The 72089-nt window shown below is 35.5% G+C and overlaps 3 protein-coding genes and 1 long non-coding RNA gene across 7 annotated transcripts; 2 read left to right on the forward strand and 2 right to left on the reverse strand.

The window, feature by feature from the left end:
* Positions 1-1443: 1443 nt before the first annotated feature.
* LOC125647596 (uncharacterized) lies at positions 1444-2451 on the forward strand. The gene is made up of 2 exons (XR_007360008.2): positions 1444-2016; positions 2106-2451. It is a non-coding gene; the product is annotated as an uncharacterized LOC125647596 (long non-coding RNA).
* Positions 2452-10975: 8524 nt separating this feature from the next.
* Positions 10976-36157, reverse strand: LOC125646168 (substance-K receptor-like). Of its 4 annotated transcripts, none has more exons than XM_056142052.1 (3): positions 35530-36157; positions 14455-14538; positions 10976-14032 (listed from the first exon to the last, which is right to left on the reverse strand). In XM_056142052.1, the coding sequence occupies exon 3, from the start codon at positions 14029-14031 to the stop codon at positions 12979-12981; it is 1053 nt and encodes a 350-aa protein (XP_055998027.1). In that variant the 5' UTR covers position 14032; positions 14455-14538; positions 35530-36157; the 3' UTR covers positions 10976-12978. The 4 variants fall into 4 exon arrangements, with proteins under 4 accessions (XP_055998027.1, XP_048728301.1, XP_055998026.1 ...); XM_048872344.2 differs by lacking the exon at positions 35530-36157 and adding an exon at positions 21182-21636; XM_056142051.1 differs by lacking the exon at positions 14455-14538.
* Positions 36158-41665: 5508 nt separating this feature from the next.
* LOC125648272 (uncharacterized) lies at positions 41666-47915 on the forward strand. Its single transcript, XM_048875251.2, has 2 exons — positions 41666-41970; positions 43248-47915. The coding sequence occupies exon 2, from the start codon at positions 43281-43283 to the stop codon at positions 44925-44927; it is 1647 nt and encodes a 548-aa protein (XP_048731208.2). The 5' UTR covers positions 41666-41970; positions 43248-43280; the 3' UTR covers positions 44928-47915.
* A 20839-nt stretch (positions 47916-68754) lies between these two features.
* On the reverse strand, positions 68755-71973 carry LOC130047214 (uncharacterized). Its single transcript, XM_056141822.1, has 4 exons — positions 71934-71973; positions 71585-71825; positions 71087-71457; positions 68755-69262 (listed from the first exon to the last, which is right to left on the reverse strand). Exons 1-4 carry the CDS (start codon positions 71971-71973, stop codon positions 69147-69149), a joined length of 768 nt encoding a protein of 255 aa, XP_055997797.1. The 3' UTR covers positions 68755-69146.
* Positions 71974-72089: the final 116 nt, after the last annotated feature.

Consider the following 72089-nt stretch of genomic DNA (forward strand, 5'->3'; position numbering starts at 1 on the left):
CTCGCACATGGAAATCAATATGACTGTTATATGCTGAATTTTTTAAACAATTTATATAATCATCTAGGTGTTTGTTTCTGTTTGGATTTGGCCTAAAATTACTTTTGTTTCTGACTAGGGATTCATCACTGTTATTTGAATTTTGAAAATATTCTCTGAGTCTGAGCTTTCGACAAAATTCCTCAGACAGAAATACCCACCAAAATTAATTGAAACAGCTATACAAAAGGCTAAAGAAACTCCCATCACAGAATTGCGAACTACTAAACAACATGAAGAAACCAACAACAAAATTCCTTTCGTTCTTACACACAACCCGAGAAATCACAACATATTTAAAACAGCAAAGCAGTTATTCCCTATTCTTCAACAATCAGAAACATTAAATGACCTCATTCAACCCACGGATATACTCCATAGCAGACGTCAACCACCAAATTTGAAAAAACATTCTCACTAAAGCCAAATTTACATCAAACCCCGAAAAACCAGCAGTCTTCAAATGCGAGGATCCACGATGCGGTACTTGCCAATTTATACAAACCGGCCACTCCATAACTTTCAAAAACGGAATGAACTTCAAAGTAAATTCAACTATGACGTGTAAATCTAAAAATCTACTTTATTGTATGACGTGCCCTACATGTGGAGAAAACTATATAGGACAAACAGGAACCAAATTGGCTGACCGTGTTCGTGTACATAAACAACAGATCAGAGATCCTACAATAAGAAACACACCGTGTAGCGGCCACTTTGATTCGTGCGGGGAAGGCAGTTTTTATATTTTCCCATTTTACAAAGTAAAAGAGGAAAATGAACAATTACGCAAAGCCAAGGAAAACTATTTCATAAAACTGTTTAAGCCGAAACTAAACTGTTAATATTTTTACTTCATGTTATTTAACATGTATATTTTACATTGAATGTCTCCTTTAATGTACAGGAATTTAGAGGCGCTTAAAACTTATAGACGGAACTGTTTAAAATATGTCTGTATTTTTTAAAAGTGCCTACCATTAACATTGTATAATATTCTGACGTCACAATCATGACTGCATTATGTTTAACGTAGCCCACATAACGTCACGAGGATGACGTCATAATGGAACTTGTTTACATTGTTTAAAAATCTACTGACGAGCCCGCAGGGAGAAATCGCTATAGATAAAAGTTTGAGCATTGGATTTTATTTTTTTACTTTATATATATATATATATATATATATATATATATATATATATATATATGCACAAACATAGTATGATAACAAACAGAATAAACTCTTGTTCAGATTCTACAACATAAAATATGGCGTGAATGTTTAAGAAATAAGGTATCATTTAAAAATATTTATCGGGATATAAATACGGGTTGGTCACGTGATCAAATTCCATAAAACCCGAAGGGCTTTATGGAAAATTTGATCATGTACCAACTCGTATTTATATCCCGATAAATATTTTAAAATGATATCTTATTACTTATATTTACATTTTTGGTCGGTAACATTGCTGAATTGTGTTAACAACACGTTTCCATACATTTCAAATTGTTGACGTCCACAACGAAGCGTCATAGATGTTCAAAATGACGACAACACAAAACAAAGTTCTATAAAATGAAGAACTGTTTTAATTATTAAGACGCTAGAAAGCAAGTATATCAACATATACTTATACATTAACTCGGGAGTATATAATGGAAAACTCTTCCATGTGTCTAATTTTAGGGGGTGGGGGAATTATGATTTAAACGGGGATGCGCAGTGTTACACTTAGAGTTGTGATGCGCTTTGACTTTTGAAAAGTGAAGACGTTGAAGACCGACTTTGAAAGATATTCTGTGGATATTACGGAGTTAACAGAAGACTGAGATGGAGGAACATGAAGAACAGGGCGGCAGTCGTCAGGTGTAGGCAAATTATTTATAGACAGGACAGCTCGACAGAGGACGCAGCTCAGATGAATCTCCGGAAAGAACTGAACATCGCAGAGAATGTGGAACTGCACGAAGGTAAGGGACGGTTTGGATTTGGATATGTAATTATTGATAGACATGAGCTCACTGAACGCTTCTTTTGACTCGATAATTTTTTGTAATAGGTTGTTAACGACGCCTCGCTTCGATGTCCCGACATAAACTTGGAAACCGACATCAAGCACTATGGCTGCTGTGGCACGGAAGCAGTGTGGTGTGTAGGTCTTAATGCACTTTGACGACTTATCGGCCATACATCCTGTGAACGACGTTTTTGCTAAAGCCTAATGTCATCGTCTAGCAGTAGGTACAATTCCGCATCACCGATGACCAAGGTGAAGTAGCAGACGAAATTTTAGACATACATTAGGCCTAGTAGGCTAGTAACTAAAGACATTGTTTACAGTTATGATTTTATCAATTATTGATGAAAGTCCACTGCTTGGAATACAAATAAAACCGTAAATACATTTTGTGGTGTTGATTTCATCTATTGAAAGATTTCTGTAGTAAGTGAGAGCGATTGCTAGATGTGTATTGCCTTAGTAAAAGTAGTACCTGTTACCTACTTTTAACAAATGTTCATACGCACAGCCGTGACCTCTGTTGACCCCGTAGTAGATTTATCCAGAAATAAATACGTATTGCTTGTAATAGTGCTATGTAGTAGAAAACAGTTGCAAATGTAAATATTTGTTGTTTAAACTTGTTATAAATTCTATAAGTTTATAATATTGAGTCTTTAAGTGATGAATATGACTTAAGTTTATTATATTGTGATGAACAAAGCTGCAAGGAATTGTGCTCAAATAAGATAAGGTACATACGATGCACTATATACAGAAGTACTGACAAAGATATCAAATCTGTCTTAACTGAGTAAATCTATGTACATACATAACGTAGGTAAACAACAGCATGCATGTGTAATACTTCTGAAGAATAAAATAATCTACTTTCTATTCTGGGTTCTCTCTTCCACCAATAAAAACTGGGCGCCACCAGATAACTGAAAAAATCGTTGAGTGTGGCGGAAAATCATATATCACGAGTCCTCGGAGATGACCTTAAAAACGGATGTCCCCGGTGTCACATTAGGTGTGGCACGCTAAAGAACTCTCACCGCTCAATGGTCGTAAGCGGTATTGGTGACGTCTCCATATGAATGAAAACGTTAAACAAGATACAATAAATCAATCAATACATATACTCTAAAAACAAATAACATTGTTGAAATTGATCGTTGTTGCTTAATTTATTTTCTTTTCATCGAGCATTTATCAAAAACCCAACCATTGTTTCGGTAGTCGTTTTCACACATAAATTTACCTATTTCAGAAATTGCGAACAAAAATTGAATTCTTCTATTATAAAAAAAATGTTAGAAAGGAAGCTTTGTTCTACACAGTCCAGCAATAGAAGAAAACCATATTTATTATTACATTCAGAGTGATGAAAAACCTAATGTGCGTATCTATAGACGAATATGTCTGACAAGTACCATTAAACATTGCTTGCCTTCACTCTTGCACAAAGATGACAATTTTTTTTATAGATGATATCATAATTAGCATTTGCTATATTCGTATGTGGAGACTACAACTGACCCAAGGGCATTTACCTGACTGCGATATGAACCTTGAAAGTATAGCCCTCAAATTATGTATTGACTGCACTCAAAATCAACATGGGAATTTATAGAATTTCTTAATGAGAGTAGATTCTGTGTATTGAATACAATGCACAGCTGTCTAACATTGGTGAGTTGCTCTGTAATTTATACGAGATTGAACGATTGGTATAGGTTAAACAACGTTTCACAAAGATATCGAAACTAGTACTGAAAATCATAGATATTGGAAAATGTTATAGATCTGTAGGACTGCTGTAAATTAGAATAGAGACGGGACGAAACAATGGCAATCATTAGATAACAGAGTATATACATGTATATTGTAGTATGTGTTCTTTAAATTATACATATTTCAATGTATAATTTAGATCACATCATATTTTTTCCAATAACAAATTTTCCTCGACAGACTTTTAAACTTATAATGTAGAGGCAGTCTCCGTTGTACGGTAAATGCTTTGCGTAATTTACATGTTTGTCTGACGTGTTTCAGCCGCTCTTCACGTACTGGTTTGGACTACGGATTACTCTGTTTACCTGATCATGATATTGGGCTCACGGCGGGTGTGACCGGTCAACAGGGGATGCTTACTCCTCCAAGAAACCTGATCTCACCTCTGGTATATCCAGGGGTCCTTGTTTGCCCAACTCTCTATTTTGTATTGCTTATAAGTTATGAGATTGATCACTGTTCTTTTCATTTAACCATCTCGAGAGCATGTATCTCTGCCGGTGGGCGATCTGTCCCTGATGATACTTGTCGCTAGATATTAGTTCCTTTAAGAATATAAACAACAACGAGACAATACTGGCTGACACGTCGCCCAGTATAAAAAGGTGTCACTCTGTGGAGTCTATAAGGGACACAGGCTCCAACAGTTTGGTTGGTGTCCCTCGAATTATCCTTCGGGATATCAAAGATTTATCGTATGTACAGTCAAATAATAATCAGCTTTGGTACAGAAATCAAAATTCACACACCCAAATTAAAGATCGTCATGTTCCTTTAAGAGATATCTTTATGATTCCTTTTCAGATCTCGTGTGCTAGATTTCAAAATGTTCCGTAAAAAATTGTATAACTTGTGATATACTGATCACTAGAAATTCATTTAGTAGTAATCTCACCGGAAGTAGTTTCTGTACCAAAACTTTTGATAATTTGACTTGTAAATCTTCTAACGTTGTTTATGCTATTGAATGTAACCTATGCGGCTTAATTTATATTGGAGAAACTAAGGGTTCACTTCATTAAAGGAATATCGGGGCACAAATTTCAAATAAATAATGGTGGTACATGTAACCAACTTCTTTACAAGCATTTTAATGCACCGGACCACTCCAAACTGTCCACTAAGGTAAGGATTTTGGAGAAAAAAATTACCATCACACAAATAGTCCAACATTACGTACCCCTTTCCGTAGACAACGAGAAGATCACTGGAACAGGACTCTATGTACCGCATTTCATACGGATGCAATGATAATGTATATGTTGTGGGAAATTTGACTAGTCCACAAGGAAATAACGTGAATGTGATAGGACTCTTTCCCAATACTCAAAGATTGAAACGTAGTCATGGGCATCGTTCATATAAAAGACCAAGTATAAATGATGTCACATTTGATTCACTTTTACCTTACGTCAACAGACAATTGGGTCCACATCATATTCGTGCCAAACTTTACTCTGTTCCATTGAGAGTTTAACATACATCATTTCAAGAAGTCATAACTAGTCTATACTTGGATTTTTCAACACCTGAATATAGAATGAACTTTATGATTATGGATGTTGCCAATCACAGGCTCTTTAAACCACCACGGGTCATGACTAATATTCCTTCCAAATCGTGCCACCAGTACCTTAAGCTCAAATTACAAACAAATGAATAGATGCCGTCAACATAAGCAACATTCTTCGTCATAAAAGAGTTCAGTCTTGTATTCCAACTATTTCAAGTCCAAGTCTACACCCTGTCTTTCCTACAAATATACTTCTACTATTGCATTCAAACTTTTCAATTATTAAAGGGACTGATTCACGATTTTACCCAAAATTTTGTTTTTCACTTTTAATGATCAAAATCTACTGTCTAATGTGTTTGAAAGATTTCATATGAAAATTAAGGTTAACATCATCATAGAAGCTCATTTTAGAGAGTTTATTCTTTGTTTTGTAAACAAAGATTGCGGTATGCTATTGTTTACGACATTTTCAAAAGAAATAGATATCGATCTAAGTTTATTATATCTTTCACATTTCAAGCGTTTTGGGGGTAAAATGTGTCGTCTAAAAGTTAAAATTTGTGACTATGCAAAATTAAGATCCATTATATTACAAAATTAATATTTCACTTGTTTGTTTGTTTACATAATAAGACTCGAGTCTTTGTTTACATAACACATATTTAAGGCTAAAATATTGCTTTTATTCTGGCATTCAGAAGGTCAAACGTTTGGCTGTCAACATTAAATGAGTTATATTTTTAAAGTTTAACATAAAAAATGAAAAATATTTTTATCAAAAATCGTGAACCAGTCCTTAACAAACTTTGCAGTACCTAGATATAGACCATCTTATACTTAACCCACCTACGTGTTCTTGTTCTTCATATTCTTTCAACTATAGTCCAGCTGGACACGTCATTACTGGTGATGTAGACATATAGTCCAGCTGGACACGTCATTACTGGTGATGTTGATATATAGTCCAGCAGGACACGTCATTACTGGTGATGTAGATATATAGTCCAGCTGGACACGTCATTACTGGTGATGTAGACATATAGTCCAGCTGGACATGTCATTACTGGTGATGTAGACATATAGTCCAGCTGGACATGTCATTACTGGTGATGTAGACATATAGTCCAGCTGGACATGTCATTACTGGTGATGTAGATATATAGTCCAGCTGGACATGTCATTACTGGTGATGTAGACATATAGTCCAGCTGGACAGGTCATTATTGGTGATGTTGATATATAGTCCAGCTGGACATGTCATTACTGGTGATGTAGATATATAGTCCAGCTGGACATGTCATTACTGGTGATGTAGATATATAGTCCAGCTGGACACGTCATTACTGGTGATGTAGACATATAGTCCAGCTGGACATGTCATTACTGGTGATGTAGACATATAGTCCAGCTGGACATGTCATTACTGGTGATGTAGACATATAGTCCAGCTGGACATGTCATTACTGGTGATGTAGACATATAGTCCAGCTGGACAGGTCATTATTGGTGATGTTGATATATAGTCCAGCTGGACATGTCATTACTGGTGATGTAGATATATAGTCCAGCTGGACATGTCATTACTGGTGATGTAGATATATAGTCCAGCTGGACACCTCATTACTGGTGATGTTGATATATAGTCCAGCTGGACATGTCATTACTAGTGATGTAGATATATAGTCCAGCTGGACACGTCATTACTGGTGATGTTGATATATAGTCCAGCAGGACACGTCATTACTGGTGATGTTGATATATAGTCCAGCTGGACACGTCATTACTAGTGATGTAGATATATAGTCCAGCTGGACACGTCATTACTGGTGATGTTGATATATAGTCCAGCTGGACATGTCATTACTAGTGATGTAGATATATAGTCCAGCTGGACACGTCATTACTGGTGATGTTGATATATAGTCCAGCTGGACATGTCATTACTGGTGATGTTGATATATAGTCCAGCTGGACACGCCATTACTGGTGATGTTGATATATAGTCCAGCAGGACACGTCATTACTGGTGATGTTGATATATAGTCCAGCTGGACATGTCATTACTGGTGATGTTGATATATAGTCCAGCTGGACACCTCATTACTGGTGATGTTGATATATAGTCCAGCTGGACACGTCATTACTGGTGATGTTGATATATAGTCCAGCTGGACACGTCATTACTGGTGATGTTGATATATAGTCCAGCTGGACACGTCATTACTGGTGATGTTGATATATAGTCCAGCTGGACACCTCATTACTGGTGATGTTGATATATAGTCCAGCTGGACACGTCATTACTGGTGATGTTGATATATAGTCCAGCTGGACACCTCATTACTGGTGATGTTGATATATAGTCCAGCTGGACACGTCATTACTGGTGATGTTGATATATAGTCCAGCTGGACATGTCATTACTGGTGATGTTGATATATAGTCCAGCTGGACACGTCATTACTGGTGATGTTGATATATAGTCCAGCTGGACACCTCATTACTGGTGATGTTGATATATAGTCCAGCTGGACACCTCATTACTGGTGATGTTGATATATAGTCCAGCTGGACACGTCATTACTGGTGATGTAGATATATAGTCCAGCTGGACACGTCATTACTGGTGATGTTGATATATAGTCCAGCTGGACACGTCATTACTGGTGATGTTGATATATAGTCCAGCTGGACACGTCATTACTGGTGATGTTGATATAGTCCAGCTGGACAGGTCATTACTGGTGATGTTGATATATAGTCCAGCTGGACACGTCATTACTGGTAATATTGATATATAGTCCAGTTAGACATGTCATTACTGGTGATGTTGATATATAGTTCAGTTAGACATGTCATTACTGGTGATGTTGATATATAGTCCAGTTAGACATGTCATTACTGGTGATGTAGATATATAGTCCAGCTGGACATGTCATTACTGGTGATGTTGATATATAGTCCAGCTGGACATGTCATTACTGGTGATGTAGATATATAGTCCAGCTGGACATGTCATTACTGGTGATGTTGATATATAGTCCAGCTGGACATGTCATTACTGGTGATGTTGATATATAGTCCAGCTGGACACGTCATTACTGGTGATGTTGATATAATTAAAAATGAGGACCTCAAATCATTTATTTTAAACGATCCTAAATACAGAGAATCTCGGTTTTTCAATTGGCGACAGAACTTCATTTCTATTATGAATTCTGTCGAGGATTATGCCAGACGATGGGCTAAATATGAAAAAGAACTTGATACATTGTCAGAATGGATTAAAAATATAAGAGGAATATTAAAATCCCGCATGAGACATATTAATACAAAATTACGTACCATCTATCCTTCTGTGTTTAGTAAACCAGAAGTGATAAAAGAATTGTTAGGTTACATGAGAAATACGTTTTGGTTCCAGCTGACAAAGTGTGTATCATTGTCTTTGTTTGAGGCTCATTATTACAACTGTATTCTAAACGAACTTGGCTTTAATTCCACTTTTGATTATCGTACTTATATTCCAACTGCCCTTCCAAAAGACGAAATTCTTCAAAACCATGCTTCATTTTTGGACACATTTAAAATCCCAGTCAATGGGTCGGATGAATATGAGTTACCGTACCTATACTGGATTCCTAAACTTCATAAAGACCCTTACAAACAAAGATACATTGCTGGATCTAGTAAATGTTCTACCAAGTACCTATCTTTACTCCTCACGGACATATTAACAGTTGTGAAGGAGAAACTTCAAAAGTGCTGTGCGACTACATATACCAGAAGTGATGTAAATCAAATGTGGATTTTAAACAATTCTAAAGAACTTTTAGTAAACTTGAAATCGCAAAACTTTTCTCCAGGGGTCCGTATTTGCCCGACTATCTATTTTGTATTGCTTATAGGAGTTATGCGATTGATCACTGTTCGTTATCTTCTCCTTTCATTGATCACTGTTCCTTATTTTCGCTTTTCATTATATTGATTTATTTCTTGCTAGAAGTGATAACACACACACACACACACACACACACACACACACTTATATATGATGGACAGGCCGTTTGATATTTTGAATTTAGCATAAAATGTAATCATGATGGTGCATGCCACTGGAATAAATCATTTACTTAATTACTGATAGCATTATTTTAGAATCCAACAAGTAATTAATCTGAACCATGGCTTTGTTCATAATCATTTCTTTGATAGCTTGTTTGTCTTTTGTCAAGGTAAGAAAAGATTCACAGAGTTGTCTTTCTTGATTTGATACACATATCATTTAACGACTTTATGACGTTTTTGCAGAAGTATTGTACAATAAGGTTGCAAGATATATCACATTTATTCATTATATCGCCATTTATTCTTATTATTTCAGTTTTATTTTCATGTGTTACATTTGAAGAAATATGGACAAGTTTTTGTTTTGTTTTGTTTGTTTGTTGTTTTTTTTTTTTTTTTTTTTTTTTTTTACTACACCTTTTTCAATCAAATGGATGGGTTCTCCGTAGCGTAGCGTACGTACGATCTGAGCAATGCTTCTAATTTACAATCTTAATTTCCCCAGCAGATCAAATCTCTGGCAACACAGCTGACTGATAAATGTATAGGCTTAGATACAAACCATACTTTAATAATATATAAAAACGTCCTATGGATTTTTTTCCAGCTCTTTATAGACAGCATTGTAGATAACAATGAAAGAGATGAACTGGCGCCAATTTTGTCTCTGGTTTCGGGTCATGTGATCCCGAATTCGATACCACCCCAGATAGCGATCTCACAGGTAACAGTTGGAGAACAATAACACATAATTTGGTGATTGAATCAAGCTGAGAAAGTCAATGGAACTATATACAGATAATCACACTAAAGTATCGATCTATTTTTACTATTTTTTCAGCAGTATACTACATGTAGTACATTCATCACTTATTACCCTAGACATTGTTACTTACTGAAACTGAAAGTTAATTCTCATAAATTTTCAAATTTTGAAATGAGTGAATCACTGTGTATAAATACACTGACCTATAAAGTGCAACAAGGATTTATCATCAATATACAATGGAAATGGTTCAATGTAAATATAAGAAATATCTTTCAGATTTTGAAAGAATTTGAGATGATATATACCTAAATCCTCTTCAAAACGGAATATATTTCATGGAGTGCCAACATGCTCCATTCAATATGTCGGTGTGAAGAGGGTCAAAGTATATCCGGGCATCTCCTATACTTTCAAAATCCGAGATATATTTCTTAAGTATACTGTATGAACTAAATCATGATCTGTTGTAGTATATTATCTGCATTACACATTTTTCTATGGAGAATGCACTTTATAAAGATTTGTTTGAAACAACTCGTATAACAGCTGTACATGTATGTAGTCGGAAGCCATACTGAAAGAAATCACCACTTCGTGCTTCAGTTATGATTTATTGATATCAGAATGACGAAGCTTAATTTGATTATTTACCTTACAAGTTAAATCACTGCGAATTTTTCCTTGCAATTTTTACATCGGCTACATAGAATCATCAATTCCACCTGCTCACAAGTCTAAATTCGTTATATGGATTTTAGTAAACTTAAAAGTCAAGAGTAAAGTTGGCATATCTTTATTATCCAAACTCAAAATGCAATGATCACACAATTGTTTCTTGTGAAGTAATTAGTAAAATTTATTCGTCGTGACAGGGGGTAGCACCACTACAACTTGTAGCACTTGTAAACCGTTGAAGAACTTGCAAAATCCTTGTAGCACTTTTAGACTTAATGTAGTGATCATTTTTGCCCATTGGTCTCAGCGATAGCTCACAGACCCCGCTAAAGCTAAACTCACAGAACAGAATTTGTCAGTCATGTTTATTTTCAAACTCAGACGAAAATTGAAATGTGTGCATCACTTAATGCTAAGCAGTTTGTTTTGTTTGGAATGAAGAATGCCACATATACAGAGAAGGATACCAAATGAAAAAAAAAAAAAGGAAAAAGAAAGAATAAAAAAAACGAAAAGAAAAAATGACTACGCGACTATATATTTTCTAACTAACTTGAATTCCTGGTAAACTGAGTTCATTGTTAGATTAGGACTCAGACTTCGTGGTTGAAAAGTGAGTCGGTGTAAATCTCTGTCACGTGACACAGAGGATATGTTCATAACACGAATTCATTTTTAAATGATAAACACAGGATAACTTGTGATTTACCAATATACTAGTAATCAAACCCAATGACGCTGTACCCTTTCAACAAATTGATAGCTTTGATGGTTTTTAACGAATACAACATCATCTTTATTAACTAGCAGTAGTCAAGGGCTCAAGATAGTGTTCAGTAAAATCTAATTAGCATACATATTCAAGTATCAAATGCATGAAATAAATATCCGTAACACAATGTTACAAACAAATATCTGTAACACAATGTTAAAAAAAAAACAAATATCCGTAACACAATGTTACAAATAAATATCCGTAACACGATGTTACAAATATCCGTAACACAATGTTACAAATAAATATCCGTAACACGATGTTACAAATATCCGTAACACAATGTTACAAATAAATATCCGTAACACGATGTTACAAATAAATATCCGTAACACAATGTTACAAACAAATATCTGTAACACAATGTTACATACAAATATCCGTATCACAATGTTAAAAAACCCAAATATCCGTAACACAATGTTACAAACAAATATCCGTAACACAATGTTACAAATAAATATCCGTAACACGATGTTACAAATAAATATCCGTAACACAATGTTACAAAGAAATATCTGTAACACAATGTTACATACAAATATCCGTATCACAATGTTAAAAAAAACAAATATCCGTAACACAATGTTACAAACAAATATCCGTAACACGATGTTGCAAACAAATATCTGTAACACGATGTTACAAACAAATATGTAATCACAATCTTTTACACAAATATCCGTGCATGTAATCACAATCTTGCAAATTCAATATACATACACGTTCCCATCCTCTTACAAATAAATACCCGTGTACTTATTCACAATCTGACAAAGAAAACGTGCACATACACACAATATTACAAATTTACGTGCACGTACACACAATCTTACAAACAAATTTACGTACACACAATCTTACAAACAAATTTACGTGCACATACACAAAATCTTACACAGAATTATACATGTATGCTGGCACATGTATGGTTTGGTCATCATAAAATATACCAATGTACATTATGATAAAAAATAACTAATATCCAGTTTCATTAAAACAACGAGTACATATACTTCAATTTCACCTCACTTTGAGAGAGCGAACATCGATTTTTATAAATATTGACAGTAACAATTACACAATCAGCAGAATTCGCTACATCATTGTGTGGAGATCACATAGTACATAATTATCACAAAATATCAGAGCAAAGTGCACCCGACAGTATTTCTGTATAAATATCGTGTATCTGATACACTAATATTACAAAAAATGTTTTGGCAATATATTTCGCAAGCAAAATCTATTGACTTCAAACAATCTTTTCTATTGCTATGTATATTCAAAACAATGGTGTCTCAAGTTTTGGTAAACATATTTTTCGTTTTTACCTTTTGTAAATTTGCTTCACAGCAGTTCGAAACTTCCGGTCTCTTATTCCATAAATGAAAGGATTCACCATTGAGTTGACAAAGTACGACCAGATAAATGTGTAATACACCTGAGACTCAACGAGCGAGAGACTGCAGTCGAAACCTTTCACTACGAAAATCATCACGGCCAGGAGATGATGTGGCACGGCACTCAAAATGTAAGCAACAGTGACGGCACAAAGCGTGATGGTGGAGCGACGAGCTCCGGTCCCCGTCGTGGATTTGATCTCATCTACATTACGTGCAGACATGCGCCGAATCGTCTCTTGAAACTTGAAATGAGTATGTATGTTACGGCCGATTTTAATGTACACAAAGACCATGGTTGTTGAGACTAGTATGAAATAAAGCAACAATAAGGCGTTGTAATAAATCTGGTATTTCTTTTCCTCGAATTTTTGCTCTGTAAAACACCGGTACCCGGTGAGGCCCGGTACACCGGTCTCAATATCCCGCAAGCCGTACAAAAACGGAGCTGGCCACGACAATAGGAAGGCTACCACTACATTCATGAAGCACAAAATCTTGGCCTGTTTGTTGGTCAGCTGATCCTTCAGGGGACTACAGATAGCCTTGTATCGGTCCACAGCGATCGAGATCAGAGACGACGTAGAAGCTATTGCTGCAAAATAATTAAAGAAGCGGAACATTTTACAATAAATTTCCGATGGAAAGGTCACTGGGAAAAACAGGTAGGAGACCACCATCGGCGCCACCACGACGCAGTTGAAGATGTCCAGCATGGCCAACCAAATGACATATACACGGTAGTTGGACTTTGCGAATTGGCGGAGATATATCCACAGCACGTGCGCGTTTCCTATCAGTCCGATGAAGCTTAATATGCAGAGGAGACCGATGCCCCCGAGATTCCGTCTCATTAACTGGGTGTTGATTTCTTCAATAGTCACACCGTCAAACGATCCTCCTAGTTCCGCTTTTAACCAGGTGTGACAGGTTTCATTTGTATTGGTCATGTTCACTTCGGGGGAACCAGAGGTATTCATCCTAAAAGAAACCAAACATAAATTCTACAACGTTCTACAATATCTAATATCAGAGGGAGATGGTTTAAATAAGATACCACTTAATTAAGGAAAGAGACTCGGTGTGATTTTAGAAACACACACGTATATTCATATTGTTTGAGTAATCTGATATTTTAATGTTGTCTTTCATTCCGATGTATTTTTGTAAAATACTGAAAAAAATGTCTACATGAACATTCAAATGAATTAAGATATCTATGGCGCAACTCGCGATGTCCCATAAAATGAAATGCAATAACATGCATATTGTGCTGCAAGGGTGTCGTGTTCTTGTTCAGTAAAGGAGAAATGTGGTCTTATACATAAAAGTAATAATCAAACATTCTAAAAGTCGAATCAAAACGGAATAAAAACGGCAAGAAAACCAAATGAATATCTAACCTGCAAAGCTCTTCCCAAAAGTTAGGTCTACAGTGTAATACTAAAACCTTCAAGGGCCGGTAGCATAATGAGTTCCAGATTCAACTGTAATGAAATGAGACCTTGGTATGACGTCACCTTAATTGTCCTAACTCCCCATTAGCCACTTGCTCTATATATTCACTTCCGGTCTATGGAGAATCCATTACCGTTTCACTTTGTTCATAAAATTTCAAAACTGTTGCAAGCTAGCCATCCCATCGTCTAAAAATCACTTTGTACACGGGATGCGTCCGATGGTTTGCTTTTTATAAGTTAGAACAGGACATGCGATATTGAAAGACCTCATTGATATGGCTGTTGTAATTACCGAGGGCGGATGATGAACTTTACAGCAGTAAAAAGCCTCTGTGACACTACGGATGATCCCCAACGCTTGCTACTCAAATTGACATCACGTGATGAATTAGCCGTACCTCTAACGCGTCGCTCTCAGTACCAATAAAACAAATCAATTGTGTTCAATTTTTTTTTTTATCTCCGGCATCAAAGTTGTTAGAAGTAGATGATACTTTTAGCTGCTGACAATACGATTATTAATTAGATTAGTATCTAAAGGGTCTACTTTGTGTCTTTTATTGCAAAATCGAAGTTTTCGTTTGCAGTAAATAATCCACCATTGACTAAGGAATCGACATTTACAAATTACATTGTCCGCCATAAACACTGACCACTACCTAGCGGTGAATAAAATCAAACGCTTCAAACAACCGCTGCATTGATTCGGAATTTTCATCTGTATAAAGTTAAAATCAATCCCTCAGATATGTTTTTTTGATTTGACACTTGTCGGTTTAGAAACCAAATACGATTTTCGACATTCGAAAACCCATATCTAATTGCTCTTAATTCATATTTTATGATGGTGTAGTATTAAAAAAATATAAATCTTTCACTACAAAGAGTTACTACCCTCTAAATGGAAATATTGACATTTGTTGTTGCTCTAAATTACAATCCGTGATATTAAAAAAGGAGACAATTGCAGCAGTACTAGCATGACTGAAAACTTTGGATCTATATATCTATTATAACTATCATATTTCCAAAGATCAACAAATATAACAGCACCCCTACGAAATAAAAGTACTCGTACATTGATGAGTCAATATTGTCTTTGGTTTCTGTAGCTTTTTTAATCCTAAGTGTCCTTAACGTAGTCAACCTATCATGAAGTTTGTTTTAACAAAATTGAGTATTTTTACAGAAATTAATAAATTGATCATTGTTCATTATCTTCCTTTTATCATAACTTATACACACATTACCCAGCTTCGGTTGTCTGATAGAGTTCGCCTTTGTGAACTTTTTGCTCTGACATGTATATATTTTGGTGAGTTGTCTGCCCTTGACAAAGATACTGATTAAACTATTACCTGAGATACACAAGTAAAAGCTTTTTGCGTACCTGGTAGATATACAGCCACAAATAAGTTACATTACATCGCATTCCGTATTATCTACATTTCCAATGTTTTTGCCTTTGGTATCTTTATTCCAATTGTAACGATAGCTATTTTCTCATGAATGCTTTTCAGTTGTGAACAATGCGCGTATGAATCTTGATAAATATAGTACGTCTGTTTTAACAGTTGGGGATTCTGACAGAACTGGATGCAGAATATAAATATAAGAAACTATCATTTTGAAAATACAACTGTGCACGATGGGTACGAACTGCAACGCTTCACAGCGGCATATTTAAAGAGGCGTATTATATTTATTTCTTAAATGCATTGTATATCAACATCGCTGAAATTAAAATAAAATGCACGTTTTGGCCTAATTGGGCCTCATAAATCAGCAACAATTCAGGTGAAGTCTTTGATCTGACAAACCATGAAGATATTTAACACTAATTTCGCACCATGTTTTGTGATATGACGTCGATTGATTGATGTTTTTACGTCCCATTGAGAATTTTTTACTCTTATTGAGACGTCATCAGCTATAGGTGAAGTACAGTGTACCATAGATTTAGAGCTACATGTACATGTATGCTTAACGCCCAGGACGTAGCAGTGAGGGTTCTTTATCGTGCCAACGCCTGTCTTTAAAGTCATATCCGTAAGACCAGTGATTCTCACTTCTAAATCCGAGCGTTTCACTACCTAGTACCTATTTTAATGTCTTAAGTTTGACGCGGCCATGGCACGAGCGGGACTCGAACACGTGACCTCCCGGTTACGAAGCGAACGCTCTACCACTGATCTAGTACCGTGACCGGTGATATGACGTCGAAAATGACCAATTTCATTGACAATCACTTTTTGATAACCCCCTCCCAATTATTTAAAGTCGTTCAATTTCAGATTCATTGAGCATGATGTAGTTAGAAACACCGATTTGTAGTTACAATATGGATATTGTCTACGCAGTTGCTATAAACAGGTATTTTGCAAAATGAATATTTCAAAAGTTTTGACGTCAAATTACAATTAACAACAATTTAAAAAAAAAAGGAAACCCACACATAATATCATAGAATATTGAAAAAAAAAAATAATTGAATATTTTCCTTATCTCGTAATTAAGAAAAAAAGATCTCGTAATTTCGATAAAAGATCGTTTAATTACGAGATTATTATCTTATATCTGCAGTTTGTTTTCCAATTGAAATGGAGATTTGAAGTAAATCTTTTAAATAACCCGAAAATCTAGTAATTGAATTACCAAGGTAATGATCTCATTAATATGAGAACTACGAATTAAAAGTCACTTAATTTTTCACAGAGGGACTTTCATTAAGAGTAATTTTTCTCGTAATTCCGAGAAAAGATCTAGTTTGTACAAAATGAATTTAATGTTTGTATTCGTGTTTGTCTTTTAGAATATTTCATCCTAAACATAAGATTTTATTAGAAATTTTACAATGCATGTTTAATGATGAGACAACCCAATCGTTATCTGTTCTTTCATATTTGGTTGCTTCCTTTGCTCGTCAATTGACGTCAATGAAGTGAAATTGCACTTTCTTTGGAGTGTATGACACAGCAGATTTTAGTAACCTTTATTCTCCAGCCATGCACGTGAGAGTGTTTATATTGGTAAAAAAAATAAAATGATAAAAATCTTAATTTTCATTATATACTTTATACAGAAATGACACATTGTTTCTCATTTTTATACCCGAAAGACTTTTGGGGGCGGGGGGATATATTACAATCATTTAGTTGCCATATAATGGACCATATTATGTCAACGTCATTTAATCAATCGGACATTTTCCGATTCCGGGGCATGATTGCAACAATTCCCCCCCCCCCCCAAAACTGCTCTGATATAACATTTTCCACAATTTATCAGACACCTTTACATCAAAACTTTTGAGTGTGCATTATCATAGTACATGAAACGCTTTTTGTTTTGATTTTCACGTCCCTTCTCGCTGATGCATGACGAAATACAATAAAGGAACATATCACACTCGACCTGGTAACAAATTATAGATTATATTGATCTAATAATATATAAATTATATTGATGTATAACAGTTGTGTTTACTGTATCGATGCAACTATCTATTGAATATTGCATATATATTACCGGTATTTTGGTGTAGGAATTCATTGAATACTTATTTTATTGATGAAACAACTTGTTGATTATATACACGAGGAAATTTAATGAAGAACTTAATAATATTGAATGACACAGTTTTTCTCCTTTACGCCATTCGAGTAAATATTGACTTACAATGTAGTTAATTAACTACCTTAGCAATGCAACGACGTCAAAATGACGTTACAATGTAAATGCATTCATTTCAGTGCTATATTTAGGAGCCCGTAGAAAGAAAGCGCGTAGAGGAAATCGGATAAAATTAATTGTTTTAGAAAGCAGATTTTGTAGCCTTTTGACCTCCAAAAGATTTTAAATTTTGGAAACAGGGCCATTTTTCATGATTCCTGGCTTTATTTATGAGGAACAAAGATTTTGGAAAGTGTTCACTAGGCCTAGTGCGGATGTTTACTTAGGAAACCTTGAGTGGAGTACATGAAATTGCTTAATTCATCTAATATTAGAAAAAATACCATAGTAAAGTCTCATAATGTCATAGCTTTGAAGCCATTATTGTTATATGGATCTATTTTTATCGCATTGGGAATTCCCTATCTTCGATCACCGTAACCCGAGTGAGATTCGATAAATAATGTGATAATCAACACTAATATTGAATTGATTACTGTTTGATTCAAAACATGACAACACACAATTAAAACGTCAAATTTCATGCCCAATTTAACCACTTAAATCGGTAATCTGGAAAATTCTAGGCAAGTTTCAAGAATTCAAAATCATCAAATAAGATATGGCGCCGCACGTGAACCAACATGAAACTAATACACAATATTTCTAAGATAACGATATAATCGTATATAAAATATCATCGTGGTTCAAGAGTGGCGCCCATAAAGATTTATTAAATAAAGTTAAGAATTTCTATCAAAAATAGGTATTTTTGCCATACCGCATCCGGTTTCAATGCATATAATTACACTCGTGCTGTTTCCTGCACAAAACTCGATATGGAAATTAATAGTATAATTTCTAATTAAAGTCTGCCTTAAGATTTCTTCTATAAATATAAAGTTTTATTTTCAAAGATTGACAGGGCCAAATCATGCAATTTTGGCTTTAGTCCAAAATTTAGATGAAGAAATTCATATTGTAGCTAGTCCTGCGCTCCATAATTTGAACTAGGACGAAACATGTTTTTAAAATGCGTTCACAATGACCTTCAAAAATGGAAAAGTGAATTTTTAAGAGTTTCTGCCCCCAATTAAGACACATCCTCTCGAACATTTGCGGGAAAGAAAATTCAAATTAGCAATATTTTTAGGGGATTCACTTAACAAATCTTGACGTAGGCGTAACATTAAGCAGCGAATCTGTTCCACCGTTCTTGTCAGAATGTGATTTGAAGTGTCAAACATTTTGGAATTTCTGGTAGTATGTGAGAGGAACGACTAGGTGTGTATGTAATGAATGACGAAAAACATACTGAAAATCTAAAATTGTAGGCCTATATGTAAGCAGAAAGAATCATATCTATTTCAAAATTGTCATTTCTGAAATAATTATTGATATCCTAAATTCGTGTCAAGATAAACATATATTGATTTGAACATACTTTACCAATTAGACAAAAGAACTGGATACTAGTCCCAAAAGCATATCGCTTATTCATGTACATATATATAGAACCCCTTCCCACGTGCGTCATTTTCATTGGTGTTTTGTGGAATGAGTGAAATATTCTCACACGTGCAGCTGTGTAAACCGAACAAGTTAAACAACCTTTGGAAATTGATTTTAAAGATTAGTACCACAACAATACCCAGAAGACAATGAAGAAAAACTATACTCTATTGATATAATGTAGGACTGTTTAAATTACGATAACGTCGCTCTAACCGGGTCTGTCCTTTCCGTTGTCTTAATTTGATGGTTTTTATATTAGCTCAGTCAGCTCAGTATATTCCGTTACGCTACAACTTGTAGGGGAAAGTAGTCCCGGAGAATTGACAATGTACGGAGTTTAAATTTTTGTGGGTTTTTCTTAGGTCTATTGCGTAACTCATGAATTAATAATTACAAGATGAAACGATACCGCCGCACCAGGACACCTAGGCTGAGATTCACAATTTAGCAATATGCACTCAGCTCATAGCGAAATTGTAAGGCAAGATTTTAAATACATTGTTAGAATATGTATTCAGTAGGCAGGTTTGTTGAATATTAAAGAAATAAGTAACAGAACTTCCGTATTCGAGTTGTTTACCTATTCGCCATAAAAACAACCTATTGATGACATGTAAGGTACGTGCTATTGATTGGAATACATGTCAAAATGCGCATATCTTGACATTGGTGTTTCATAATGATTAGTTACGGTGCAAAATTTCGTCTTGATCATTTTATAAATGATTTGGTTTTACTTGAGGTATCCAACCCGTAATTAGGACATAATTATATTTCATAAATGGGAAAGCTGATCATCAAAAATATTAGAAAGGTTTTATGATAAAAAATGTTTTACATCGGAGATTTCCAAAATGGACATTTTCTGCTTAGATATTTGGGATAATTTAACTTTTCATAATGTAACTATATGAAATATACTCCTTAAAAAGTCAAGAAACTAGTGGCGAGTACACTCTTAATTAATTATACTGCTACTTGTTTATACTTTTTGAAATACATATTTCTGGATTACATACATACATACATACAAAATAGCATGAACTCTTAAATATCCGTTCTAATTGAAGAAATATTTAATATAAAGCGCAGAAAATTTCACTTTATTTTATTTGGATACCCACACCCAGGATTTAACTCGTGACCGGCAGAATCAACTCTCCTAGCAACATGTGACCAGCGTGCTAAGCTACATATACTTGACTTGCCTAGATGGTCGGCGGTCTAGCGCGCTGGTCAAATGCTGTATAGGAGATTTGGTTCCGCTGGTCGTGAGTTCAACCCCGGGTAGGGGCGGGAATTTTTATCCAAATAAAATAAAGTGAAATGTGTGTGCGTGTGTGTGCACATTGTATGTATATAACGGTTCATTGTATATTCTCCACGTTGAATGAAGGTCAGCAATGCATTATGAATTTGTTAAATATTTTAAACTAACTAATATTATACAAAATGACGTACTTTTTCATTAAATTCCTCTTACCTTTATAGGCAAATCTATCGATACCACCTTTTGGAATATTATCGTCCTGTTCTCCTTGGAAGTGCCTTTCAAAACTTTCAAAAAGTCGAATACTGAAAACTTTAGGGGGAAATCCACATCTGATTACGAGGAAGTAGTGTTAAGATGTCTTTACACTTTGAAAACCAAATGTGATCTAACCAAAGAATTGATTAACAGAGGGTCGTGTATGCCAATTATTCTGTGCATCTTTAATGCACAAGGCCGTGTCATATTAACAAAAGAATGTATAGAAATACACCTGTTATGTGCAGTAAATATCTGCAGTGGGGTTTAAACCTATTGAAGTGTCCCAGTTACGCAATCTCGGAAAACCTTCCAAAGTTTGATATGATCTTGGAATTAAAAAATGACGATATAGAATATACTGAACTCCGCCAGAAGAAAAGACTTCCACTGCAGCATGTCTATGTATAGAATGACTATTCTGTTCCCAGTCTCGGTACACTCTGTAATTCTGGGAAATTTTACCCGTATACACAGAAGTAGACCTTTTGTATCACGTATCTTCAAACAAGATGTAAAATAATGAATTTTAAGAATGGATGAATATCATTGTTAAATGAAAGAAGGAATAAAGTGAAAGCATCGTAAGTTGGACTTGTGTCTAAAGTTATGTCAGAGTAATAAAATAGTGTCTACTCTCAAAATAATGAAATAGTGTCTAATCTCAAAATAATAAATAGTGTCTACTCTCAGAATAATAAATAGTGTCTACTCTCAAACTAATAAAATAGTGTCTACTCTCAAAATAATAAATAGTGTCTACTCTCAGAATAATGAAATAGTGTCTACTCTCAAACTAATAAAATAGTGTCTACTCTCAAACTAATAAAATAGTGTCTACTCTCAAAATAATAAAATAGTGTCTACTCTCAAACTAATAAAAAAGTGTCTACTCTCAGAATAATAAATAGTGTCTACTCTCAGACTAATGAAATAATGTCTACTCTCAAAATAATAAAATAGTGCCTACTCTCAGACTAATGAAATAATGTCTACTCTCAAAATAATAAAATAGTGCCTACTCTCAGACTAATGAAATAATGTCTACTCTCAAAATAATAAAATAGTGTATACTCTCAGACTAATGAAATAATGTCTACTCTCAGACTAATGAAATAATGTATACTCTCAAAATAATAAAATAGTGTCTACTCTCAGAATAATGAAATAGTGTCTACTCTCAGAATAATAAATAGTGTCTACTCTCAAAATAATAAAATAATGTCTACTCTCCGACTAATGAAATAATGCCTACTCTCAGACTAATGAAATAATGTCTACTCTCAGACTAATGAAATAATGTCTACTCTCAAAATAATAAAATACTGCCTACTCTCAGACTAATGAAATAATGTCTACTCTCAAAATAATAAAATAATGTCTGCTCTCAGACTAATGAAATAATGTCTACTCTCAAAATAATAAAATAGTGTCTACTCTCAAAATAATAAAATAATGTCTACTCTCAGACTAATGAAATAGTGTCTACTCTCAAAATAATAAAATAGTGTCTACTCTCAAAATAATAAAATAGTGTCTACTCTCAGACTAATGAAATAATGTCTACTCTCAAAATAATAAAATAGTGTCTACTCTCAGACTAATGAAATACATGTAGTGTCTACTCTCAGAGTAATAAAATAGTGTCTACTCTCAGACCAATAATCATAACCGGTGAGTTCAATATCTAGATGTGAATTGTAATTGGTGCGATGATAAGTCTACAAAGTATACACTGTCTACGTTCTAAAAAAAAAAAAAAACTAAACTCCCTGCCGACGTGATATTCAATCGATGATTTTTTAGGGGTGTTAGAATAAAGATAATGATAAAATAATGTACATGTGCATGTATACGCATAACAATGTTACTACAATTATTGCCGTCATTGGACTCCATAAGATGACAAAAGCCCCAGATGGAATTCATTTCTCTTTTAATGGGATGCTTTCAGTCTGATTGACGTTCTCTGGGGAGACACGCACAAAAAGAGCACAACTACAGACAATCACTGCGTCGTAACGCAAACGTTTCCTGTTGCAGGAAAAAGGTCATGTCGTAAAATGTTGATACCAGCTCTTCATTAAGGTCACAAAACTTAAAAATTAAAAGGAAAGCAAACTAGTGTCCCCATTATATAATGATAAAAATGTCTGTTAAGTAATAATCCTACGACAAGAAATCAAGTCATTAGTTCTTTTTTTTTTTTTTTTTTTTTCGTATCTAAAGCAGCGGCCATTGCATGTTTTTTTTTTTTTTACTAGTATTGAACTTTCGATACAACCCTAGCTGGACATTTAGACATTTAGACATCGATAAACTCTCTATCTGTTTAGCTGTAATTCATATTCCCGAGAGAGATGAAAATGAACTGATTAGATTGTCATGGTATCACAGTATTAAGAAGCAATTAGATCTAGAATTAAGTTAGACTATCCGCTAAACAAAGCATTCTATATTACGTTTACATGTGTTGTGTCGTTTATCACTATAAACCATACAGTTCATAGGTTTAAAATACCCTATATATGCATGGGGAAAAAATGTATAAAAATACATAATAATTTTCAGTGTGTTATATTATTAAGGCAAAGAAGGAGAGTCAAAATAAAACGAAGAAACACAATTACAAATTTTCTAATCATGAATTAAATCCAATCAGACCAGCCCCCCCCCCCCCTAAAAATAAACATCCACAATAACAATAGTGAGGATAAGCTCCTAAATCGTTTATGATGGTATTAATTTTCTGTTCTTTTTAAACATTTATAAAGATTTTTTTTCTTCAGTTTACATAATTCTATAACATTTGTTGATGACAACAGTTCAACAAGTTTGAAACCAGAGGAATTTTTAAAGTAATATTTCTTTCAGTTTATTTTTCTAACGTTCTCAAAAATGGACCAACGAGTATAAAAGGAATGTGTACAATGTAAAAACAAAACAAAACAACCTCCTTGAGCATACGCAGACAGTCATGTTCTTAATAATGTAGTGTTATAGAAATGAACTTAACTTGAACAACGTCAAATAGTAGTCACATAATCTCACATTGTTCAAACTTATATGCACATATATATATACAATTAGATTCTGCGAAATTCTGTTACTAATTTTGACATTTTCCAATTTCCATAAAATTCTTTGACAAGGGTATGAAATTCGATGTGCTCTCTAAAAAGGGGTGAAAAGATATGTTCTCCGGTAACACGTCGCTGGGCAGGATAATGTGTTATTTATGCTGCACACTCAAGGTCTGATAGCGATCTTTTCATGCAGTGACTTTGCATAATGAAAATGAGGTCTGATTCAAAATTAACACATCTCAATTCAACGCACTCCTTCATGTCCGAACAGACTGACAGATGTGATAACGATAAGTAAATTAAGGCATCAGATAAACTTGATTAACTGGAAGAAATGCGGTCTAGGCTGAGGTTGACAATGTGTCTCAAGGCAAAATAGATATATAATTAGAATTCATGTAATGCCATGCATTTCAACAGGATTTATCTTTATGGTTTCATTAAATATTTTCAATACAATCAACCAGGGGCTAGCAAAGCAACAACAACAACAACAACAAAAAAAAAAAAAAAAAAAAAAAAAAAAAAAAAAAAACAAAAAAAAAAAAACCCGGGAGTGGGGGTGAATTTGGGATGAACAGAGACATATTTGTGTCCCCAAACTTTGTCAGTTTTCTTCATTTACCTTCATAAAAGAAAATCATATGCATGATGGATTTTTGGAAATTGCTTAAGGTGGGTCCTTAGTCCTGGATTTTTGGGGTTTAGGTAGCATTTTTTTGTTTGGAATCAATAAATTAACATTCAGAGTAATGAAAAAAGGCAAAACAGTTAAGGGTTTCCATATTAATTTTCATTACATACACCACTAAAGTCATATACCCCGATGTAGATTTTTATGAAATTCATTGGAAACAGTTATTTGTTGTTATTTTAATATAAAAACTACAAAATATTTTTTGAATTGCATATATTTATCGGGAAACATGTCAATAACTAAAACACATGTCATTTTCAATATGTTCATCAAGTTTTAGAATAATATGTGCAAAATTATTGAATTAGCGTTATTCCCCAAAATGTTAAAAAACAAACAAATGTGGACGCATTTTCCTTATAGCATGGTTTACATATCATTTTTTCTGTTTATATTAGTAGAGTTACATCTGTTATAGTTATTCATGGGAAAAAATCCATACCTTTCCTTAATAATTTCAAATCTATAGCTTCCAGATTATGTATACCCCCATCAAAAACTGAAGTCTGGCACCATACAGCTGAGCTATTTAAAATCACTCAGGATTAAAATTCTATGTAGTTTCATGAAAAGACACAGATAATGATTCCTTATCACCTTGGTAAAATGTTTGTCAAAAATAAAGGAAATCTATCGCATTATGGACTTGATAAATAATTGAATGAAAACAGAGTTATTGTCCTTGGATTCAATATTTTGAAACAAATCATTGACTATTCAAATATAACTAAGAATTTTAAAATATTTTATGGCTAACAAGATTTTTTACAATAACTATTGAAAAAGATTCCAACAAAATTTATGTTCCTATCATTAAATCATTGACTTTGCAAAACCCTATGACGTCACAGGAGTGTGGAACTACGTTAAATGCAAAAATTTCCCCCCCAGTTAACTTTAAGGTCACTACAAAATCCCTCGTAAGATCTGTTGTTTATTGGTATTAAGCTCTTGGTATAGTATGACTGGCTAAGACGATCCGCTGTCTTTTTACCCCTTTACTTGAATTTAAGGATTTTTCTACAGTTTGTTACCCCTACCCCCCACCCCCACCCCTCTTCCGCGTGACCACATCATTCAATATCATAAACAAACCTACAAAGGGATACTACAGTACTCTAAGGGAAATGTTCTTGCACTCAGTCTCACTATCATTACCACAAACTATTTAGATAATTTCCCCATACTTAATGTCACTAATATTCTATATGTACAAACTCACTAATATTGGGCCAAGTAAAATTAATTAGTAGATTATCATTCAAACTTCACATAAAAATGGGGCGGGTGGGAAGATTTTATTTTTTATTTTTCGCCATGGTATTCTTGACCTCGAAAATGCCTTCTCTCATTGAGAAAAGGCTTTATAAATCATAATTACATGTGTATTTGGGTTTCTAAAAGGCAAAGTAAAACAAAGTACGTTTACGATACCGGACCGGACATAAAATATCCGGAAATCGTAATTTTGAAAAATAAAAAAAATCGGGGCGGGGCAATTTTCGAGGGGCGGGCGGGAATGATAATCTACTAATTAATTTTACTTGGCCTTGTGTACAGTCTCACTAATATTCTGTACACATAATCTCACTAATATTCTGTACAGTCTCACTAATATTCTATACACACAGTCCCACTAATATTCTGTACACACAGTCTCACTAATAATTTGTACACACAATCTCACTAATATTCTGTACAGTCTCCCTTACATTCTGTACACATAATCTCACTAATACTCTGTGCACACAATCTCACTAAAATTCCTAACACACAGTCTCACTAATATTCTGTACACACAATCTCACTAAAATTCCATACACACAATCTCACTAATATTCTGTACACACAATCTCACTAAAATTCCATACACACAATCTCACTAATATTCTGTACAGTCTCCCTAATATTCTGTACACACAATCTCACTAAAATTCCTAACACACAGTCTCACTAATATTCTGTACACATAATCTTACTAGTATTCTGTACACACAATCTCACTAATATTATGTACACTCAATTTAACTAACATCTGGAACAACAGACAGCTCAGCTGATGTTGATAGACTACACGTTATGTTTGAAGGAGCGTCAGTTATTCCCCTTGCATGGCGGAGGGGTCTCGCGATACGTTAATCAATCTCTACATAAAACCTTACTGAAAATATTTCGTAAGCTTAATCTCACTACAGTCAATGTGACTAATATTCCCTAGAGTCAATGTGACTAATATTCCCCAGAGTCAATGTGACTAATATTTCCTAGAGTCAATGTGACTAATATTCCCTAGAGTCAATCTCACTAATATTCCCTTGAGTCAATCTCACTAATATTCTTTACACTTACCTGAAATCTCACTGATATCCCCTACACTTAATCTCACTAATATTTCCTTGAGTCAATCTCACTAATATTCCCTAGAGTCAATCTTACAAATATTTCCTTGAGTCAATCTCACTAATATTCCCTTGAGTCAATCTCACTAATATTCCCTTGAGTCAATCTCACTAATATTCCCTTGAGTCAATCTCACTACTATTCTTTACACTTACCTATAATCTCACTGATATTCCCTACACTTAATCTCACTAATATTCCTTATACTAAATATCTCTAATATTCTCTATACTATATTTTAGTATAAGGATTTCCGAAAGGAGGGGGTGGGATGGATGTGAAAGTAGAGTAATTAGCCAAAATACTCAGCCATTTTGGGTGCCAATCTGGACTTTTACTTGCACTATTTCTATTTATATGTTCCCATTCAAAGAAGAGGGGCATATTGCTTTGCACCTGTCGGTCGGTCGGTAGATCACATGTTGTCCGCTCAATATCTTGAGAACCACTCACGTGATCGTAATGATATTTCATATGTAGGTTAGTTATGAGTAGAAGAGGACCCCTACAGTTTTTCTAGGTCAAAAGGTCAAAGGTCAATCTACTCTAAACGTATGCAGGGCCGTAAATTAACCTTCAATTTGGAGGAGGCAGGAAATTAGGCGGGGGTCTGGGCACACTGAACACGTTTCGTGCAAAATCCTTGATTCTAGGGCCTTCTAAGATGTTACTTTACTAACTAATTCTAAAAGAAAGATTTGGAATGCTTTTTAAGGGAGGTATCATGTTCTTAGTTATTGGAAACAACATAAATTCTAATGAACTTTAAATTTTAATTTTTTTTGGCTCAAAAGTTGGAGGAGGCAGCTGCCTCCTCCGCCTCCATGTAATTTACGGCCCTGGTATGAATATACTGTCTGCTCAATATCTTGAGAACCCTTTGCTTGATAGACATCAAACTTGGTACACTGGTACATGTATCCCAAACTTCCGCCAGAGTTCGTTTGCTCACAAACCAAACTCTTCCAGTTTGGCATTATGGGATAGCGATTTCTAAAGCGCGTATACCGTGTGACGTCACTGTAGAATGACGAAAAACATAACGTCTAATGTAAACAGTTTAAAACAAGAACGTAAACATAAAGTCCATTACTTTACGCCATAATTTTAACAGAGTCTTCCTACTTTTTAATGATCTTTTGATCATTTTATGTTTAGAATAAAATCCATACTTTAATATTAATGCTCTTAGTGTCATTATCTTCAAACCTTTAACTACGAACTACTTCTTTAGTGTCATATACCCGCGTGATAATCGCGGACTCACAATATACAAATATTGTACTGCGTCACATAGGAGGGGTCTATACGTAAGTGACGTAATGAGGCCTCGACGGGGAGTTTGTGGTACATCCTAGGGAGTAGATGACTCGTATTGATTTTGAGGTAACATGGTCAAAGGTCAAACTGGATATAGGAATATACTGACCACTCAATGTTTAAAGAACCATTTGTTTGACATACATCAAACTTAGAACAATGGTATATCTTTTAAAGAAGATGACCCCTCTTGATTTTGAGGTCACATGGTCAAAGGTCAAGGTTCAAACTTGAAATAGGAATTTACTGTCTGCTCAATATATTGAGAACCCTTTGTTTGACAGACATCAAACTTGGTACACTGGTATACCTTTTGGAAAAGATGACCCCTATTGATTTTGATGTCATATGGCAAAGGTCAAGGGTCACTTTTGACATAGTAAGATGAATTATTTGCTTGATTGACACCAAACTTGGTACACTGGTACAGTATAAGAAGTACATGTAGATGGCCCCTATTGATTTTTTTAAAGTAATTTGGTCAATCCACTCTTGACATAGGAAATTATTGTCTGCTCAGTATTTTGAATTGGTGATACTACTATCAATTAAATGATGCATGTGTATAACTCTTTTCAATTTTGCACTGGGGGGGGGGGGGGGGGGGGGGCATATATGTTTTACAAACGTCTCTTGTTTAAATTTGTGGCGAGGGGGGTCTAAATCTCCCACTGCATTGCATAAACAAAAAGTCAGGCGAAAGTACCTGAATTTTGAAGCGGTGATTGTATTCATACGCAAAACAAACAAAAAAACTGATCACGTGACACACTTCGTGTTACAAGAAATGGAATGTCAATTTCATCAGTATTGTCATCTAAGGAAGTGCATTGGGAAATGTAAATATAAGGGAATGCTATTTTACAATAGATGATGGTCATATAAAAACATGTGATTTTACAAGGGGACATCTTAGTACAGCGTTCATTGATGCGTATACTAAATCAAAGTGAATTGAATATACTCCTGTTTCAAAATTTGCGATTATCCAAACCAACACCCTGAAGGGGGGCATTATTTAGTCCTCGTGGAAGAGTTACTATACAGTTATTCTTGAGAGATTGAGAGAGAGAGAGAGAGAGAGAGAGAGAGAGAGAGAGAGAGAGAGAGAGAGAGGTATGGGGAAAATCTCAACATATTACAGCGGTTATAAAAGGATGAAAGATTAATCATTTACTATTGAAAACTACAGTTAAAAAGCCGACTTACCCGCCACCTAATGATGAATATAGTGAAAGGCAATATTTAATGGAAACGATGAAGAAATTTGAAGATATACAGATAATACTGAGGTAGTATTCATGGGAAGTTGATCTTAGCAGGGTGACATCGACCCCTGTATTATCCGACATTCTAACTTCGTGTCACTTAAGACGTTGGATATGGGTCATTAACTGTGTATGAAGTTGAGCTAGACCCGACCATCGCCCCAGTAATATTGTCGTAACTCAACAGGGTGAAGACGTGCGAACTTGCTCGTGAGGAGGTTTTATATATCAATACATCAAGCTAGGTGATCGGTGTAATCTAATCAGGTTGTTGGAATCTTAAATTTTGCTCCAGGTAGCAAAGAATTTTAATTTTAGTGTAAAATCATAAAGAAGAAAACTTAAAGCGCTTGCAGCGTGCTATCTAGTTAGTTTAAGACCATCACTGAGCGAATCAGGCATGTAATGAAGTTTACAAGGACACGGATTAAATTTCATTTTTGAAAAAATTGTCAATGCATTATACAGAGTAAGGAACGATAACTCCAAATGCCGATACGTGCCCCGCTCAGCGTTGGAAGACTACATGTACAACTGAAAACTGATTACGCAAAACAGTTTGATCCCTGTTCGTTTGTTTTGAGTATTCGTAAACGAATTCGATGCGATACAAAAATGTGGAACTAAATTCAAATTTGATTATCTTAAAATATTTAGTTTAGATTAAAAGCAAGTTCGATTTAAAAAGGCTATGTTGGAGGGAAATTGTTGAAAACAAAAGTTATTTTATCTTTTTCGATGTTGTTTTCGCGCGCGCTGGGGCACGTGTGTGTATGTACGTATGAAAACCCTTTATTCATTGGATAGGCTCATAAAATATTTTTCTAAAGTTATAACATTTTAAAGGGGTTAAACTATAATTTAATTTTTTTTTCAGTATATTTATTTTATTTAATTTTTCATTTTATTGTGAAACAACACAGTCACTATCGGGGGAGTGCGTGTGTTAAAAAATGACAAAGCCGCCGGTAAAAGGGGGTGGTGCCCACAGGCGTCTCCTTATACCACCTTCACACTCACGGATTTTTCTTACGAGTCCTTACGGATTTCCGGCTCGTAGTCAATCGCAAGCATTCGTAAATCACTCGTCGTTATCCGTTAAGGAGGTATGCTACACCAGAAAAATTTGATGTGGATGAAAAGTGGAGGATTTGTACAATATTTTGAAGTTGAAAATTTTCAAATTTACTTTATTTTGTCAAAGAATACAGTTTTAGTAGAAGGTAATCTGTAAAAAATTTCAAAACCCCTGCTGGACTCGAACCTGCGACCTACAGTTCAGCAGTCGGTATTCTAACCTACTGATCTACTCGGCTATGTATTTATATGGAAAAGGAAAAGTTAAATATTGCTGATATCGATTTTTTCATCCATGTTTTTAAAGGAAGTCAGCCATTATGACGATGTAGAGCACTACCTTAATAACTCGTCACAAATCGCGCACACTCGTAGGGATCCGTAATAAATGGGGTAAATTTTTTGACTAGTCTGGCGCATGCCTGACCCAATTTCCGTTAGCGTAGCGGAAATTGGGTCAGGCATTCGCCAATCTGACTAAAGTACAGACCTATATTATTTTATATATATAAAATATAGGTCTGTACTTTAGTCAGATTGGGCATGCGCCAGACTAATTTTTTGACATGTCAAAAAAAAATTCACGATTGTCCATAGATTTCATTTCCCGTAAATAACCCGTGAATATTTTGTAACAATCCGTAAGTATCGTAAGCTGGACGCAAGAACACGTAAACTGCTCGTAAGAATCCGTAAAACACTCGTAAAAAGTTGGGTTTTTTTTACGAATCTTTGCGGTTGCTTTACGATATGTTACGGATAGTTTACGAGTTGTTTACGGGTTATTACGAATGCCTAAGTGATATTTACGATTTCATTCACGTCGGGTTACAATCGCTTTACGGATTGTTCAGAGTCATTACGAGCGCGTTATGTATAGACACGATTACTTTACGAGAACATACTTAAACTTTACGATTAATACCACCGTCACACTCACGGATTTTACTTACGATTCCTTACGGATCTCCGATTCGTAGTCAGTCGCAAGCATTCATAAATCACTCGTCGGTATCCGTGTCTAAATCGTAACAACCCGTGTACTTTTACGGATTTGTGGAATACGTAAGGATCCGTAAGAAAAATCCGTGAATGTGAAGGTACCATTAATATTATTCATAATAAGTTACATGTAAAATGGTTTTCAATTACATATGCATTAGTATAAAGTATATGAAACGCTGGATTCAGAGTGACTTCCTGTTCCCTGTATTTCTCCCTTGTTCATAATTAGCCTAAAATGCTGACCTCCTTACAACATTATTGCATACAACCTTTTCCATTGCAGTTCCGTCTGCAGTTCCGCGTTTTAGCAACACCCGGAAAAAAAAAATTCATAACGCAATGTTAAACAGTTTAATCAATAAAGGTCTCTAGCACTTGCTTAATTAGATAGATTTATAGCGACTGTCCGTGGTCGTATTGAATATTATTATGCACGTGCAATTAAGTTATATTTCAATTCAAAGGCAATCAGAGTTGTGTTTGTTCGTCTGTTTCATCTGTCTTAGTTTGCTAAGATCCACCGCGCGTGTATATTGTTAAAGCACGTGCAACACGTGCGAAAAATTAAATCTATCATTTTAATCGGTGTTCTAGAGTCCATCATATCTATATAAGTGACACAGATAGGAATATGGTTTACTTTGCTCACCACCCTGGTGGTCTTTAGAAAATGAACTGACTGACTTAGTGTACTCCAGTAAGTAGGGGTAATGATTGATTTGTTGTATAATGTTGAACGTCCCTCTAGAGAATTTTTCTCTCATTTGGAGACGTCACCATTGCTGGTGGTTTACATGTAGAAAATTTAGGCCTATGCTCGACGCTTGAGCAGGGAGGGATCTTTATCGTGCCACACCTGCTGTGACACGGGGCCTCGGTTTTTGCGGTCTCATCCGAAGGACTGTCCCATTTACTCGCCTTCTTCGACAAGCAAGGGGTACTGAGGACCTATAAATGTATTCTAATCCGAATCCTCAGGGGGTGAAAGGTCATGCAAATTACTGCTGTTAATGGTTACAAATGCGTAACCCGGATTATATACTATAATTGTATAGAATGTTAAGCTTGTCAAACATGATATTAAGATGGTATACTATTTATACAGGTCTGTGAGGAATCTTTTTTGAGATCAGCGAAATGATGGTCAAATATCATTGATTAAAATCGGCAGTCAAAAAGATGGGAAATAAACGTTTACTCATCATTTAGTTTACATAAGACAGTGACGGATCCAGGATTTTCGGGAAAAAATGGGGGGGGGGGGGGGGGGGGGGCACATGTTAAATACAAGTATTAGCCAAAATACTCAGCCGTTTGAGTGGAAAAAAAATCTGGAGTTTTACTCGTAAATTTGTGGCAAAAAAACTGGGACTCGGACCCTCTGAACCCGCCACTGTAACGAATATACAGGTAGCATTGTGTAGCGCTCAGAGAGAGAGAGAGAGAGAGAGATCAGGAGCTTGCTTGTTTCTTCAACAAACAAAGCTGTCATAACAAAATGAATGCTCCACAGAATTGCCGTGATCACAAGGTATATAAATAAATCGGTAAGTAGACCTTTTCTTTGGTTTTCGTGTGTAGCTCATTCATTTCATTCATGAAAGAGTACACGGATAAATGATATATACGGATTATAAACCATCGCCTACAATTACATGCCTATAAAATTATACAAATAAGTCATATAAATATTGATTAAGAAAAATATAATCAAAAGATGAAACAAAATATTTTTGGTTTTGAAGAGTTATAACAACAGGGTTTAGGAGGTTTTGATTTCGCCCGATATGTATTACATGCAATAACTGCACCATTCCTAAAGTCACACACAAATAAAAATTATTTATATTCTTACAAAAAAAAAAAAATGAAAATGGTGTCGTCTTCATATGGTGTCTGGGTAGCGCAGAGGTAGTGCTCTCGCTTCTCAACGCTGCTACCCGAGTTCGATCCCCGTGATCGGCAGTGGTTGTATGTGAGAGGGTATGGCGGTCGCCCGCTCGGACAAGTGGGTTTCCTCTGGGTATTCCGGTTTCCTCCCACAGAAATGACTCCCTAGCGCAAACATCCGTGCATCTAAGGACCCCATTGGAAATAAGCTTTCGAGCTTTCATGGGTTATCCTTGGTATTTATGTTTGTATGTATTTATAGGCCTATACCGAATAAATATTTATTCATTTTATTTTATTGTATCCACGTGAAAATGAAGATCTCGCGAAATAAGTGACCTACTATCGGCAGGAAACATCTCAGCACTGCCGGCCACGTGGGTGAGGATTTGGCCTTTTGGGAATAGTATCATTGTATTGTTCATTAGCTGAGATAAAGGAATAAGATGCATTACACACACAAGTACAAAATGCAAGACACGTGACAGTTTTAGTACGTGAAGTGCAATTGGGCATGTCGCGTGTGTCTGGCCCCGGAAGGTACTCCGTCTCATTTCTCCTATTATTCATTATTGATATCTTGAAAAACGTTTGAAGAACGTTTATAAAAATGCCCCTCCTACATTTCACTTTATTCTCCCAAAACCGTTGTCTGCATGGCATCAACGATTCTCTTTTTTTACTCAATTTGCGTGTTTTAAGAGAATAATGTCTGACAAATGAAAACATCATTTTTTATTTATAAAACAACACATGTTCTCCCATCTTCATTTTTTATGTAACACAACAAGCAATCTTCAAGTCGATCTTCAGATCAGAGCGACCATCACGCAGTATTAACAAATGGTCTCTGTGCACCGCTGTTAGCGAGATTCCAGCTGCGATATGAAAACGTAACATGTAATTTTTACAGTATAGATATGATTAAACTTTAGATGATGTTCTGTTGGTATTTATTTGATGAGAACAGTGGTATTTGAATGTGTCTGCGGATTACGGAGACCAGGAGAGCACGGGTTGCTTAATCTCCAACAAACGATCTGGAATCCATTTCGGTTTATCGAAGACGATGAATTACCGCAGACTCTGCGGAGGATACCCCTTCCTCGAATATATTACGAAAAAGATGTGATTTTAAAATCAAATACCAATTCTTTAAAAAAATTTTTTTATAAACTTTTGTATTTTTAAAAGACTTCAGAACTGTCGAAATATTTGTATTCGGGTGTAGGGACATTTCATTTACTGCTTTTAGTCATTTTAAAAAAAATCAAAAAACTTTTTAGACCGTCTATAAGGGTAACGCCTGTTGCAGTAAAGTGTGTTATGGAGTATATTTTAGTTAATTAATTCGAAAATAATCGGCTGTGTACGGAAATGGTTTCAACGAAAATTTGGCAGTGAAAGAATGAATTGTAAATACCAAATCAAACTTACCTCAAAATGAAAGAATTAAAGAATAAATTGTAAATACCTAATTAAACTTACCTCAAAATGAAAGACCAAATCAAACTTACCTCAAAATGAAAGAATGAATTGTAAATACCAGATAAAACTTACCTCAAAAGGCGACGGGGTACTGATTTCGCGTTCTTATATCACAATGGACGACTTCACTCCACAATTTACGATACAATCGCTATAATTTCAGTTGGAGACAGCTCAAATCCACAGATCATCAACTGTTCAAACATGATACCAGTAGGGCTGATGAGAGATGACTGTAGGATCGTGGACTTCTTAAAGGCCTGCAACTCCCCCGATAATTACAAAGTAAATTCTCAGAAACCAATTTTGCATATGTGATGCATGCACTCCTCCTCCCTGCCAGAAGATTGTGCCGACATGTAGTATCGCCTGGGATTAAATAGAGAAAGGAAAGCGATTCACTCCGCTCTCAATATATTTCGCTCTAGTTAAAAAACGAACAAAATCATCTTTATATTAATAATCAAGACAGGATAAACTATCAAAAATTGCACGAAAAGTATGTTTCACCAGAAATGTTAATGATTTGAGTATTTTAGTCGGCCAAAACTCCTAACACGTTATAATCCGAGGCATCTGTTATGAGAGTACATAAGTTTTAGAATTGAAATAATCGCTTCTATTCCGTCAATCAGGTATGACTGTTTGATTGTAACAATAACTAGCCACAGGGAGTAGGTTAGGATTTGTTATAATGAGGATAAATCGTCCCGAGGAACAGTGCTACTGGTGAATATACAGTACTAACGACTTTCTATTGACTTCTGTCACTTTGTAATCACTGACACACGGTCTCTTAGTATCACGTGCTTTCAGTATGCAAGTTTTACTATTTGTGTCTCACCTAATTTGTACGAGTTGTATTGTCACATATGTATAATACCCAGTACTAACTGAATGGACACTGAAAGACGCACATATAGTCTGAAACCTACTGCATAAAGAAACACTCACAGACACACAGACAGTCTCAAACCTAGTGCATAAAGACACACTCACAGATACACAGATAGTCTGAAACCTACTGCATAAAGAAATACTCACAGATACACAGATAGTCTGAAACCTACTGCATAAAGAAACACTCACAGACACACAGATAGTCTGAAACCTACTGCATAAAGAAACACTCACAGATACACAGATCTGAAATCTACTGCATAAAGAAATACTCACAGACACACAGATAGTCTTAAATCTACTGCATAAAGAACCACTCACAGACACACAGACAGTCTGAAATCTATTGCATAAAGAAATACTCACAGACACACAGATAGTCTGAAACCTACTGCACAAAGAAACACTCACAGACACACAGATAGTCTGAAATCTACTGCATAAAGAAACACTCACAGACACACAGATAGTCTGAAATCTACTGCATAAAGAAACACTCACAGATACACAGATCTGAAATCTACTGCATAAAGAAATACTCACAGACACACAGATAGTCTGAAACCTACTGCATAAAGAAATACTCACAGACAAACAGACAGTCAAAAATCTACTGCATAAAGAAATACTCACAGACACACAGATAGTCTGAAATCTACTGCATAAAGAAACACTCACAAACAAACAGACAGTCTGAAACCTACTGCATAAAGGACCACTCATAGACAGACAGACAGATCTGAAATCTACTGCATAAAGAAATACTCACAGACACACAGATAGTCTTAAATCTACTGCATAAAGAACCACTCACAGACACACAGACAGTCTGAAATCTATTGCATAAAGAAATACTCACAGACACACAGATAGTCTGAAACCTACTGCACAAAGAAACACTCACAGACACACAGATAGTCTGAAATCTACTGCATAAAGAAACACTCACAGACACACAGATAGTCTGAAATCTACTGCATAAAGAAACACTCACAGATACACAGATCTGAAATCTACTGCATAAAGAAATACTCACAGACACACAGATAGTCTGAAACCTACTGCATAAAGAAATACTCACAGACAAACAGACAGTCAAAAATCTACTGCATAAAGAAATACTCACAGACACACAGATAGTCTGAAATCTACTGCATAAAGAAACACTCACAAACAAACAGACAGTCTGAAACCTACTGCATAAAGGACCACTCATAGACAGACAGACAGTCTGAAATCTACTGCATAACGAAAATACTCACAGACAAACATACAGTCTGAAACCTACTGCATAAAGGACCAATCACAGACACACAGACAGTCTGAAACCTTCTGCATAAAGGACCACTCACAGATACACAGACAGTCTGAAATCTATTGCATAAAAAAATACTCACAGACACACAGATAGTCTGAAACCTACTGCATAAAGGAACACTCACAGACAAACAGACAGTCTGAAATCTATTGCAAAAAGGAACACTCACAGATACACAGACATTCTTAAATCTACTGCATAAAGGACTACTCACAGATACACAGACAGTCTGAAATCTACTGCATAAAGGAATACTCACAGACAAACAGACAGTCTGAAACCTACTGCATAAAGGAATACTCACAGATACACAGACAGTCTGAAACCTACTGCATAAAGGAATACTCACAGACAAACAGAGAGGCTAAAGTTTACTTGATAAACTTTGGGTATGTGCATATATCAATAAATTGGTTAGACATTCTTCTTTACTTTCGTGTTTCCGTGATATTTTTAAGACTCGCGAATATTTAATATTACATCAATCAAATCACTCACAAATGGAGTCAATTTCGTTGCTGTGCACCAACCGGTCCGGAAGTGCAGGAACGATAACCCAGACTAATGTTCCGAATGACTTTTGTTCTGAGTATGGTCAGTTTTTAAATCGAGACAAGCTACTGACAAACAAGTTGATGTTACAGGGGTTTCAACAGTCTTGTTTGGAGTCAGCATTTCGCAAAGTCTATGGTCGTTATAATTTAATGCTCTGATTTGCCAATACAACCTATCATTGGGTCAAATGCTGTCTGACGTGTTTCATACCGATTGTTAGACCGTTCTTGACAAAACTGATTTTGACTACGGATAACTCCGTTTACTTGATCAGGATATAGGGCTCACGGCGGCGGTCGACAGGGGATTCTTACTCTTCCTAGGCACCTGATCCCACCTCTGGTGTGTCCAGGGGTCCGTGTTTGCCCAACTATCTATTTTGTATTGCTTGTAGAAGTTATGAGATTGATTACTGTTCGTTATCTTCATCTTTCATGAAGCACACGATGACGCCCGAAGCTTCAGAGAGAGATCTTTATACATGAACAAAGAAATTGTTGTATGACAATTATGGTTTGTTTGGGGGGAGGGGGCATTTTGTTGTTTGCATTGTAGGCCTTTACAGATAAAACTGCCGACTCCTGAGTTATAAACCATGATGACGTAGTACTGGCAGACGACGCGGCGACATCAAGTTGCGACCGACAAACCACGATTTTGTTACCCTGCTTCTAAATTTCATGAACAGGGACCCAAAAACAAAAGGATGAAATTTGTATCATCTCGTAATGACAAGGCTCATATCGTCTAAAACATTTGTATGGCACATATCGCGCTTGAAAAATTTCTATTTGTAGTTTCGTTTCTCAAGATAAATAAACTATAAGGAAAATCGATCAGGTCAATATAATCCGGATAAAATATACATTATGAATAAATAAATGAAAATAATGACTGTTCGTTAGCTTCATCTTTTCATACAAAGCACTAAAATAACCAACGATACGAACAAGCAGATTGTCAAGTATTTGCTTACGATGGATTAAAAGATTTTTTTAAAAAATACTAGTACTAAAACTAAACTAAATCTACAAATATATTTACACTGCAAATTACATCTTTATTGTTTTTACTTGCTAATCAATGTTTTTTGGGGAACGAGTTAGGACACGTCCTATTCGTCCAATGGGCTGAACCACAATATCATATTAGCTTGGGTAGTTTTTCATGAAGAAGAACAGTGGCCGAGAAGAGTTTTGAAAATTGGTTAATAAGGCCCTGGGGTTGCAGAAATCCTGAGATTTACAATATATGCCCCCTTAAGGGTCCAAAAAATGCTTCATATCAAATTGGAAGAGTAGCAATCAAGAAATAGTAACGCACGAAGGACGCAGATCAAGTGACCTCGAAAATCGTTTCTACGATTTAGTAAACTGCATAAACAATTTTGAAAAGTCGTTTTCAGGATTTACTAAATCGTATGAATGACTTTTAAATTCGTTTCTAATGAATTACAAAATCGAACAAACGATTTTTTTAAAAAAAAAATCGTATAAATGACTTTTTAAATCGATTTGTTGAATTGTACAAATGATTTTTAAAATCGTTTCTACGTTTTAATAAATCGTAGGAACAACTTTTTATTTCGTTTCTGTGATTTATTAAATGGTAGAAACTATTTTTTTTCTGCTAGGTTAAAACGACACGAATACACCGTCGGAAATTAGAAACATGCGCCACTTTGGTCGGGAAAATCCAGCAGCGCATTGACGGTTTCTCTCTGAGAAAGACCGTCATTTTGTCTGAAATGCTGTTTTATTTTCATTTACATCATTTGCTTATTTATTGTTGGAAACCTAATTTTCCACACATAAAAATTACAACCTACATTTATTGATCGGAACTTTTAACAATTAGAGACAATGTACTCAGTTCCGGTCTGGATTTATTCTATGAAACATAGATTACGCTTGAAGTAGTATCAACTATAATCTGTGGTTGATTGAGACACTACTTTATATACTGATAGACTGATTGATTTATTCTTTATTTCATTCTTTAAAAATATCAGAAATAGTCATGCACTACCATTCAGGTTAAAGATTTAAAGCGTGCAATGTGCAATAGGTTTAGGTCATGATGTTAGAAAATGTATATGAAATCTAGAGTTTATTCAAAAGCTTCTGCATGTACATGAGGAGAAAAAATCTATTGCTATGACCTTCAATTCGTCATTCAGATATATCAACAACATTTCATCTATTAAAAATAATCATTTTCATTCATATGTCATTTCGATATTTCAAGTCAAAATCTCTCATATTTTCAAAGATATGACATATTTTCAGTTAAACTGTCTCCATCGCGGCGAATAACCCATACAGGGTAAAAGGATGTCACCACCATGTCAGTAGCTAGAAGTGGCGAAGATTACACCAACAACTAATGTTATTTGTCTTTACCAGGGCAAACAAACCAAAGCGAGGCTGTCAGTTATATCTAACTACATGTACATGATTTTATGTTCAGCAAAGTGTGAGCATTGTGAGCGAATGTTACGATCACTTTATCTACACTTACAACATACAACAAAGTCACTAAGAAAATCCAGTATTCACATACAAGATTTGATCTTGAATTCTGAATTAATCAAGGACATAATTACAGTCGTGAGGATAAATATTTCATTTGTAAGGTGACCGTGAAATATAATAGAAGTGTCGAAACTATTGTTACGAGGTGGTGGTATTCAGGAATTACTCATAAAAGGATGAAAATGGAAAGACGAGTTTTCTTCCTCGATATTGAATATAAAGTATTTATATGTTACATATACTACATCTAGACACCGCTTATCTATTAAAGTAGTTAAGCACTGTACGTAATCATCTTTATCACCTACGCAAACAATATCCCCGACAGATTCCGCGAATTATATTTTTATCTTCTTCTGAAGCAGTTCTCTAAATTCAACATTCATTTTTATGAAATTGATATTTGTTAGAAAGGATAACCACAAAGAAATTAGCTTTAATTTGTTCTCTCTCCGAATGCGGTTACGTCTCTTTTCTGATTGCTGACTACATATATTGTTTACAAAACGAAACCGCAAGGTGCATATGAATATGTAAATATAAGGAAACTATTTGTTAGTGAACATTTATTTCTTTACCCAATCGTGTGTCTTAAGCGGTCTATCCAATATTTCATCTAAAAGTTCATATTCTATTCCTAAGATTTAACATACAGTGACACACCGTGGAATCATTTTTAATTCCTGGGGCCAATGTTCGTGGGTAAGCAAAATTTTGCTGGTTCGTGGGAACGTTATTTCGTGGGTAAGCGATACGATGTCACTAAGAGAGATAACTCTACTTGTTTTGAAAAATGTTCGAGAACACGTAAATTCGTGGGTAAGAGTGACCCACGAAATCCACGAACATCAATCCCCCACGAAAAATGATGATTCCGCAATAATCAATCAAAAAAGAAAACCTATATGAATCATTTCTGTGAGCGTCTTCTTAATCACAGGCGATTCACTATCACTAGTCATCAGTATGTGACAAGTTTTAAAAGGAATTTCCTCCTAAATTGTTAATTGAGGACAGAGATATCTTAATAATTCATGTTTCTGTGCCAGTTTTACACAAGTATATCAATATGAACTTAGAGCCTATCCAAACAGGAGATAGTATATAAGTAGTGTGCACAGTAGGTAAATCTCATTAGATTCAGGTACAGGTACTTAAATCACGTGACAAGGTCCAATCATCAGGGAGGCGGTGTCTGCTGTACAGGTAAGACATAAATTCTATGCTCATTGCAGTGCCACTACATTGATAAGAAATGTATACGATAATGATTTCCCTGATTAGATTTATTAATGAGATCTTATAACACTATTCATCGTAATTATGTGTAGCTGTAAATGTAGGGACGAGGTTGTAGTGTGTGTTACTCGTACTATGTTCATTATAATACAGTCTTATTGGGGATTCGGCGCGTTATCTAGAGTGTACACAGATGTATATACATTGTACTTGTCTATAAGTTTGATATTGATATTTTTCTGCAATGGTCATGTTTAAATCATGATGAAATTGTACAATCTACATATAACACATTTTAAAACTAATTTCACACCTTTAGGTTACCTATTATAGTTACTTTATGTACCGAGGTGACCTATTGCTATTGGTCAGCGTCCGTCGTGTGTTAACAATAGAATATTGTTAACTTCTTCATGATGACTACCGTTTCATTTTTTCAAATTTGGTATTGAGCATCTTTGGGACAAGTGTGACATAAATTGTAAATGTTAGGACTCCTGCATTCTCGGATACTTAGAGGCGGGACGAAAAGTGCCACAAATCCTCTCTACAACCGCACACGTGTAACAAAACACAACGGCACAGTCATGTAGAGTAGGGATGCCTTTACCAAAATTGCAAATTGATAATCCCCGGGGGAGAGTTTCTGACTCCATGGTGAGGTCAAATTTGACATTTAGCGTCTATATGAACAATATAGATACATGTAACATCTTCTTTTCTGCTATTGCTACTAATTTGAAATTATTTAGAAGGAGCGAGTAGCTCTTCATCAATACTGTAAATTTCATCATCTCAGTGGTGGGGGGTTTGGTACCAGCTGCTCGCCAGGGTGGATAGAAATGTGTCATAGTGATTGATGTTTTTGGCAGTGATATCTAGGAAAAGAAGAAAGAGATGTACCAAAATTAAGAATTTAGCAACCCCAGGGTTCTGAGTCTACAGTAGATCCAAAATAGTACTATCGGGTTACTATAACATGTGAAGTCATTCATCAATAGGGTCGCTTTGGGGGCATTTGTATTAAGAGCACATCTTGTTTTATCAGCTTTTGAATATTAGAATTAGCTTGGACATGCAGAACAGGAAAAGTATCATAAGAATTTGCAGTCCTTTGGGTTATCGATACTTTTAACTAATATTCAGTTGACCAATAATGCCTGTTGGGGCTTTTGTTTTGAATGAAGTTTGTTTCAAGTCCTGAATTTGAAAAGTGAGTGAAAATTGATATCTCTTATTGACAGTGTGGTATACTAATGTGACCCCTGACATTAGAAATGCACTCACAGCACAGTGCCCAGGACGTCCTGCTCTGTGGCTTCTGTAAAACTGCCCCCGTACAGAGCCACTGTGAACTTTGCCATATAAACTTATGCAAGGCCTGTGTTGGGGAGCACCTATCCGATTCGTCTAAAAGACACAACGTCGTTCCCTATACACACAGAAAGTCTACTCTTTTGTACCAAAACTGTCCAGACCACGCGGACAAACACTGTGAACTTTACTGTGATATATGTGACGTTCCTGTCTGTTCGAGCTGCGTCTCTGATAAACATGAAGGGCACAAGTTATCAGATGTTATGAAAAAACTCAATTCTAAAACTGAAGATTTACAAAATGATTTGGAAGAATTGGAGACCAGAATTTATCCCCGATATGAAAAAATTATCTCCGATGTACAAACTGAGAGAGCCAAGTTGGAAACGGGTTACGGAGAACTGACAACAGCTGTTGCACAACAAGGAGAGGTTTGGCACACAGAGATCACCGCCATTGTCAACCAACGGAAATCGGACATTAAGGACATGAAAAACAAACACCTGGAAGATCTAACTAAACATACTGATGAAATCACACGCAACATTACAGAACTCAAAAAGATCATTCAGGACCTGAAGACAATACTGGAATCCAACGATGTCTCCCTAACCGCAACATACACATCTAGGAATGACGAGTTTAGAAAACCACCTCCCAAAATTCAAATTACATTACCAAGTTTGTTTCCTCAAAAGATAAAGAAAGATCATCTTAATCAGCTGTTTGGTTCAGCTTTATCTATCACAACAGAAGATGGCTACATAATGCAGACACCAGAAGCTGCATCCTCCCTTCCCGTCGAATTACCGTTTGACGAACCGCAGCTTACCGCCACTATACACACTGGGTTTAGATCCAGTGTTGCCTGTCGCAGTGATGAAGAAATCTGGACATGTGGGTCTGACAAATTCATGAAGCTCCACAACCTCCAGGGCAAACTACTGGTGTCAATCCAAACTAAGTCAAGGAAACAGCCAGGGGACATAGCAGTGACACGGGACGGAGATCTTGTTTATTCAGATCCCAAAACAAGAACTGTAAATGTAGTGAAGGATAAACAGATACAGACCATGCTCAGGCTACAGGGGTGGACACCTCACTACGTCTGCAGTACCTCATCTAATGATCTCCTGGTCACCATGATCAATGATGATAAAACACAGTCCAAAGTTGTCCGTTACTCTGACTCCACAGAGACACAGACCATTCAGTTCGATGATCACGGTTGTCCTCTCTATTCATCTGATGTCTATAAATACATCAGCGAGAACAGGAATCTGGATATCTGTGTGGCTGACTTTATGGCTAAAGCAGTAGTGGTAGTCAATCAGTCAGGAAAACTCCGATTTAGATACACAGGTCATCCCTCTTATACCAAGAAATCATTTGAACCATTTGGTATCACGACAGACAGCCAAAGTCAGATACTGACAGCAGACTATTACAACGGCTATATTGATATCCTAGATCAGGACGGACAGTTCCTCCGTTTCATTGATAACTGTGATTTGCGCGATCCTCACGGTTTATGTGTGGATACCAGAGACAACCTCTTTGTTGCTGAGCGTTGGTCTGGTAAAGTGAAGAAAATCCAATATCGTTAATTACAGCTCTCAACACTGTGTTAACTACAGCTCTCACCACTGTGTTAATTACAAATCTAAAGTGTTAATTACAAATCTAAAGATTGTATTAAATAAAGATCTAACTAATGTTTCAATTACAATTACAAAATCTTGTTAATTACATATTTAAACTTGTGGTATTAATTACAAATCTACAATGACATATTGCATTTATTACAAATTTAAAGACAATGCACGAAGCACTGTTCTGTGTTAATTACAGATCTTTGTTGATTAGAGTTTTACTATCTGTGTTACTTACAATTCGATGCATACATGTATACTGTGTTTATTACAGAAATGTGTGGTTTGACTTCTGTGTCGAGACTTCATTGTTCTTCGATTCAGTAAATGTGAGTTACAAAGTATGTGGCAGTACTTATAGTGCATGTAGATTAGTATGTAGTAACAAAGTGTTGAAATTTATAATCAGTGCAGTACTTACATTGTACATAGTGTATTGTGTAACCATAGTAACAAAGTGTTGACATTTATAGTCAGTGCAGTACTTACATTGTACATAGTGTATTGTGTAACCATAGTAACAAAGTGTTGACATTTATAATCAGTGCAGTACTTACATTGTACACAGTGTATTGTGTAACCATAGTAACAAAGTGTTGACATTTATAGTCAGTGCAGTACTTACATTGTACATAGTGTATTGTGTAACCATAGTAACAAAGTGTTGACATTTATAATCAGTGCAGTACTTACATTGTACATAGTGTATTGTGTAACCATAGTAACAAAGTGTTGACATTTATAATCAGTGCAGTACTTACATTGTACATAGTGTATTGTGTAACCATAGTAACAAAGTGTTGACATTTATAGTCAGTGCAGTACTTACATTGTACATAGTGTATTGTGTAACCATAGTAACAAAGTGTTGACATTTATAATCAGTGCAGTACTTACATTGTACACAGTGTATTGTGTAACCATAGTAACAAAGTGTTGACATTTATAGTCAGTGCAGTACTTACATTGTACATAGTGTATTGTGTAACCATAGTAACAAAGTGTTGAAATTTATAATCAGTGCAGTACTTACATTGTACATAGTGTATTGTGTAACCATAGTAACAAAGTGTTGACATTTATAATCAGTGCAGTACTTACATTGTACATAGTGTATTGTGTAATCATAGTCACAAAGTGTTGAAATTTATAATCAGTGCAGTACTTACATTGTACATAGTGTATTGTGTAACCATAGTAACAAAGTGTTGACATTTATAATCAGTGCAGTACTTACATTGTACATAGTGTATTGTGTAACCATAGTAACAAAGTGTCGAAATTTATAATCAGTGCAGTACTTACATTGTAGATAGTGTATTGTGTAACCATAGTAACAAAGTGTTGACATTTATAATCAGTGCAGTACTTACATTGTACATAGTGTATTGTGTAACCATAGTAACAAAGTGTTGACATTTATAATCAGTGCAGTACTTATATTGTACATAGTGTATTGTGTAACCATAGTAACAAAGTGTTGACATTTATAATCAGTGCAGTACTTACATTGTATATAGTGTACCATATTAACATATTACATTTGTAATCAGTAGACTATCTATAGTGTATGTAGTGTGTGTATCTACAGGAACAAAGCTTGGTGTTGTTTTAAGTGTTTAAGGTGAAGATAACGAACAGTGATCAATCTCACAACGAAGAGTTTGACAAATACTGGCCCCTGGTCATACCAGATCAGGTGCCTAGGAGGAGTAAGCGCCCCCTGTCGATTGGTCACATCCACCGTGAGCTCCATATCCTGATTAGGTAAACGGAGTAATCTGAAGTAAAAATCGGTGTGTGAAGAATTGTCTTACAATAGTTATAAAACGCGTTAGACAGCATTTAACCCATTTACAGGTTGTATTGATAAAATAGATCGTTAAAACGACCAAGGAATTTGCTTATTTTGATTATGAACGAGACTATGGAAACCCCCGTAACATCAACTTATTTATCAGCAGCATGCCTCTGTTCAACAACTGATGATGCGCAGAATAAGTTCTGGTTACAGAATCAGTTGAGACATATAAACACTATATGCAGGTGATAATGGAATATTGATACATATAAAAGCTGACGATTGAGAAGCTCAAATTATCCCATTTGTCATATAAAAGTTGAGTGATTTGCCATTAACATTTACGTTCAATAAAATATCTAAGTATGAAGCAAATGTGGAAAACTCTGATGTCTTTTATTTCAAATTCACTGAGGTATATCGAATCGAAATATGTTAATAGATAAAACATCGTCAATATATCTAAAGGTCGAGGTGAAAGCCACAGCAAGATATTTTTTCTCATGTTTCCTTTAAATTCAGCATTGGGTAAATTCTATAATCTAATTTGCAAATAAAAGCTACATGTATGACTGGGTTGAATACTGTCTCACTTGTTTCATACTAATTGTAAAACCGTTCGTGGTACACTGATTTTGACTACGGATTACTCCGTTTATCTAATCAAGATATAGGACTCACGGTGGGTGTGACCGGTCAACAGGGTATGCTTACTCCTCCTTGGCAATGATCCTAGTTTCGTGTTTTGTCCTCTTAATTTTGTATTCTATAGGATTTGTGAGATTGACCACCGTTCGTAAACAATTTGTCGCTAATAATGATAGAAATGCTAAATACATGTACTTGCAGTAAATATGCACTTGTGTCTTGATTTTCATTTCATTGATATGTCAAACACAGTCTCTTTAGTCATAATACAATTATAATTATTTATATAGACAGACAGTGACGGAGAATATCACACTAATGTAAATATAAAACGAGGTTACATAAAATCATACCAACCTGAGATCCTAAAAAATTGAATTCATCTATTCTGAAAAGAGTTACCAATGTGCTTTACTACATTACATCACTATAGTGATAAAACAGCCTAGATATTGTATTACTTACATTTCATTAATAAACCCCATCAAGCTATATTACTAGCTTTGTGTTTTATTATTTTTGTTCCCGCCTCCTGCCAGAGAAAACGGGGACTTTCACAGAGCGTGTTGTGTTACGGTTAGAGGCAGAGTCATGTATTGCAGTGGTATCAGTTTCACATACAGGTACATGTACGGAGGAAGCAGGAAATGTTAGCGTATTTTATTGAAGACATGTAAATATGTAATATAAGAAGTATTGAATTACACTGATCATAAAATAGAAAGCACATTCATGATTTTTGCTGAATCTTTTTAAATCATTTTTAAAATAATTTTTGCGTGATCTAGAATGAATCGCCTGATTATTCCACGTTACATATAACGCTACTATTTACTGGATTGATATCTATACCTATAAATTAACAAGTTTTGTCAATAAACTCCGAAACGCTTGCTCCAGAGTTGTTACTGCTTGCACCTTTATTATTGTTTCTTAAATGATGCTGATGAAACCATCCTGCATTTCAAAGATGAAGAAAATCAAGACCACTCTAAAAATGTGGTAGAAGAACCAAACCAAGGTTCCTGTAATGATAAATTAGATCATGAATAAAAAAAAACTAAGCACAGCAAGGTAGCTTTAGTGCTGCGTCACATGACGGAAGTAACTTTAATGATGAGTCAGATCGTATGGAGAACATAAAGAAAGGTGAAAATAACAGTGATCAATCGCATAACTCCTACAAGGAATACAAAACAGAGAGCCGAGAAATCACGGTCCCCCGGATACACCAGAAGTGGGACCAGACGCCCAGGAGGAGCAAGTATTCCGTCTACCGGTCACACCCGCTTTGAACCCTATATTTTGATCAGATAATTTAAGAAAATCGTAGGCAACATGAATGTGCCAAGAACGGCCTAACAATCGGTATGAAACACGTCAAACAGCATTTGGCACAGTGATAAGTTATTTGGGTAAACTAGATAATTATAACGACCATAGAATTTGCGAAATGTTGACTTTAAACGAGACTGTTGAAACCCCTGTAACATCAACTTGTTTGTCAGTAGCCTGTCTAGAGTTACAAACTGATCATACACAGCACAAGCTCTTACGTATCGAATCAGTTGAGAGATATAAACTGTGTAATGTGTAATGGTCCATTTTTGCATTACAAGTAATGGTAATGATAATGTAATGCATTACTTGTAGAAAATATACTGTAATACACATTACATTTAAATTACTTCTACTTTACGTGGCGTCAGTGGCCTAGTGGTTAGGCCGTCAGACTCTCGACCGAAAGGTCGTGGGTTTGAGTCGCGGCAGGGCTGACGTTTTGTCCTTGGGAAAGGCACTTTACATGAATTTCCTCACTCCACCCAAGTGTAAAAGGGGTACCTGGCCATAGACAGTGAAAGATATTGTTAGAATGTTAGAGCTCTAGCGCTTGTAATGGAAGCTTGCACTGAATGCTTCCTAGGAGGCTGAGAAAGTTCTAGATTGATATAAGGTCTTGTCCGTTATTCAGACGGTTAATTGCCCGGTACATGTCCAGTAATCGTGCGGTTTTTATGCGTTTTATACATTTCATATACCGACCAAAGGAGCTCCGAGCAGCGGTGGGAACGACTTTTATCAAGGAATACCAACGGAAAAATTATGTCACAATAGGGGATATTCGAGTTCTTCCGTTCCGTGCATATTTTGTGTTTTAGAATCTACCTAAGTCACGTGAGTTGACGATTTTTTTTAGGCATGCTTTCTTCCAGTTTAGCTAACCATAAGACGACTTCGTTCATTTATTTTACTAACTGGTTTTGATGCCGAATTTTATAACCAGTGTTATTAGTGTGTGGCAGATGTAATACGGATTTACGAAAGAGGGAGAAAAACTTAAAGGCACGTAGCATCGTTTTTTCAGGGATGGGGGTGGGGGGGGGGGGGAGAAGATCTCTTCGCAATACACTTGACAAGAATAAATAAATATATCAAAGGAAACAATACCTAACATGTTCTTTTGACTGATATTCAAAATCTTTTCAGGTTTTAAATACATGGAGGAGGGTTAAGTAGTGACATACGACTCATTATACCTCAATCTATATATTTTTCACATCTTCTAAAATTCAAGGGGAGTAGGGTGGTTGTATCGTATCATTTATTTTGCCTCAGAAATTTTTCCCCAAACTCCGGTTATTTGAATCGAGGAGAATACACAGATTCACTTCATAACTTCGAAATTTATTGCATTCGTACCATTCACTTCTGTCGCCATAAAAAGTCGGTGGGTGGGTGGTGGTTGTGTCACGAAATATATCTTTATTTCATTTTGTATGCATAAATAATAGAAAATGATGGTTGTTAAAAGGGGTACCATTCCCTCCCCTCCCTGATTCTACGTGCATGCCTCAGAAGTACCGATATTTCCATTAGCGGATTTGTAATGCCTAAGTCACCGTTCATTCCAATGGTGCCCACTATTTGTAAAGATAAATTATGACGTAATAACTTTCAAAAGCTGGTATGTCTTGATGTTTTTACCATACTTTTAAAGATGATTTCCAACAATTCAATAATATTTCTATAATGATCGGCGATTGACTTTCCAGAGCTTGAGATCAAAAATTTTGTATGTATAGACTACACCAATTTTTAAAAAAAAGATTTCCAAATTCATACCAATCGCAAGCTTACATAGACTTTGTAGGTTACTTTTACGGGAAAGGGAAAAGAAACACTTATTTATAACAAAAATTTCTTCATTTCGATACTTGCATTTAATCAACATCCATTTTAATAGGCTATACACTTGTGTAGCCTATTTACATTAACAACGATAAACCGGATATGGCTAAGCCTGCAGGTTGCACCACTCTATTAATTTTGCCTATATGTTCTTACCAAAATTACTCACCTTTGACCTGACCCTGCTGCCTTAAAGTAAACTTTTCAGAAGTTGTACTTTCACATCATGTAGTACAGTTCTTAATGAGCATTTTCATACCGAAAAATACATACCCATCCAGCAAGGCGTGAGAGTTTGTTTACATCGAAGTCAAGCACGTGCAAAATCAGCTGGTCAAAAGGCAAATCACCCACCTCTACAACAAAAATTCAAAAAAATATTTAAATCCTTTTTTCATGGTTTTTACTCACAAAATTTCAAACACAATACTTGAATTTACATCTCATAAAAAATTGGAGAGCCTACCTCATAAGGAAAGTCCCATAAAACATGCAAAGTTCCAGGAATTATTTTCTTTCGGCCATGATTCGACGTGAACCTCCACATAAATAGAGTGATGCAACCTAAACAAGTGACTAAATGCAAAATAAACACGGACATGGAAGAACTCGAAAATCCCCTATTATTTTCATTCGTGCGACATCTGTTTATGCTATCCGGTAAGGTGTGACTGCTCCTATAGGTATTGATTGTTCCTTCGCCAAACGCTCGGCATTTAGAAGTGAGGATGACGGATATTTCGGATACGACTTAAAAACGGAGGCCCGTGTCGCAACAGTCGTTGGAACCTTAAAACCCCTCACTACTACGGCCGTAAGTGCTAGGTACAGATCTAAATTTGTGGTACATCAGTAAGCTCTTGCAACGCGATCCCTATACGTGCAGTAACATATTTTATAATGTGTCATGTTTATCGATGGATATCTGTAACCGGTTTATTGTAAAATACTTATATTTTTGGAACTCTTTATATCTGGCGTAAGAACGACAACTTTGATTCACCTGACCCGACGTGACACTAGATATTTTACAGTGACTAGATTCAATTGCGGTGCATGATTTCATCGTTCCGTGAGATCCAGGTTAGAAAAGGTCCACATTACCCCTTGCTTGTCGTAGGGGAGGTCTTTGGATGATGCCGCAAAAACCGAGGCCCCGCTTCACAGCAGAAGTAGCACGATAAAGATCCCTCCCTGCTAAAGGCCATTTAAGCGCCGAGCATAGGCCTAAATCTTGCATCTTGTGGCCCTTCACCGGCAATGGTGACGTCTCCATATGAGTGAATTTTTTTCGAGAGGGACGTTAAACAATATACAATCAATCAATCATTATTTCATCAACACTGCTTGATCATGGTCATCTTTTCATATTTTTGTCCTTATCTATAAATGTATGATTTCTATATGATAACCTTGATTTTTTACTCAACAATACAAACGAACAACAGAACTCTGATATGAGTTGATTCGACGTGTATATATTTGCGGTTGCTTTTCTAAACAATACAACGCATTCATGACGGTAAAAACCCCAAAACAATCTGACCAATAGATCACCATAATGGATATTTTTAGGTGTAATTTTATGAACGGCGGGAATATTTTCTTCTCAACTTCTTAACCTCCTTTCATGTTCCCAGAATGCCTAATGATATCATATTGAAACGTTCTTAAATTCGGTTTCTCTTTAGATAGTATAGCGAAATGGGGATTTACTCAATGTGCAATATACCATGTTTTCAAACTGAGGTCCATGATCGCTGTTGACAGGAAACCATAATAAACGATACCATTACAGCAAGGAATCTTTTGTGAGGTCTAGCAGTCTGAATTTAATAGCTGTAGTCTACTTAAAATTTATGACGTAACAGCTGGAAGTTCCATTCACAAGTCCTATTTTTACAGGCTTTCCATCGGAACGCAACCCCGATCCCGATGAATATAAAACGTAATATCTGTCGATGAAACGTTACGAAATCCGAACTTGATGTGTAGTTTGTCGCTCTGAAACTACACTACAAGTTTCAAATAAATCCCTCCAAGCATAAAGGAAAGGTCTGAAAAACCAATGGGACAGACTGGCTGACAGATGGACAGATAGAGAAAAAACCTTAATTCCATTCGGTTTTAGAAATTGGTGGGGTACTACTTATTAAGTCATGTTGATTTCAAGATGTTGATAAACTTGTAAATAGAACTATGACGTATGCATCATATAACCAGTGCCACCACAGGAATGACCCTTGTGATATACCTATAAATCAGTTTAACTTTGAATTTCAGCTATCAATATCTTATACCGAATTACATTTCGTACACAACATTTGTCCCAGAAAACCCAAGTATATTCTGATCAACACAGGATAATTAACGGCTTTCCTGCAAATTTTATAAATCATTTGTTGATATTTATTTGTTAAATCGTCACCTTTACTTGACCAATAATTACGTGTTATCTGTATAAGTTTATGCATATACTGTCAATGAATAAAACCAATAGTATTCAAATATTCGACTCTGATATCGCCCCTGATTGAAGACATCCTGACTGGCACGGGTGAAGTGTGTCGCAGTCTGGATAATGGAATGACAACGTGCTGTAGAGTTATGTCGAGATACAAATGGAATTTATCATTTTGTTTCGTGAATTTATCAAAATAAAGAGAATTTAACATTTTTGGTAAGTGCACATCTCCGGTACCTGTTGAATAGATGTCCGCATTTGGTGCGGGAGTTGTTTTTTTTTTTTTTGTTTTTTTTTTGCGAGTATGTCATGTGCATTACTTATTATGCACATACACCTGTATTTTGTTAAATATATATTTTATGCTCTTTGCATATTCCATTCTATCAGTATGTTATTTGCAAATGATTTCTCCGCATTTATATCATAAGAAACTGCAATACTTGCATGCACTTACAAGTATACAAAAAACAAACTTTTTTTGCATTTTGTTTTAAATTATCTAAACTTTCTGAATGATCCACTAATATGCAATATATGTTGTAATTTTTAGCAATACATAATGTTTTAAAACGGGGTTTTATTTATTTCTCATTCCCTATACATTACTATCGGAAATGTGCACTGGTCGAGTCCAGCTAGAAAATCACTCATGTGTGACAATCACATTTGGGGTACATAAGGGTAGAGTCAAGTAGGTCACATGAAAGAAATATGGCGGATAAGGTGAGAAATGTGTACGTGTTTATTAATTCATATCAGCTTTAATGTTGTGTACGGGGTGTATGCTCCTATATTCTTTAACAGATAATTAGTGCGTAATATTCAATTTTCAAACATACCGATTGTAGTAGTACATCTATTTGTTGTTTTATATAACAGTACATCCATTAGTGCTAGCCTAGTTTATTGAATGAAACTACTTACGTTACATACATGTATACAATCCATTTACACGTGCTATATGTCCTGAATGCTATTTATACGTGTTAAGGTTTTATCCACTGCAGCTTTGTAAATGTTTCTCAAAATAAATAGGCTAAAATTGGGAGAAAAATGCAAATTACATGTACTTGACACTACTGTTAAAAGTGATTATTTACGCTTTGAGTTAAGCACGCATTTTCCGGGTATCTGTTCTTGATGGATGAGTTTTCCTATTTCTTTGGACTCTCTTCTTTGACCTTCTTATCACCGGCGTTGGTCTTTTCAATGGGTATAACGGCTGTACAGGTATTTTCATTTTTCGGAGGTGGGTTGTGAATGGATTCCGCAATAGCTACTAAAGACGCCATGATGAATAAACCGCCGGCAGCACATTCCAGGTACCAACCCGTCTTCAGTACAAATTCACTCACCGGTAAGTTCTTGTTTAGGTCAAAAGCTTGACTAGTTGCAGTCTTTGTGTACTGATATTTGTATAGCATTGCTCATAATGCAACTTCCATTGCTGGAAAACAGCATAGAATGGTTCTTTTGTTAAAAAGGTTACATGCAAAAGATTACATTATACGGAACTGTGGTCGGAACATAAGGAGTACCGTGACATTTCTACATCCTAATGAAAACCTCTCGTCGTGGGGAAATATTTTCTTTCTCACGATTGGTTTCATTGGTTGAAAAATTTCAATTTCTGTACAAGTTGTGCGTTAAGTGTTTAAGGCTTTTGGCTTAGTCTGTTAAATTGTGATATTGATTTACTTTAGGTGAAAAATCAAAAGATCTTATAAAAGTACACATTAAATACACAATAATATGTACAAGTAATTAGTTTTAAAAAAAAATTCAAGGCAAAAGTTAGCATAATATCTCTTTTTTAAAAAATCAGAAAATGGAGTATTTTGATTGAAAATAAGGATATAAAAAGTTAAAAGACCAATAAAAATCTGTATCTATGATGTAATCCATATATTGTATGCGAAAGTAACTTATTTTGGTGAGTGTATACTTATTTATGGTGGGCAGTGTAGGAATACTGGAACAATTGCACATGTATTGAAAAATGAATTTTTAGCCGAGTTGCAACGAAGTTGAACTCGGCTATTGGTTTGGTGATGCGGGCGGGCGGTTGGGCGTCAACAATTGGTTTCCGAATGATAACTCACAAAGTTTACAATCTAATCAAATAAAACTTTGATGTATTGTTGGGTACCAGGTAAGGAAGACCCTTATTGATTTTGGAGGAAAAAAGGTCAAAGGTCAAGGTCACAGTGACTGAATATAGAATGAAAACTTCAGAAAAATTTGGTTTCCGGATGATAACTCAGAAAGTTTAACTCCGAATCAAATGAAACTTTGATATATTGTTGGGTACCAGGTAAGAAAGACCCCTATAGATTTTGGAGAAAAAAGGTCAAAGGTCACAGTGACCGAATATAGAATGAAAATTCAAAAATATTTGGTTTCCGGATGATAACTCAGAAAGTTTAAATCCGAATCAAATGATACTTAAAGATATTGTTATGTACCAGGCAAGGAAGACCTCTGTTGATTTTGGAGAAAATAAGTCAAAGGTCAAGGTCACAGTAACCGAAAATAGATTTAAAATTCCAAAAAGTTTTAGTTTCCGGAGGATAACTCGAAATTTTTTAATTTGAATCAAATGAAACTTGGATATATTGTTGGATACCAGCAAAGCAAGGCCCCTATTGAATTTGGAGGAAAAGGGTCAGAGGTCAAGGTCACCGTGACCGAAAATAGATTGAAAACTTCAGACAAATATAGATTCTGGACAGTAATTTGAAAAGTTTAAAACTGAAATTAGTTCTTCACAATTATAAATATGCCACATCATTCCTGACTTTACAATGTATCCCATGCAACTCGGCTCATGCACCCCTGGGTGCATATATTGATTTTTATTAATTATTTTTACATGTATCAGATATAAATTTCTAGTAGAAAACTTATCAAGAATTGGAATATATTGTATGCATATGTGTCTGTATGTGATATTTGTGTGCAGTGGAGATATTCATTCTACATGCAGTCTTTATGTGATTTAGGTTACATCAGTTAATGTCGACTAGCCAGACATACATAACCACGATGCACAGTCAAAAGGAAACCAGAGTATTCAGATTTGTCAGTTTGGATTAATCCCAGTTTAATGATTTTATCAAGACTTAAAAGTTTTTTTCCCAACTTTTGTCAGTGTACAGCAATGCTTTACAGTAGCCAGGACCGTAAATTACATGGAGGCGGAGGAGGCAGCTGCCTCCTCCAACTTTTGAGCCAAAGAAAATTAAAATTTAAAGTTCATTAGAATTTATGTTGTTTCCAATAACTAAGAACATGATACCTCCCTTAAAAAGCATTCCAAATCTTTCTTTTAGAATGAGTTAGTCAAGTAACATCTTAGAAGGCCCTAGAATCAAGGATTTTGCACGAAACGTGTTCAGTGTGCACAAAATGTGCTCAGCGTCTGGGGGCCGCCCACCCCCGCCTAATTTCCTGCCTCCTCCAAATTGAAGGTTAATTTACGGCCCTGGTAGCATTAGGAAGCAAAACAATGTGAAATTTCATTTTCTGATCATTGAGCAGAAGACACAAAGTGAAATCTTACAAACATGTACTTTAAAAGTACTGTGTTTCATACTATGTAAGATTGATCTATCTTATTTATTTAATCATGATTCAATTTCAAATAGAAATTTACTGTCATTTTTCGTAAGCAATACTAGGAAATATTGACAATTTTAGGTATGAATTTTAGCTAATCTTTTCTATGAAAGCTATGATATATAGAAAAAACATTTATGTAATGTCTATGAAAATTTCTTTTTTGTTAAATTACCCTATTTATACATGTGCCTGCTGTAACCTTGACCTTTGACATGGACGACCTTAAAAAAACTAAAAAAATTTCTTCTGAAAACATATGTTCCCTTTGATCAAGATGCAATCAGTAATAAGAAAGTTACGATTATCTTTTTAAAAAATGTTAGTTTCGCAGAGGAAATGCAGACTTGATTCTTGAATGCATTTGTAATTTATTTTGGTCTTTGGTTTGTTGTTGTTGTTTTTTGTTTGTTTGTTTGTTTGGTTTTTTTTTTTTTTTGGTTACTTCATTTAAATTTTGAAAGAAAATAGTGATAATGAAATATGGTGAAAAATTGCTATCATTTAAAGCTGAAAATTGCTACAAGGCTGTGTTATATATTTGACAGAAGAAATTCGGATTAAGCTCTTAATTTGTAAAGTTGTATGGCTATGAAATTGAAGTCTAATATTTGATGCTAATAGAAAACAGCAAATATGCACCACTATCTTTATGTTTGTGGTACTCGGTGTTAAATCTAATAGTTAAAAAAATGCATCTTTAAAACTGATTTTGTTGAAAGGGTTGCTATGGCAAATATTTTTCTTTTTCAATTGATAAGTTGATACCTGCAATTCTAAATTAAATTTTATTTTGAAGTTGAATTTGAATATTCTAATTGTTGAAACTGGCTGGTTTATCAATTCAATATTAGACATAATTATATTGTTTTTTCAAGAGTTTTGTTGCCATAGCAACCGTTTTATCAGTTATATTTTGATCTCTTATGTCAATTTCACTGTTGAAAAATTAGTAACAATCGTTTTGATAAGATAGTGTTGTGAGTATGTGCATAATAAATATGTATTCAAACTTTAATAAAGAAGGAAATTTGAAAATTTGAATTTTATGCATTTTTTGTATATTTATAGAATTTTCGTGTATGATTTGCCCACTGATTTTATTCCATAATATGCAATACCGAGGTTAGTTCTATTCAACTATAATATTCATATTACTGTAAGGTGCTGGCTTTTCCTGTGAATAGGTGGTGAACAGCAATTTTCATAATTTTTTGTGCACTTGACAATGAGCTGTTCAGATGTGTTTCCATGACAACGTTAGCTAATTCGTTGTTAACGATAAAACTCAAACTTATGGGAATTTTCAGCTATTGATACGTTAATTTACGTATACTGATTTCAAAGATAAAGACGAGTTGCTGCTAATTTAGTTATTGGGCTTGTAAAAATGTAAGTTTTTACAATTACAGCTATGAATTAGAGTATCCCCAATGGTCAAAATCCACTACCATGGTTTCCATGGCAACCATGCATCACAATAATAAAATATGTTTGATTCCTGTCATTTTGTGGGGTACTTTCTTTAATCTGTAAGTTTTATCAAAATCTGAGACCATGTGTGCCGGACCCCTTCAGAATTTTTTTGGTCGTTACAGAGAATTGCTCTTTAAAATTTGGGTAGGTCTAAACAATGCAATTTCCCGTATTTTCTCAATCTGTTGGAGATGAGCGACTTCAAAGTCGATCTGTAAAGGGCAGCGAAATACGCATTGCATGCATAGTCTACTCATATTTTCTATCATGACAACTTCACTTTCGATACTTTTGATAAATAGGCTAGGCTCCGTAGAACTAAGATTCAAGACAACTAAATCTCCATCAAAAAATGTCAAATTTTCACAGCAGGTGCCCGTGTCATTCATCAATAGTATACCCCATGCACATAGCGATCGGAGCAAGACAACTGACGTAACTGGTGATTTACTTCCCCTTGGGACTATCGTGATTTCTGCCTGTTTCATCAGTGAAATATGAGGCGCGTGTGGTACTTTTTAAATTGAAATAACTTTGTATAAAATCAAGATATTTCCGCACAAATGGTTTCATTAGAAAGAAGAATGACGAAATTTGCTATTTCAATCACTTATTAATCATAAATTTATCTATATTTTTTTTAAATTGCTAATTATTTCAAATTTCATATGAGTGAGATCTTTGGTTTTGTGAAAATATTCAATTTTCGGTACTTTAATGGAATGTGCATCTGGTCAATTTGGTATCCTAGCAGAGCCCATTAATTACGCTTAACAGATTAAACCAAGTTGATACTCACGGGTGATTAGTGTTTCAGATAATGGCCCCCTAATCTGTCAGGGGTTGTGCGTATTTAGCCTTTCTTCAAAGCAGGGGTAACACATTAAGAAGACTAAATACTGGTTAAAACAAATAAATAAGACTAAAGTCTGACTGGATAATATGACGTTTTTAAACGTGTACACAAATCATACAGAAATCATCCATGTAACTGTTCATTACAAAAAATTTAAACGAAAACATTTCCTAAATTTTGGTTCTAGGGCGCTAGGTATAGTGACGTTGAATTGCAAGTGTTCAAAATGCTCAAAACGGTAAGAATATCTAGTGACAAACTTAATATGCAGGACAGAACACAAATTTTTGTCAACGCTTTAGAAGCCGGCAATAGAATTATGGCCTACGCCGTCAGAGCCTTGATATCCAGCTACGGAGGGGACTGTCGTAAATCGTGCCAGAAATATTACTTCGCGTGTTGGGCCCTTAAAACGAATAATTTGAAATCTTCTGTGTTAAGGAGACATTTTGATCTTCATATGAGTGACCTTGACGGGCATTTACCATGAATTATCTTAATTTTTCTTTAGGACATAAAATTAAAAATAAAATAAAATTTCTAAACTCTACGCAGAAATACGAAATCTCTTAATTGGGTTAATTTACAATAATGACATTGAATCAAGAAGTCATAGAGCTATGTATGATGCTTATGAATGTCAAGGAAAGTCCATCTAACAGTTGCGCAAGGCAGGAGGAGGGGGGGGGGGGGGGCGGTGGTGGTGGTGTTATTGTGCAATATCCGTATTGTAAAATCGATGTGAAATTTTGATACGTCTTTTGGATGTGTTAAGTGTTAAAACCGCCGGTGTGTGCGATGTAGATAGGTGCTTATACAAATATTTACGATTTTCTAGCTGTATAAGGCAAAAAAAAAAAAAAAATACGTTGTTGATACGTATTTAGATGTAATTGAAATTTCGCATTGTGTATTGCGTCATGTTTCTTGAATGACCTATTAAAACACCGTTTTGTTTTTCAAACCTCTTGCTTTGATATCCAGTGCTGATTTTGAGCCGATTAAAAGGGAAAGGACTGAGAAAAACGGAAAGTTGTGAAATTCACGACATCCTTCAAGGTATCACACTGGTAATTGTTTTCACTATATATTACTATAGAGGGGAAAAAATCATTAAAAATCAGTTTACAAAATTGATGCCGAATAATGCAGTCAGACACGTTCTATGTTACCTATCTCGTCTGCCGACACCAGAAAAACAACACCCTACACGGCATTTTCGAAAATAAATTACCCGCAAACAAGACTACCCTTAAATCCACGTGTTTTTCACATGTGTGTAAACAGCCGGAGTGCACCTCAGGAAGTAGCCTCAGCTACCAACAGCAAATAGTTTCTTTGTATACACTTGGTTATTTCTACAAATTACACAAAATTTCCTAATCAGGGGTACAAAAATTAAGGGAAAAGAAGAGGAAATGAGAAAAATCGCTCAAGGAAAAAAATATTTCTGCATGTGCGTGCGTGTGTGTGTTTTACCTCTCACATGAACTAGTGCTATATACTGTAATTGATAGTACTGCAAGGTATAAAATAAGGTCTCACTGAAGGATGATATATATAAACATAAACAAGATGAAATGGGACTTTTTCCCCAATGAAATTACCATTCTAGATTTAAATCTAAACGCTAAATATTTCCTTAGTGGAAAAGATGGCAAGAATTTTACCCGTGCATAAGAGTGACGATATCGTGATCATCCTGATTAACAGATGAATGACGTATTTCCGCGTGCATCTTTCAAGGAAAGCCGATAAAACAAGCAAGGCCACAGCGAGCACCGCGACTCCAACAGCCGACAGTTCCATCAACTTGATTGGTTCTTTCCAAGCTGTAAATTTAGAGAGGCATATTCTGTAACATTGTATATCACCTGTTAACCTCTAGAGTCAATGTGATTGGCAATTTTTTGTGTGTGAGCATATTCATTGTGTATTGAAGAATAGGCCCATATGCCTTATCGGTCACCTGAGTACTAGTTAAAAGTATCACTAGTCCCAAGGGCTGTAAAATCTAGAAAAACCTTCCTTTTCTGAGTTTTAAAGCAGATATCATTGACATGTTTTCCACATATACACTATAGATACCAAGTTTGGCCCCACCCTGGAGTCAGAACCTCTACCCCAATCCTGACAGTAACAATTTTGATAGAGGCCTTCCTGTTCTATATCACTATGCGTTTAGATATGCAGGAGTAGAGAAGATGTTTGAACATTGGTCAATATCTGGCAGTTTTGCCCCATCCCTAAGGCCTCGGAGGTGCAGGAGTCCTGAAATTTTCAATTTATGTCTTCCTTGTCCCAAAGGTGTTTCCTACCAAATATTTGAAGAAGGGATACATTGTTCACAGTGCAGCACGAGTTATTTTCCCCTGAATACAGGGGGCGCACAATTAACACGATGGAGTCCTCAAGTGATTGCGTCATTATAAGAAATAGATAGAAAATTTACAATTTTTTATTGTAATTAAGTGCCACCTCAAATGATTGCGTCATTATAAGGAATAGATAGAAAATTTACTATTTTTTATTGTAATTAAGTGCCAGTTAAGGAATTTTTGTAGAAATGAAGTATAATTACTGACAAATGATATGACTGTACAAAAATCTTAATCATTTATTATATTTATTTGTCCTGTATTTGATTTTTCAGTCCACGGTATCTCAGTTTAGATAAGAATAATGATGAGCGATGCTTCATTATTAGTTTTTATCCATATTTTCGACAACCAAAACACAATGAATATGCCAGAAATTACATGTGCAACCAACGCATGCAGCCATTAATTTATAATCCTTTCACACTGTGGAAAAAAATATGTACATCAGGTGTCAATGAACGGAGCATGTTAAGTATATCGAACTATAAAATTTAAGGAAGCAACAATTTCTCTTACAACAAATGAAAATCCACACCAACAACAAGTATTTGTCAAACTATACACTCTTTGTGGTGTCGTCAGTATGTCTGGCACGTTGTTATTACCGGAATACTTCGGCAGCTATTAGTAAAATTTCAGTGTTCCGACTGACTCGAGTTTACACCGTCGAATTAATAGCCAATGCGATGATTGGTTGGACTAAAAGGCTACGAGATTTGACCTCCGTATACGATTTCGTTAGATCCTTGTGTAACGATATCCGTGAGCAGATACTTAGATTGGAAATTTAAAATTCTGGTAGAGGCCTTCCTGCTCTACATCACTAGGTATTTAGTTTTTCTTACACATGTGTGGTTGTAGAGAAGGAAGATTATTTTGAAAATTGGTCAATATTTGGCAGTTTTTGCCCCGTTCCTAAGACCCCGGGGGTGCGTGAGTCCTGAAATTTACACTTGATGTCTCCCTTGTCCCAACAATGCTTCATACCAAATTTCAAAGGAATTGGAATAGTAGTTATCAAGAAGTTAAAAATTTATATTGTTCACACATTAAAGAACTCACCAATTTGGCCTCCCCCTGATACCAAAACATCTACCCCTGGAATCATCAAATTTACAATTTTGGTAGAGGCCGTCCTGCTCTACATCACTATGCATTCAGCTTTTCTTACACATGTGTGGTTGTAGAGAAGATTTATACAAATTGGTCAATTTTTGCCCCACCCCCAAGGCCCCTGGGGTGCAGGAGTCTTGAAATTTACAATTTATGTCCCCCTTGTCCCAAAAATGCTTCATGCCAAAGTTGAAAAGAATTAGAATAGTAGTTATCAAGAAGAAGTTAAAAATGTTCAATTGTTAACGCACGACGGACATCGCAAGATGTGAATTGTGAAACTCAGGTGATCAAATGAAAATGCACTGCGCGTGGCGTCTTGATATAACTACTGTATATAATATTTCAAAGCTGTGGGGAAAAAATTGGATCTCGCCGATATGTCGATTTTTTGGATGCTATAGTTTGTTTTGTTATTCGTCTCATTTTAGGATATATTTTACTCATGTAGTGACGTCACCACCTATGCATGACGTTAACAGCCGTAACAGTGAGTGGCCGTGACCTCCGCTTTTGAATATCAGAAAGACATGACTTTCACTTTTGATACCGGGCGTTTGGCAAAGTAACAGTCACTACCAAAGTTTAAATTTATTAGATTTGACACGGAGTTATAATCGTAACCGCGTCTTCCTGTTGCGAAAAAAAAATTCTCCAACCACGAGTGACTGTTCCTTCGCCAAACGCTCGCCCTTAGAAATGATAGGTTGTTTGTTTTTGTCCCGTGGAGAATTTTTCACTCATACTGAGATGTTATCATTTGTAGATGAAGTACCACAAATTTAGACCTATGCTTAGCGCTCAGGGCTGTAGCAGTGAAGATTCTTTAACGTGCCAACGCCTGTCGCGACATTGGATCTCCGTTTTTAAGGTCATATCCGAAAGACCATCTAAATACAGAGCGTTTTAGCAAAGGAGCAATCACTACCTATGCTTACATCTTAGGTTTGACGCGACTATGGCACGAGCGGTTCGAACTCACGACCTTCCAGTTGCGAAGCGAACGCTCTACCACTGAGCTACTGCGACTGGTGCCCTTAGAATTGATTGATTGATTGAATATTGTTTAATAGTCCAGTCATTCTACTGTTTTACCTCAAACTAATTGCAACAGAAATGGTTTTGGCGAAACTTGTAGTGGAATATGCATATAATGATCATATAAAAAATCGAGAAAAATCGAGAGAGGGGAAAGTCGTCGATTTTCTAATTTAAATTAGCACATTTTCATAGCATAAACTTTGTTACGGCATGGCTTCCATAGACACAGAAGAATTTACAAGGGAGATAATTGAAGTTATGTAGACGCTCTTTGTAGTACTGCATATATACTGGTAAGTCAATTTTATCCTCTAAAATGCTAGTTTGTTTCAGGCATGTGCTAATTTTTGACCACTAATTACATTTTCATACGGGAAAAAAAATGACTTTGTTTTTAAGCTAATTAATGAAGTTCAACATTATACGATATTCTCTGTACATACTATCCATATTATGTCTGATTCTTACAGACATCGGTTCCAAAACATCAAAAACCAAGTGATCATATAATCAAAGAACTACAATTTGAAAAATTTAAAATATTGGAGTCTAACTTCTCTCCAAAACAAAAATATCATATCAATATGTAAGCCCTCGCTAACAACAAACAAAAAAGTATAGAAAGCAGTTTTTGCCATTAGTTGATGATGTTTAGCGTTAAATGTCGCAAAAACACAAGAACAACAAAAATGTATCTCTTATCAATTAATATTCCTTTAAACATTTATGTAATGTTTGTTTGTAATTGTAGGTGAAATACCACTTGTAATGATTCATTAACGTGCCAACGTCTGTCGCGACACGGGATCTCCGTTTTTAAGGTCATATATTCGAAAGACCCGTGATTTTCACTTCGAAATGTCGAGCGTTTGGTGAAAGAGTAATCGCATCTTAGGTTTGATGCGGCCATGACACGAGCGGCCTTGAACTTAGCTTCTAATTGTACATACATGAGAATAATTTCCAGCTGAGTTTGTAAAATCAAATGTTTTTCAAGCATTGGGCATTTGTCCCTCACAAGTGAATTGCATCGACTTTTTAATTTTCGGGTAGTGATAGACCACTTGAATTTGCAATACATTTCTTGGTGATAGTCAATATATTGTGAACCTCAAAGAAAAATGGAGTATAAGTGACTGCCGTCAGAAATGACTCCATTGTCTCGAAAATTTGATTTTACAAATACCAAGGAATTTCAACTTTCGAAAAACTTTTCTTAATTTGTGTAGCTCTTTTTTAACTATTGTAGTGTAGTATGGGGTCTCCGAAACTACCACAACATTGAGATGGTTCAGAATCGCGAACTTCGTCATTATCACAGATTCATTCCTTTACCTACACTACACGTATGGCGAATTCGGAAGGAAGAATCCTTAACGCTGACATTGTATAAACTATACGATACTGGAATCGTCTACTATCAATTGACAACATTACTAAACATGTGTGAATCAATATAATAAATCTAACTGGACATCATAAATGAAGTCATTATCTGAATTTTTAAATTCTAAAGAAAATATATAATAGGTTACTATATTGTGTGACACTAGTGATTTCAGAACAAGTTGCTTCATAACTATAAGAAGTAGTGGCTAGTACATGTAAAAGTAAATCAGCTATTAAGTTATGTTTATATAAAGATATTAAAACAAATTTTAGAACCGAAAATTAATTTTCCACGAGCATTCCAAAATATCTAAGATCTTTACTTGCACTATGAAGATGTGGTATACTTCCAATTAGAATAGAAACGAGGCGATACAAAGGAGAAGAATTAGAAGACAGAAGATGTACCCTGTTCTTTAGATTGTGATTCTGTGGGGAAATAAATGGGGCGGCCCTTCGGATGAGACCGAAAAAAATTGAGGCCCCGTGTCACAGCAGGTGTGGCATGATAAAGATCCCTCCATGCTCAAAGGCCATAAGCGCCGAGGATATAGGCCTAAATTTTGCAGCCCTTCGCCGGCAATGGTGATGTCTCCATATGAGTGAAATATTCTCGAGAGGGACGTTAAACAATATACAATCAATCACTTTTAATAGATTGTATAGAAGATGAGATTCACGTTTTACTACCTTGTACTGCATACTTAAATATCAGAACAGATTTTTTACTACTTGTACCCCACATTGTGTATGTCAACTTAGATTGTATTATTTTAACAAATTTCCCTCGGCAAACTACCCAGTTTATACATTCCGCATATATTTACAGACATTCTTTGATTTACAGAAAACACTATGCGTAATTATTGTCTTTGTATTGCTATTATTTCTTTATCACAGTGACATATAGATCCGATGGATCGGGTGTTTTGAATTCGCATTTATACGATATGATGTATGTCACATAATTACTGACTTGCTGTAAAAATGCGTGGCAAAAGAGTGCATCAAAAGTTATTTAAAATGTCGCCGTGACTACTCTAATCCCAACACAATAATTTTTTTAAAGGAAAATTTGGTTTCTAAATCTACAAGTCTTAATCATGAATGATCAAGTCGCGGTCTTTGCTCAACAACACCTACTTTTTACTTCGACAAGAACTGTATATTTGTGCAAATTTTCTGATAGGAAACGTGGCGTTAATGGCTTTTCTATCCCAACTGTAGATTTCTCAAAGAAACTTATAGATATTTGTAGAGAAAGAAATGAGAAATGGTAAAAAAAACAACAATACCCTCGTCCCGGCTAATTTGCATGCACCCGATTCAATTTATCACTAAACTTGTAGCGTCAATTTTCTAACTTGTAAGCAAATCCCAACACCCTAAGCAAGTTTTTTTCCAAGGTCAGGAAAAGTAGGTCAATCATCAAGGTCACAATGTCAAAATGTTTGGTACCATCTAAAGGTTTTGTCGCAAAGAATACACATATTAAATATGAAAATACTGTCATTTACCATTCAAATGTTATGGCCAAAGTTAAACATTTTGCGGACTGAATAATAAACGAACAGAGCAAACACGATTACGGGATCATACACAGGGGCGGATCCAGTAATTGCGGTTAGGCGGGGAGGAGGGGGGGGGGCGCAAGTTTATGAGACAGGGGAGGGGGTCTGGGGGCCGCCTTGAACTCCTGTATGGATTTTACAGATTTTATTGGGCTTGAAATATGTCTCCTAAGTAGTTATTTTTACTATTTTCTGTCATCAAGGATAAAAGTGAAATTAATAAAATGACGCAAATTTTAAGGTTTTTTTGGGGGGGGGGGATGCAAGTTCTCCCAATAAAAGTAATTAAATAAATCAAAACATTTTGTCATTTATTTCTCCAAGAGTGGAAGAAATTATTGCTTCTTTTATCGTTAACAATTTTCTAAAAAGACCATGATTTATCTTAATTTTGAAAATTTATGGGGGGGGGGGGGGGCTTAAATCCGCCACTGATACACTCATGATTTTAAAATCTCAAACTGTTAAATAATTTTTATGAATTAATTATCACTTCTTTAACTGTCTCATATAAATAGTATCTCATTTTGTGCCAGAATCAATGTTTACGAGTTTCATATCAACTCTTCTCATTTTCATCGATTTTTCTTCCAAAATAAGGCTTTACACCTCATAAAAATACCATTCATGTGAAATTTTGGTATGAATAAAGTAGTTTGTGAATGTTAACACCGTTCCCGATGATTATAGCAATTATGTTTCTTTTATTTCTTTCATGTGTGAAGATAAATGATAAATCCCGGTTTTCGGTGATTTTTTTATCAAAATGTACGATTTTGCCCCCAAAATACACGTTTCCCCTTTGTTTTGTGCTCTCGATTTTTTATATACGCAAGAGCATCCCTTGACTCACCGTTTGAAAACAAAAATATTTCTGTTGCAATTAGTTTGAGGTTACGCTATATTTTTGGCTAGAATGACTGGACTATAACGTCCCTCTCGAGAATATTTCACTCATATGGAGACGTCACCATTGCCGGTGAAGGGCTGCAAAATTTAGGCCTATGCTCGGCGCTTACGGCCTTTGAGCAGGGAGGGATCTTTATCGTGCCACAACTGCTGTTACACGGGGCCTCGGTTTTTGCGATCTCATCCGAAGGACCGCCCCATTTAGTCGCCTCTTACGACAAACAAGAGGTACTGAGGACCTATTCTAACCCGGATCCCCACTGGATCCCTTAGAATTGAAAGTCACGGAACTTATGGGATGTTTTTTTCTCTCCCCTTTTCCGTCATATCCAAAAGTTCCGTGCCCTTAGAATTGAAAGTCACGGAACTTTTGGACATGATGGAAAAGGAAAAAAAAAACATCTCATGTTACGTTGCCCTGGGATCGAGAATTGAACCTGAGATTTTCCGGTTCGAAAGAGAGCCCCCTGACTACTACAATCCTGCGACCGTTTAATGTATTTAATTGATATTTAGTCCTGGTAACTTATATGGTGCTTGTTCATTCTCTACCCAGAGTTCCGTGCGCTCCTCGCACTACACCTCTGTCAACGGCTTTTTACAGAAATCTTGTAAAAGTTTCTAATATACAGCATTTATGTTTTCGACTAAATATTCAGTCATACTATGAAATGTTTTTGGTGCAATTGAATTGATGCTTACTGTAAATTGTTTAAAATCGCCGTTTTCTGATCCTAAATTTGGAACTACTTCGTAATATGCGTATGAATGTAGGACATCCACGTGGTGAAGATTTGAATGTAAACATGGAATCAAAAGTAAGAAAGGTTGTAAAAATACGATAAATTTTTTTAAATAAGAGACAAACAGCTAAATGGTAAATATGTATTTATTAAAGTGCCAGTGGGCTATAAAAAGAGCCTGATGTCATCACCTGTTACCAGAACTTTTACCGAGAATTATTGTTTATATCATGGGTGTCTTCCCACTTACCCAACATTTTGAAAAAATACAGGTAACTCTGTGTTGGCTAAGTGGGAATTGGGTGCAGGTAGAGAACAAAAGAATTTAATTACAGGTAGGCTATAGTCTGTTTTCAGATATAACCAGAATAAGGCAATAAGAATATTTTGTAGGATATATACACGTATAATGATAGAATATATTGAGATTCTGTCCCTTTTTTTAAATAATTCATTTAATGATATTATGATTTCTATAATCAAATAACTTTAAAAATTATCTTTTTTAAATAATGAGCTGGTTTGTTTTTCTTCTATTTATGAATTTTATTTTGCTGGATATATAATAGTTTGTCTTCTTTGTCTTTTTAATCTTAATTTTGTAAATCAATTACTTTAAATTATAGCTTAACGTTAATGTACCTTAAAAAAATACCAAGTTTCAAATGATAAACATTAAATATTTATTTAGTTATTTTGTTTTATCATGCAAATATACATGAAATCTCAATTTAGAATTACATTTATGGTAGATACTATTTCAACTCTAAAATACATGATATGAAATAAAAAGTGCTTGTATAAAGTAATAATATTTTATTAATGTTGCATATTAAAATGTTGTAAGATATGATAATAAATGAGACACAAATGAAATAGAAATCATGTATCGACAACCACAGTCATCACAATCAAATTACTGTTCACGCGAAAAAAACCCACACATTTACATCATTTCACCATGATCACTGTTCACTCGAAATGAATTAGATGGGAAGCTGCATCCGCATATGCTACTATGTCCATTTGACCTTGACGCATCCTGTCCTTGAGACGCTGTAGACGAGAATCCAACTGGCGGTATTTTTAGCTCTTCTGAGCCAAAGGCTCAAAGAGCTAATGCTATGGCCATTTGTGCGGTGTGCGTAAACTTTTTAGAAAAAGGGCTATAACTCAAGAACCCCTTGGCCAATTTTTTTTCAAATTTGTTACAGGGTATCATTGGCCCAAGGACTTTCATACATACTAAATAAAGGGATGTGACCCTTTAACAAGGGGAGATAATCAGGAAAATACAAAAAAAGTAGTGGTTGCTAAAAAATCTTCTTCTCAAGAACCACATGGCAGATTATCACCAAACTTACACATGAGGATGAGGATATGTTGCAGATTAAAATTGTTCAAGGCATTACCCTGGGGCAAAGGGCATGGTCTCAAGGTCACTTCAAAGTTGACCTAAATTTAAATTCCTTAAATCTTAGATATTTTAGTCATTATAAGGACTAGGATCATCAAATTTTGACAGTTGATGCATCTTAGGACCTTGTGTCAAGTTGTCTCAAAAGTAGGTCACGGTGACCTACTTTTTGAATTTTGCAGGTATTTATTTTAAAATTAATTTTGATACATATCTTGGACACTTTGAAGCCTATGATCATCAAAACTTGTCAGTTGGTGGATCATGGGACCTTGAAATGCGTCAACTGAAAAATAGGTCACCGTGACCTACTTTCTGAATTTTATGGCTTATCATTTATAGATATATTTTAAGTTGTTATTTCAAATACCGAGAGGTTTAGAATCATCAAATCTTGTAAGTTGATGCATCTTGAGGCCTTGAAACATATTTATAAAAAAAGTAGGTCACAGTGACCTACTTTTTGAATTTTGCAGATATTCAAATTTCACATTTTCAATTTTAGATGCATATTTTGGGCACTGTAAAACCTAGGATCATCAAACTTTGTCAATTGATGCGTCTTCAGTCTTCGGTTTGTGTCGACCAAAAAGTAGGTCACCGTGACCTACTTTTGGTATTTGACAGCTAAATTACTATATTTCAGACACTATTTGACCTACAATCATCAAACCTTGTCAGTTGATGCATCTTGAGTCTTCGGAGTGTATCGACCAAAAAGTAGGTCACTGTGACCTATTTTTGGCATTTGACAGTTATATTTATATATTTCAGTCACTAATTGACCTACAATCATCAAACTTTGACAGTTGATGCATCTTGAGTCAATGGAGTGTGTCGACCAAAAAGTAGGTCACCTTGACCTACTTTTGGAATTTGACGGCTATATTTATATATTTCAAATACTATTTGACCTACAGTCATCAAACTTTGTCGGTTGATGGGTCTTGCATGTTCGAAGGGTTTCGACCAAAAAGTAGGTCAACTTGACCTACTTTTGGAATTGGACACCTATATTTATATATTTCATATACTATTTGACCTACAGTCATCAAACTTTGTCAGTTGATGCGACTTGCATGTTCAAAGGGTGTTGACCAAAAAGTAGGTCACCTTGACCTACTTTTGGAATTGGACGGATATATTTATATATTTCAGATACTATTTGACCTACAGTCATCAAACTTTGTCAGTTGATGGGTCTTGCATGTTCGGAGTTCGCTGACCAGAAAGTAGGTCACCATGACCTACGATTGGAATTTGACAGCTATATTTCAATATTCAGATACTAATTGGCTTAAAATCATCAAACTTTGTCAGTTGATATTTCTTGGGTTCTCAAAATGTGTAAACCAAAAAGTAGGTCACATTGACCTACTTTTTTTGAATTCTTAGGATTTAACTAAAGATTTAGAATACTAAGAGGCTAAGAATAGAAATGGTGGGGTTGTACAATTTATCAGAAGAGCGATTCTAGGCCCTTGGGCCTCTTGTCTCTTTTTGGGACGCACGACACCTCTTGCTGTAATCTGAATGATCTTTGCCTCATTTGCAGCTTGTTCCTTTTTTAGCATCTCTACGAACACAAAGATATTTGGGTGGGCACGTCTGCACATTCTGTTAAGCTTGTGGTGCCATCCCTCAACTGCGTTGGTGGTTCTTGGACCGTCATGATCAAAGTGGTTCCAAAGATGAAAATGTCCCTCAACCCACGTCTCTGTCACATAATCCTTGAATCGCATAATGGCATCGGTATTGTCATCATTATCCTCTAAGGCTTGGAACCACACATCTTCAACACGGTGATCTGGAACCAGGGGAAGGACGGCAGCTCTTCTCACAAGGCGATGGAAGTCCTCATTCTCTCTAAACTCAGTTGTTAGGCCACAGTTTTGATCTCGCACGGGCAAAGGTCTCCGTCCATGAATCCTTAAGGTTGATTTCCTTTCGTGTGGTGGGAAGTTTGGGCATCATTTTCCCTCGACTACGGTACAGCACAGACTTACAGGATTGAAAAGTAGGGATCTGTTTAATCATGTCTACCACAGTGTCATCACAGTCAGCATTCCGCAGTGCTCCTAACTCTTCATCATATATAGAGGGTATGGGTGCTGCTTCATCTCTGCATCTTTTCTTCACTTTTCTGACGAAGGATTCTGCTGCCAAACCAATGAAGTCCCCTTTATGATTGTGAGGCCGTCCAAAAGACACAAGGATGTTGTCCACTGTAACAACTGCAGCAGGTCACTGTCGGTCTACACATCTCCAATATGTTCGGTCGTTGCGTCTTGTCCTCACTGAATACTTATATCCACCATTAAGAAGATAAAATCCTCCTCTACCGTTCTCTAAAAAGTTGACTTGCACCTGTAGATTGGCCATTTTTCTTTAAAATGATTTTTTGAAAAAATGGACAGTCCAGAAAATAATTAAGATCTCATAATTTTCAAGCTTGTGATTATGTAAATCAGTGATCATAATTATGCCTATCTAGCGAA

The sequence above is a fragment of the Ostrea edulis genome, chromosome 6 (assembly GCF_947568905.1).
Source record: "Ostrea edulis chromosome 6, xbOstEdul1.1, whole genome shotgun sequence".
Lineage (NCBI taxonomy): Eukaryota > Metazoa > Mollusca > Bivalvia > Ostreida > Ostreidae > Ostrea > Ostrea edulis.

Bases quoted from the DNA above. Each gene is read 5' to 3' on its own strand.
- LOC130047214 (XM_056141822.1), bottom strand. From the start codon at position 71,973: ATGGCCAATCTACAGGTGCAAGTCAACTTTTTAGAGAACG. The intron at 71,826-71,933 runs GTAGAGGAGGAT...GACCTGCTGCAG, and splicing joins AGTCAACTTTTTAGAGAACG to TTGTTACAGTGGACAACATC. The intron at 71,458-71,584 runs GTACCGTAGTCG...AACTGAGTTTAG, and splicing joins CAATCCTGTAAGTCTGTGCT to AGAGAATGAGGACTTCCATC.
- LOC125646168 (XM_056142051.1), bottom strand. From the start codon at position 14,031: ATGAATACCTCTGGTTCCCCCGAAGTGAACATGACCAATACAAATGAA.
- LOC125648272 (XM_048875251.2), top strand. From the start codon at position 43,281: ATGCACTCACAGCACAGTGCCCAGGACGTCCTGCTCTGTGGCTTCTGT.